This window comes from Oncorhynchus clarkii, unplaced genomic scaffold (assembly GCF_045791955.1).
Source record: "Oncorhynchus clarkii lewisi isolate Uvic-CL-2024 unplaced genomic scaffold, UVic_Ocla_1.0 unplaced_contig_449_pilon_pilon, whole genome shotgun sequence".
In the NCBI taxonomy this organism is placed as follows: domain Eukaryota; kingdom Metazoa; phylum Chordata; class Actinopteri; order Salmoniformes; family Salmonidae; genus Oncorhynchus; species Oncorhynchus clarkii.
In genome coordinates, this window is record NW_027258055.1 from 1 (window position 1) to 72,089 (window position 72,089).

The 72,089-nt window shown below is 40.4% G+C and overlaps 4 protein-coding genes across 4 annotated transcripts; 1 reads left to right on the top strand and 3 right to left on the bottom strand.

The window, feature by feature from the left end:
- The first annotated feature begins 1,981 nt into the window (after positions 1–1,981).
- Positions 1,982–13,903, top strand: LOC139394688 (zinc finger protein 180-like). The gene is made up of 2 exons (XM_071142780.1): positions 1,982–2,520; positions 12,601–13,903. Exons 1-2 carry the CDS (start codon positions 2,151–2,153, stop codon positions 13,455–13,457), a joined length of 1,227 nt encoding a protein of 408 aa, XP_070998881.1. The 5' UTR covers positions 1,982–2,150; the 3' UTR covers positions 13,458–13,903.
- Positions 13,904–20,906: 7,003 nt separating this feature from the next.
- LOC139394689 (zinc finger protein 3-like) lies at positions 20,907–24,175 on the bottom strand. Its single transcript, XM_071142781.1, has 2 exons — positions 23,528–24,175; positions 20,907–21,505 (listed from the first exon to the last, which is right to left on the bottom strand). The coding sequence occupies exons 1-2, from the start codon at positions 23,931–23,933 to the stop codon at positions 20,907–20,909; spliced, it is 1,005 nt and encodes a 334-aa protein (XP_070998882.1). The 5' UTR covers positions 23,934–24,175.
- A 19,517-nt stretch (positions 24,176–43,692) lies between these two features.
- On the bottom strand, positions 43,693–51,419 carry LOC139394682 (zinc finger protein ZFP2-like). Its single transcript, XM_071142773.1, has 2 exons — positions 50,937–51,419; positions 43,693–44,663 (listed from the first exon to the last, which is right to left on the bottom strand). Exons 1-2 carry the CDS (start codon positions 51,319–51,321, stop codon positions 43,693–43,695), a joined length of 1,356 nt encoding a protein of 451 aa, XP_070998874.1. The 5' UTR covers positions 51,322–51,419.
- A 16,786-nt stretch (positions 51,420–68,205) lies between these two features.
- LOC139394683 (zinc finger protein 391-like) lies at positions 68,206–71,981 on the bottom strand. Its single transcript, XM_071142775.1, has 2 exons — positions 71,374–71,981; positions 68,206–68,915 (listed from the first exon to the last, which is right to left on the bottom strand). The coding sequence occupies exons 1-2, from the start codon at positions 71,882–71,884 to the stop codon at positions 68,206–68,208; spliced, it is 1,221 nt and encodes a 406-aa protein (XP_070998876.1). The 5' UTR covers positions 71,885–71,981.
- Between the last annotated feature and the right edge of the window lie 108 nt (positions 71,982–72,089).

Sequence of the window (72,089 nt, forward strand, 5' to 3'; positions counted from 1 at the left end):
TATTTATCACCTCTTCAGCCCAGAGAGAGAGAGTATACCTATTTATCACCTCTTCAACCCAGAGAAAGAGTATACCTATTTATCACCTCTTCAACCCAGAGAGAGAGTATACCTATTTATCACCTCTTCAACCCAGAGAGAGAGAGTATACCTATTTATCACCTCTTCAGCCCAGAGAGAGGGAGTATACCTATTTATCACCTCTTCAACCCAGAGAGAGTATACCTATTTATCACCTCTTCAACCCAGAGAGAGAGAGAGAGAGAGAGAGTATACCTATTTATCACCTCTTATACCTATTTATCACCTCTTCAACCCAGAGAGAGAGAGAGAAAGAGAGAGTATACCTATTTATCACCTCTTCAACCCAGAGAGAGAGAGAGTATACCTATTTATCACCTCTTCAGCCCAGAGAGAGAGAGTATACCTATTTATCACCTCTTCAACCCAGAGAGAGAGAGAGAGTATACCTATTTATCACCTCTTCAACCCAGAGAGTATACCTATTCATCACCTCTTCAGAGAGAGAGTATACCTATTTATCACCTCTTATACCTATTTATCACCTCTTCAACCCAGAGAGAGAGAGTATACCTATTTATCACCTCTTCAACCCAGAGAGAGTATACCTATTTATCACCTCTTCAACCCTATTTATCACCTCTTCAACCCAGAGAGAGTATACCTATGTATCACCTCTTCAACCCAGAGAGAGAGAGTATACCTATTTATCACCTCTTCAACCCAGAGAGAGAGAGAGTATACCTATTTATCACCTCTTCAACCCAGAGAGAGAGAGAGTATACCTATTTATCACCTCTTCAGCCCAGAGAGAGTATACCTATTTATCACCTCTTCTGACTAGAAGGGTTCATGCAGATTTTCGGTAGATAGGTAGTTTGACAGCAGTTTGAGGCTCAAGGGGCTATTGAAATTTGAAAGTTTACAAAATTAATGTAAAATCGCGTGAGATGAGAATTGACCAACTAAAGGGTGTGCAATGTGTAGGCCTATTGAAGGGACATTCTGAACCTTGTTTGAAGTCACTAGGTCACATGACCAATGCAATATTTAATTGTTTTTAAAAAATATACAGTGGGGCAAAAAAGTATTTAGTCAGCCACCAATTGTGCAAGTTCTCCCACTTAAAAAGATGAGAGGCCTGTAATTTTCATAATAGGTACACTTCAACTATGACAGACAAAAGGAGAAAAAAAAATCCAGAAAATCACTGTGTAGGATTATTTAAGTATTTGGAATTCAATATTTGCATTTTTTTATTTTACCTTTATTTAACCAGGGTCAGGAACAAATTCTTATTTTCAATGACGGCCTGGGAACAGTGGGTTAACTGCCTGTTCAGGGGCAGAACGACAGATTTGTACCTTGTCAGCTCGGGGGTTTGAACTCGCAACCTTCCGGTTACTAGTCCAACGCTCTAACCACTAGGCTACCCTGCCGCCCCACAATATTTACAATACACAATACACAATATACCCTTTGTTGGCAATGACAGAGGTCGTTGTTGTATGAAAATAGGGTGCTGTTGTTTTGATAACAACATTGATAAATTGTTGACTTAAAAAAACATTCACCATCTCATGAATCTTACCATCAGTATTTTTCCACCATGTCAGATTGTAAAATGTGCTGATTGTAAAAATAAATAAAAAATGTTAAAAAATGATTTAATTCATGGAACATATTTCTGTCTGAATGGAAATAAAATGTGGAAAGAATGCACCATTATTGGACAGTCATTATATACATCTACATATAGAGGGCTTTGCGTTTGCGCTACAAATCACCTAGCAACCGCACCAGGCGCCATGTTGGATGTTGTTATTCGTCTTTAAGGCGACGCTGCCGAGTGTGACGTCTAATCTAATGGACGGGCCGCTTCTTTATTAACATCGCTTGTTTAGCTATCTCGGTAGCTTGCTAGTCAACATAGCCGAAACATTGGAGCTCTTTAGACGCGTTCAGTGTATATTTTTCTGTGTTTTAAAACATACTTCTTTCGTATAGCTAGTTGCCCCATTTAATTTCATATTTACGTTGTAAATCGGGTAGCTAGCTGGCTGGATAAATTAGATTAGCTCCAGGCTAGTCGTTAATGCTAACCCGCTAGCTAGCTAACATCCCAGACCATGAGTTCACTGAGCTACTCTCCTGTTAAAGAAGAGGAGGTCTGCTGGACGGAGAAAGAGGCTCTGGGGATGAACATTGTCATGAAAGAAGAGGAGGATGTTTCAGTAAAAGGAGAGGAAGAAGCTTTCAGAATGAAAGAGGAGGAAGAGGAGGCGATCAGTGTCACATTGAAAGAAGAGGATGATGTTACAGTGAAAGAAGAGAGAGAACATTTTAGAGTGAAAGATGAAGAGGGGATAGAGACTGTCACAGTGGAAGAAGAGAAAGAACCCTTTGTAGTGGCAGAGGTGGCTATCTTAAGAAAAGAGGAGGAAGACGTTTTGGGAGATGAAGAGGAAGGAGAGAAGACTGAAGATTTGATTAACACCAGTGAGTACCGTCTTAAAAGCAGGGCCGCAAACTGCCCTTATTTAATTAATATATCGTTTTAATATCTGGCTCTGGGCCTCGCCATTGATTCTTGGAGAATACAATTTATAAATGTCCACTGAACTCCGAACCCAAAATATAAGCTTGTTTTTTACTCCTTTGTTTGTGAACAATGTAATTGTAAAATAACACTGTATATCCTCAAAACATGGAGGTAGTTCGATTAGGCTGAACCTGAGACACTGACCACAACCACAAAGATACTGACCACAACTACTGACTACCACAGACCTCACCTACTGACGCCAACTACTGACTACCACAGAACACACCTACTGACTACAGATACTGACCACAACCACAAAGCTACTGACCACCACAAGTACAGCTACATACACCAAACCAATGTTCACATGTTTAGGCTATCCTGACTTCAATCCATTATCGACTAACCTATATAAATGTGCATACATTTACATAAAATAACCCACTACCAGTAAACTATTGAACCGTTCAAGCTAGATACAACAAACCAATTTTCATATGTTCCAGCTGTCCTTTTCATCCACCTACTTTTCCAACTATAACCAGTCACTACCATTACTATAACCAGTCACTACCATTACTATAACCAGTCACTACCACTACTACTGTAGACACTACCACTACTATAACCAGTCACTACCACTACTATAACCAGTCACTACCACTACTACTGTAGACACTACCACTACTATAAACAGTCACTACCACTACTATAACCAGTCACTACCACTACTATAACCAGTCACTACCACTACTATAACCAGTCACTACCACTACTACTGTAGACACTACCACTACTATAACCAGTCACTACCACTACTATAACCAGTCACTACCACTACTATAACCAGTCACTACCACTACTATAACCAGTCACTACCACTACTATAACCAGTCACTACCACTACTATAACCAGTCACTACCACTACTATAACCAGTCACTACCACTACTATAACCAGTCACTACCACTACTACTGTAGACACTACCACTACTATAACCAGTCACTACCACTACTATAACCAGTCACTACCACTACTATAACCAGTCACTACCACTACTATAACCAGTCACTACCACTACTATAACCAGTCACTACCACTACTATAACCAGTCACTACCACTACTATAACCAGTCACTACCACTACTATCATGTATATCGCAGCCATACATACATTAAAACAAGCTAGAAAACAACACATTGTCTTCAGGAAAAAATGTACAGTACTTTTCAGTGATCACTGTTAGTTTATCAGTAGGTCTCCATAGGAACCTATTCTACATGGTTCTTCAACGACCATAAAAAATACTCATCACTATTTCTCTCCCCAAATAACCTAAAGCTTTTCTAATCACTAATCATTATCCTGCCTTCTCAGAGTGATTCAGAGTCCACATTATCCTGCCTTCTCAGAGTGATTCAGAGTCCACATTATCCTGCCTTCTCAGAGTGATTCAGAGTCCACATTATCCTGCCTTTTCAGAGTGATTCAGAAGCCACATTATCCTGCCTTTTCAGAGTGATTCAGAGTCCACATTATCCTGCCTTCTCAGAGTGATTCAGAGTCCACATTATCCTGCCTTCTCAGAGTGATTCAGAGTCCACATTATCCTGCCTTTTCAGAGTGATTCAGAGTCCACATTATCCTGCCTTTTCAGAGTGATTCAGAGTCCACATTATCCTGCCTTTTCAGAGTGATTCAGAGTCCACATTATCCTGCCTTTTCAGAGTGATTCAGAGTCCACATTATCCTGCCTTTTCAGAGTGATTCAGAGTCCACATTATCCTGCCTTCTCAGAGTGATTCAGAGTCCACATTATCCTGCCTTTTCAGAGTGATTCAGAGTCCACATTATCCTGCCTTTTTTTATACCCACCAACATTACATGTAACTCAGGATACCTTTCAAGCTAGAGACACCAAACCATCTTTCACATGTTCAGGCTATTCAACTACAGTGTAACTATATACATTTTCCACTGAGGGATTTTTTTTCTTTTTTTAATAAACACTTTTAAAAGACCTGAAGCAAGTCACACAATTTTTCGTAATGGAAAATGACCATTTAGTTATTATTATAATTAGGAACGCTACTCCTTCACGTTTAAGCTGGAAACGTCATATAAACTTTAAAAACGTGCAGATCGGTCTGGAATAGTGTGGCTGGTTGGCTACACCTCTTTGGTGTCTTTTACTTCTTAAACTATTAAACGTTTTTGTCTTCGTTCACTTTCACGGCACTTCCTCACTATTCTAAAAGGGCCCGTTGTGACGTCATCACTTCCTCACTATTCTAAAAGGGCCCGTTGTGACGTCATCACTTCCTCACTATTCTAAAAGGGCCCGTTGTGACGTCATCACTTCCTCACTATTCCATAAGGGCCCGTTGTGACGTCATCACTTCCTCACTATTCTAAAAGGGCCCGTTGTGACGTCATCACTTCCTCACTATTCCATAAGGGCCCGTTGTGACGTCATCACTTCCTCACTATAAGGGCCCGTTGTGACGTCATCACTTCCTCACTATTCTAAAAGGGCCCGTTGTGACGTCATCACTTCCTCACTATTCTAAAAGGGCCCGTTGTGACGTCATCACTTCCTCACTATTCTAAAAGGGCCCGTTGTGACGTCATCACTTCCTCACTATTCTAAAAGGGCCCGTTGTGACGTCATCACTTCCTCACTATTCTAAAAGGGCCCGTTGTGACGTCATCACTTCCTCACTATTCTAAAAGGGCCCGTTGTGACGTCATCACTTCCTCACTATTCCATAAGGGCCCGTTGTGACGTCATCACTTCCTCACTATTCTAAAAGGGCCCGTTGTGACGTCATCACTTCCTCACTATTCCATAAGGGCCCGTTGTGACGTCATCACTTCCTCACTATTCCATAAGGGCCCGTTGTGACGTCATCACTTCCTCACTATTCTAAAAGGGCCCGTTGTGACGTCATCACTTCCTCACTATTCTAAAAGGGCCCGTTGTGACGTCATCACTTCCTCACTATTCCATAAGGGCCCGTTGTGACGTCATCACTTCCTCACTATTCTAAAAGGGCCCGTTGTGACGTCATCACTTCCTCACTATTCCATAAGGGCCCGTTGTGACGTCATCACTTCCTCACTATTCTAAAAGGGCCCGTTGTGACGTCATCACTTCCTCACTATTCCATAAGGGCCCGTTGTGACGTCATCACTTCCTCACTATTCTAAAAGGGCCCGTTGTGACGTCATCACTTCCTCACTATTCCATAAGGGCCCGTTGTGACGTCATCACTTCCTCACTATTCTAAAAGGGCCCGTTGTGACGTCATCACTTCCTCACTATTCTAAAAGGGCCCGTTGTGACGTCATCACTTCCAACATTGTTGTAAACACAAATCGGCTACTTTGACCACTATGCCAAACAACTTAGACAATAAGTCCTGACTGTCTGGACAGTTTCCTCATAGTCAGTGTTCTACCATCCTCTCTCTGTCTCTGTGTCTGTAGTCTGGACAGTTTCCTCAGTCAGTGTTCTACCATCCTCTCTCTGTCTCTGTGTCTGTAGTCTGGACAGTTTCCTCAGTCAGTGTTCTACCATCCTCTCTCTGTGTCTGTAGTCCTGACAGTTTCCTCATAGTCAGTGTTCTACCATCCTCTCTGTGTCTGTAGTCCTGACTGTCTGGACAGTTTCCTCAGTCAGTGTTCTACCATCCTCTCTCTGTCTCTGTAGTCCTGACTGTCTGGACAGTTTCCTCAGTCAGTGTTCTACCATCCTCTCTCTGTGTCTGTAGTCTGGACAGTTTCCTCAGTCAGTGTTCTACCATCCTCTCTCTGTGTCTGTAGTCTGGACAGTTTCCTCATAGTCTGTGTTCTACCATCCTCTCTCTGTGTCTGTAGTCCTGACTGTCTGGACAGTTTCCTCAGTCAGTGTTCTACCATCCTCTCTCTGTGTCTGTAGTCCTGACTGTCTGGACAGTTTCCTCAGTCAGTGTTCTACCATCCTCTCTCTGTGTCTGTAGTCTGGACAGTTTCCTCAGTCAGTGTTCTACCATCCTCTCTCTGTCTCTGTAGTCCTGACTGTCTGGACAGTTTCCTCAGTCAGTTTTCTACCATCCTCTCTCTGTGTCTGTAGTCCTGACAGTTTCCTCATAGTCTGTGTTCTACCATCCTCTCTCTGTGTCTGTAGTCTGGACAGTTTCCTCAGTCAGTGTTCTACCATCCTCTCTCTGTCTCTGTAGTCCTGACTGTCTGGACAGTTTCCTCAGTCAGTGTTCTACCATCCTCTCTCTGTGTCTGTAGTCCTGATGGTTTCCTCATAGTCAGTGTTCTACCATCCTCTCTCTGTGTCTGTAGTCCTGATGGTTTCCTCATAGTCAGTGTTCTACCATCCTCTCTGTCTCTGTAGTCCTGACGGTTTCCTCATAGTCAGTGTTCTACCATCCTCTCTCTGTCTCTGTAGTCTGGACAGTTTCCTCAGTCAGTGTTCTACCATCCTCTCTCTGTGTCTGTAGTCTGGACAGTTTCCTCATAGTCAGTGTTCTACCATCCTCTCTCTGTGTCTGTAGTCCTGACGGTTTCCTCATAGTCAGTGTTCCACCTCATTGTTGAGGAATGTGTTTGTTCTTAAATTGCTTGTAATATTGTATGTTATGTAAACTGTTTGATCTGCATTTATTGATTTGGTATTTATTATGTGTATTTGTTTTTAGGGCTGATCCCATTTAGTCCCCTGGTCCATTGTTTTAGGGCTGATCCCATTTAGTCCCCTGGTCCATTGTTTTAGGGCTGATCCCATTTAGTCCCCTGGTCCATTGTTTTAGGGCTGATCCCATTTAGTCCCCTGGTCCATTGTTTTAGTGCTGATCCCATTTAGTCCCCTGGTCCATTGTTTTAGGGCTGATCCCATTTAGTCCCCTGGTCCATTGTTTTAGGGCTGATCCCATTTAGTCCCCTGGTCCATTGTTTTAGGGCTGATCCCATTTAGTCCCCTGGTCCATTGTTTTAGGGCTGATCCCATTTAGTCCCCTGGTCCATTGTTTTAGGGCTGATCCCATTTAGTCCCCTGGTCCATTGTTTTAGGGTTGATCCCATTTAGTCCCCTGGTCCATTGTTTTAGGGTTGATCCCATTTAGTCCCCTGGTCCATTGTTTTTAGGGCTCATCCCATTTAGTCACCTGGTCCATTGATTTGGTCGATAGGCTGTTGGTCAACCAATATATTTTTTGTTAGTTGAGCAGTGGCAAATATATGATAACAAATGTGTCACACTAGACACCTGTCTGAGTGGACTAATCCATTTCAGAGGTCGTGGGGGTGGTACACCAGTATCACCTATAAGACATGTACCTATCGATTCCCCAATACATATATCACCTATAGGATATTTACCTATCGATTCCCCTATACATATATCACCTATAGGATATTTACCTATCGATTCCCCAATACATATATCACCTATAGGATATTTACCTATCAATTCCCCAATACATATATCACCTATAAGACATTTACCTATCGATTCCCCAATACATATATCACCTATAAGACATTTACCTATCGATTCCCCAATACATATATCACCTATAGGATATTTACCTATCAATTCCCCAATACATATATCACCTATAGGATATTTACCTATCAATTCCCCAATACATATATCACCTATAGGATATTTACCTATCAATTCCCCAATACATATATCACCTATAGGATATTTACCTATCAATTCCCCAATACATATATCACCTATAGGATATTTACCTATCAATTCCCCAATACATATATCACCTATAGGATGTTTACCTATCAATTCCCCAATACATATATCACCTATAGGATGTTTACCTATCAATTCCCCAATACATATATCACCTATAGGATATTTACCTATCAATTCCCCAATACATATATCACCTATAGGATATTTACCTATCAATTCCCCAATACATATATCACCTATAGGATATTTACCTATCGATTCCCCAATACATATATCACCTATAGGATATTTACCTATCAATTCCCCTATACATATATCACCTATAGGATATTTACCTATCGATTCCCCAATACATATATCACCTATAGGATATTTACCTATCAATTCCCCTATACATATATCACCTATAGGATATTTACCTATCAATTCCCCAATACATATATCACCTATAGGATGTTTACCTATCAATTCCCCAATACATATATCACCTATAGGATATTTACCTATTAATTCCACAATAAATATTTCACCAGTTCTACATTTACCCTTAATTATCATCATTTATTATCTGCAATGTTTGTTTGGTTACAGTCATTTCTGTTAATGCATTCAATATATTATTACCCGTGTCGTTGTCAGAGTGGACACGTTGTTTGCAGAGCTTATAACCTATGCTACACTTGTGAGAAGCAAACGTTGGTGTATTTTCATTCCGTTTATGAGTTTTTGTCAATTTTATTAATTTAGTTTGGCGCTCTCCTGTCAATCTTGAGTAAGGACACTCACCTGATAGAAGCAGGTCTGTAGACTACCTGGCCCTCAAATGTAGGGATATAAATGTGCCCATTTTGGGGATCTGATAGTTTTAACTCACCACCACCACTAATAAACTGTGGAGCTTCAAAAAGTCTTTTTTTTCTTCTCCTCAAACAGGAAGTAAACAAAGTGTGTTTTTACATCCATGGAGAATGACAATAGTTCCTCAATGGAGCAGATTAGAAACATCTTTCCTGCTCTCTCCCTTTAGAGAACCACTCAGGGTGATTTATTTGTTATTTTTCATCCTCTGATTCAATGGAAAAGTCTTTTTTTTTAAAGGCCTACCTGATTACTAATTATCCAACGCATCTTACGGCATCCAATGGAAACGTCAGAAAATAGCCCTACCTGATTACTAATTATCCAACGCATCTTACGGCATCCAATGGAAACGTCAGAAAATAGCCCTACCTGATTACTAATTATCCAACGCATCTTACGGCATCCAATGGAAACGTCGGAAAATAGCCCTACCTGATTACTAATTATCCATCGCATCTTACGGCATCCAATGGAAACGTCAGAAAATAGCCCTACCTGATTACTAATTATCCCTTGGCCTTCAGCTGTGTCTGTCTGTCCAGAGCTCACTGGGGCAGGAAACTCTGAGGGCCCAGAATATTTAATACAATGTTGTGAGTTCACTAGCACCATCTTCTGGGCCAGACCAAGTTAATCCAATGTTTCCAGCTCCTAGCAGACAGGCCATGTGTAGCCAATGTTTCCAGTTCCTAGCAGACAGGCCATGTGTAGCCAATGTTTCCAGCTCCTAGCAGACAGGCCATGTGTAGCCAATGTTTCCAGTTCCTAGCAGACAGGCCATGTGTAGCCAATGTTTCCAGTTCCTAGCAGACAGGCCATGTGTAGCCAATGTTTCCAGTTCCTAGCAGACAGGCCATGTGTAGCCAATGTTTCCAATTCCTAGCAGACAGGCCATGTGTAGCCAATGTTTCCAGCTCCTATCAGACAGGCCATGTGTAGCCAATGTTTCCAGCTCCTAGCAGACAGGCCATGTGTAGGCAATGTTTCCAGTTCCTAGCAGACAGGCCATGTGTAGCCAATGTTTCCAGTTCCTAGCAGACAGGCCATGTGTAGCCAATGTTTCCAGCTCCTAGCAGACAGGCCATGCGTAGCCAATGTTTCCAGCTCCTAGCAGACAGGCCATGTGTAGCCAATGTTTCCAGTTCCTAGCAGACAGGCCATGTGTAGCCAATGTTTCCAGCTCCTAGCAGACAGGCCATGTGTAGCCAATGTTTCCAGCTCCTAGCAGACAGGCCATGTGTAGCCAATGTTTCCAGTTCCTAGCAGACAGGCCATGTGTAGCCAATGTTTCCAGTTCCTAGCAGACAGGCCATGTGTAGCCAATGTGATTTATAGGAGATTTATTTTTATCAGGATATTTTCTAACTGCAGTCTGCAATGTTTTTATTTGTTGTCTTTACGTAGGTATTTTTTTTTTTTTACATATTTGGCAAAATAAGTTACTTTTTAGGTTTGTATCATTTTCATTTAGATACCATCTTGATTAATCACATGACAATGATTTTGAGATTAAATATTTTATTATAAATTAAATGAAACTGTTCCATGAAAAAATGTGCCAATGAAAATCATACTTGTCACGCAGATCAGTAGAGATGGTAGAATAACTTCAAATGAATTTCATTGGTCACATATTTAGCAGGTGTGGAGACATGCTTGTGTTTCCAGCTCCAACAGTGCAGTTGTATCTAACAATTCACAACAATACACACAAATCTATAGTATAATAATGAAGAAATATATCAAATATTAGGTTGAGCAACGTCAGAGTGGCATTGACTTAAATACAGTAGAATAGAATACAGTATATACATATGAGATGAGTAAAGCAAAATGGAACCATTCTGACCAGTGTTCCATTATTAAAGTGACCAGTGTTCCATTATTAAAGTGACCAGTGTTCCATTATTAAAGTGACCAGTGTTCCACTATTAAAGTGACCGGTGTTCCATTATTAAAGTGACCGGTGTTCCATTATTAAAGTGACCGGTGTTCCATTATTAAAGTGACCAGTGTTCCATTATTAAAGTGACCAGTGTTCCATTATTAAAGTGACCAGTGTTCCATTATTAAAGGGACCAGTGTTCCATTATTAAAGTGACCAGTGTTCCATTATTAAAGGGACCAGTGTTCCATTATTAAAGTGACCAGTGTTCCATTATTAAAGTGACCAGTGTTCCATTATTATAGTGACCAGTGTTCCATTATTAAAGTGACCAGTGTTCCATTATTAAAGTGACCAGTGTTCCATTATTAAAGTGACCAGTGTTCCATTATTATAGTGACCAGTGTTCCATTATTAAAGTGACCAGTGTTCCATTATTAAAGTGACCAGTGTTCCATTATTAAAGTGACCAGTGTTCCATTATGTGTGCTGTGCCCTGCGGTTGTGGGCGGTGCAGCTGCCGTACCAGGTGGTGATACAGCTCGTATGCTCTGCGGTTGTGGGCGGAGCCCTGCAGTTGTGGGCGGTGCCATGCGGTTGTGGGCGGTGCAGCTGCGGTTGTGGGCGGTGCCCTGCGGTTGTGGGCGGAGCCCTGCGGTTGTGGGTGGTGCAGCTGCCGTACCAGGTGGTGATACAGCTCGTATGCTCAACACCCATTGAATGTGGCCGCTGTCAGTAAATGTCGGCAAAGAAGCATAATTTAAGTCGTAAAATGTCTAACTAGTTATGTGTTATGCTAATTAGCTAGCAAGAGGTTGCATAGCAACAGCATCAACTTCCGATAGACGGGAAAAGCTCTAGTATGCTCATCTGAAAGAACTAATAGTATATACTTATTTATACATGTATCCTATACTGACTAGTCCATTTATCCATTAGGTCTATTACATGTATCCTATACTGACTAGTCTATTACATGTATCCTATACTGACTAGTCCATTTATCCATTAGGTCTAATACATGTATCCTATACTGACTAGTCTATTACATGTATCCTATACTGACTAGTCTATTACATGTATCCTATACTGACTAGTCTAATACATGTATCCTATACTGACTAGTCTATTACATGTATCCTATACTGACTAGTCTATTACATGTATCCTATACTGACTAGTCTATTACATGTATCCTATACTGACTAGTCTAATACATGTATCCTATACTGACTAGTCTATTACATGTATCCTATACTGACTAGTCTATTTATCCATTAGGTCTAATACATGTATCCTATACTGACTAGTCTATTTATCCATTAGGTCTAATACATGTATCCTATACTGACTAGTCTATTACATGTATCCTATACTGACCAGTCTATTTATCCATTAGGTCTAATACTGCTTCACAATAGTCAAGTTGAAGAGTGTTTTTATTGGCCTACAGACCACTACAGACACTATTCTATTGAGGTGTCTAGTCTGGATTAAACCTCATAGGAAGACAGTTTTATCATTTGGAGATTTCATTCAGGTCTCTGTTTAACTAAAATAATCTGTTTGTCTTTGGCAGGAGAGAGACCAGACTCCCACTCTGACAGCAGGAAGAGTCCTTCAGGGGAACCAGACCCAGAGACGCCCAAACCAGCGAGACGACACCACTGCTCCCACTGTGGAAAGAGTTTTAGTTGGTCAGGGTACCTAAAACAGCACGAGAGAAAACACACAGGAGAAAAGCCTTTCCAATGTTCCCAGTGTGAAAAGAGATTTACCTGGTTAGGGAGCCTAAGGGAGCATAAGAGAATACACTCTGGAGAGAAACCGTTCCACTGTTCCCAGTGTGGATTGACTTTCGCCAGGTTAGGGAGCCTGAAAACCCATGAGAGTTCACACACAGGGGAAAAACCTTTCCAATGTTCCCAGTGTGGAAAGCGTTTTACCCAGTTAGGGAGGCTGAAGGAGCATGAGAAGATACACACAGGTGAAAAGCCATTCCAATGCTCCCTGTGCGGAAAGAGTTTTACCAAGTTAGGGAGGCTGAAGGAGCATGAGAAGATACACACAGGGGGAAAGCCTTTCCAATGCTCCCTTTGTGGAAAGAATTTTACCCGCTTAGGGAACCTAAAAGAGCATGAGACAAAACACACACAAGAAAAGCCCTACCAATGCTCCCTGTGCGGAAAGAGTTTTACCAAGTTAGGGGCCCTGAATAGGCATGACAGGACACACACAGGAGGGGATAAGACATACTACTGCTCCCTGTGTGGAAAGACATTTAACCGATTAAGACATCTGAATAAGCATGAAAGAATACATACACAGGAGGAGAAGACATACCACTGCTCTCATTGTGGAAAGACATTTTCCCAGTCAGAGGACCTGAAATCACATGAGAGAATAGAGAGGCTGTGTTCTGACTTGTGTTTTTGACTGAGAATTTGTGTTTTTGTTCATGCCAAATTAAATCATATTGTTTATATGAAATCATTAAAAATATGCCAACTTTAAAAAAAAAAATGTTTATCTGGAGACCTGATCTAAAATCAGATTAAACACAATTTGTATTTTGTTTTGATTATGAACTTTAATGGATACAACTATAAACCCTCTGTTGTTCATTATAATTTGGGGATATTATTATATAGATTAATAGAGTTTTGGATTTCTTGATTCTAACCTCTTGGATGTGATGGGATCTGGCTTTTCGCTAAATGAATTTGATTGAATACATGATTTAGATATTGCACCATGTACATTATGGAATAGATTAATAGAATGAGCATTTCTTGATTTTGAACTTTGAAACCTCTTGAATTTAGTCGTTTTGTTTCATTGAGTTCATTTGTTTACTAGTCGTCAAGCTAAAGGACGATGAAAATGTGGTGGCGTTTTTATAACAACATTGATAAGTTGTTGACATGAAAAACATGAATGTTCCCACCAATTCCACCATGTAGAAGCAGTATAGAGTTGTTTATTTTGATATTATCTGTTGACTGAATGAATCAGAATTTGCATAGAATACAGATGTGTAGTAGATGTGAAGTTGATATTAAAATTCTCACTCATCAAAAGTTAATTGATGAACCAAAGCTTCTCTTTGTAAGTCTCAATATAATATTAAACTTTTGAAAGAAACTTTGTCTGAAAATCAAATATTTTCCTCGACTGCGTTACCCACTCCAGACAACAGATGGCGATGTTTCTAGCGTGACGTATAACCTAGTGGACGGGACGCTTCTTTGTAATAAAATAATATTTTTTTTAGTCTTAATTTATTTAGTACCAATACTCCCTTTACCCTGTCTAACTAGTACCGATACTCCCTTTACCCTGTCTAACTAGTACCAATACTCCCTTTACCCTGTCTAACTAGTACCAATACTACCTTTACCCTGTCTAACTAGTACCAATACTCCCTTTACCCTGTCTAACTAGTACCAATACTCCCTTTACCCTGTCTAACTAGTACCAATACTCCCTTTACCCTGTCTAACTAGTACCAATACTCCCTTTATCCCTGTCTAACTAGTACCAATACCCCCGTTACCCTGTCTAACTAGTACCAATACCCCCGTTACCCTGTCTAACTAGTACCAATACTCCCTTTACCCTGTCTAACTAGTACCAATGCCCCCTTTACCCTGTCTAACTAGTACCAATACTACCTTTACCCTGTCTAACTAGCACCAATACTCCCTTTACCCTGTCTAACTAGTACCAATACTCCCTTTACCCTGTCTAACTAGTACCAATACTCCCTTTACCCTGTCTAACTAGTACCAATACCCCCGTTACCCTGTCTTAACTAGTACCAATACTCCCTTTACCCTGTCTAACTAGCACCAATACTCCCTTTACCCTGTCTAACTAGTACCAATCCCCGTTACCCTGTCTAACTAGTACCAATACTCCCTTTACCCCCTGCACCAATACTCCCTTTACCCTTTAACTAGTACCAATACTCCCTTTACCCTGTCTAACTAGTACCAATACTCCCTTTACCCTGTCTAACTAGTACCAATACTCCCTTTACCCTGTCTAACTAGTACCAATACTCCCTTTACCCTGTCTAACTAGTACCAATACTCCCTTTACCCTGTCTAACTAGTACCAATACTCCCTTTACCTAACTAGTACCAATACTCCCTTTACCCTGTCTAACTAGTACCAATACTCCCTTTACCCTGTTTAACTAGTACCAATACTACCTTTACCCTGTCTAACTAGTACCAATACTCCCCTAGCTGACAGCTGGAGCAGAACATCCTTTCACCCTGATTCCATTGCTGTTATTTGGAGCATGAGTTTTTAATTTACAATGATAAATAGGCCTATATCAAGATAAGAAGCTAATATGAAGTTAACTAGTTGATGATATTTCACTTAGCTATAGTATGTAAAGTTGACTAGATAGCTAGCTAACAAGCAGCTCATTAGTCTACACACAGTGGCCTGCTGCAGATAGCTAGCTAACAAGCAGCTCATTAGTCTATACACTGTGGCCTGCTGCAGATAGCTAGCTAACAAGCAGCTCATTAGCCTACACACAGTGGCCTGCTGCAGATAGCTAGCTAACAAGCAGCTCATTAGTCTATACACTGTGGCCTGCTGCAGATAGCTAGCTAACAAGCAGCTCATTAGCCTACACACTGTGGCCTGCTGCAGATAGCCAGCTAACAAGCAGCTCATTAGTCTGCTGCAGATAACTAGCTAACAAGCAGCTCATTAGTCTATACACTGTGGCCTGCTGCAGATAGCTAGCTAACAAGCAGCTCATTAGTCTATACACTGTGGCCTGCTGCAGATAGCTAGCTAACAAGCAGCTCATTAGTCTATACACTGTGGCCTGCTGCAGATAGCTAGCTAACAAGCAGCTCATTAGTCTATACACTGTGGCCTGCTGCAGATATCTAGCTAACAAGCAGCTCATTAGTCTATACACTGTGGCCTGCTGCAGATAGCTAGCTAACAAGCAGCTCATTAGCCTATACACTGTGGCCTGCTGCAGATAGCTAGCTAACAAGCAGCTCATTAGTCTACACTGTGGCCTGCTGCAGATAGCTAGCTAACAAGCAGCTCATTAGTCTATACACTGTGGCCTGCTGCAGATAGCTAGCTAACAAGCAGCTCATTAGCCTACACACTGTGGCCTGCTGCAGATAGCTAGCTAACAAGCAGCTCATTAGCCTACACACAGTGGCCTGCTGCAGATAGCTAGCTAACAAGCAGCTCATTAGCCTACACACTGTGGCCTGCTGCAGATAGCTAGCTAACAAGCAGCTCATTAGCCTACACACAGTGGCCTGCTGCAGATAGCTAGCTAACAAGCAGCTCATTAGCCTACACACTGTGGCCTGCTGCAGATAGCTAGCTAACAAGCAGCTCATTAGCCTACACACAGTGGCCTGCTGCAGATAGCTAGCTAACAAGCAGCTCATTAGTCTACACACAGTGGCCTGCTGCAGATAGCTAGCTAGCTCACAATACAGCGTTTAACATTTCCCAAAGGTATTTACTTACTGTATATAGGTTCACGCCTACGCCCACGACATGAACCCCATACTGTATATGACGGCTGGCAGTTTGCACCTGGTATTGTCCTTAAGCTAAGATAAATTAGCATATATACACACACACAGTCAATGTCAAAATTAATTTGATAAAATCCTTCTTATATCAGCATCTTGTATTTATTACGGAACCCTATTAGTTGTTACCAAGGCAACAGCTCCTGGGTTCCAGCAACATAAGACAGTTCCATTTCACAACACCTTACGCAACACATTCAGTGTTGTTCCCTCAGGCCACCACTCCACCGCCACGTCCATGTGTATTTATTAAGGATCCCCATTAGCTCTGCCAAGGTAGAAACGACTCTTATCTTGGGGTCCAGCAAAAATTAAGGCAGTTATACAATTTTTAAAAAACAATACATTCATTACAGATTTCACAACACACTAAGTGTGCGCCCTCTGGCTACTACACTACAACACAAAATCCACGTGTTTGTGTATAAAGTGCGTATGTTATCGTGTATGCATGTGTCTCTTTTCACAGTCCCCACTGTTCCATAAGGTGTATTTTCATCGGTTTAAAAAAAAAAAATATTTTACTGCTTACATGACTTACCTGATGTGAAATATACTGTAGTTCCTTGTAGTCATGGCTCTATGTAGTACTGTGCGCCTCCCATAGTCTGTTCGGGACTTGGGAACTGTGAAGAGACCTCTGGTGGCATGTCTTGTGGGGTATGTATGGGTGTCTGAGCTGTGTGCCAGTAGTTCAAACAGACAACTCGGTGCTTTAAACATGTCAATACCTCTCATAAATACAAGTAATGATGAAGTCGATCTCTCCTCCACTTTGAGCCAGGAGAGATTGACATGCATATTATTAATGTTAGCTCTCCGTGTACATCCAAGGACCAGCCGTTCCGCCCAGTTCTGAGCCAATTGCAATTTTCCTGAGTCCTTTTTTGTGGCACCTGACCACACAACTGAACAGTAGTCCAGGTGCGACAAAACTAGGGCCGGTTGGACCTGCCTTGTTGATAGTTTTGTTAAGAAGGCAAAGCATCACTGTTGTATCAACATGTTTTGACCATGACAGTTTACAATCCAGGGTTACTCCAAGCAGTTTAGTCACCTCAACTTGCTCAATTTCCACATTATTCATTACAAGATTTAGGGAATGATTTGTCACAAATAAGCTTTTATTTGTTGAAATATTTAGGACCAATTTACTTAATCTGAATGTAACTGCAGTTCTTCGTTAAGTTTTGCAGGCCGATTTCAAGTTTTCATAACAATTGGTAATCGACCTTCTTGGAAGCAGATTATGGCCGATTACATTGCACTCCACGAGGAGACTGTGTGGCAGACTGACCACCTGTTACGCGAGTGCAGCATCAAAAGGAACTTGAGGCTGCAAGGAGCCAAGGTAAGTTGCTAGCTAGCATTAAACTTATCTTATAAAAAAAACTAGCAATCTTCATAATCACTAGTTAACTACACATGGTTGATGATATTACTAGGTTAACTAGCTTGTCCTGCATTGCATATAATCAATGCGGTGCCTGTTAATTTATAATCGAATCACAGCCTACTTCAATTTTGCCAAACGGGTGATGATTTAACAAAAGCACATTCGCGAAAAAAGCACAATCGTTGCACAAATGTACCTAACCATAAACATCAATGCCTTTCTTAAAATCAATACACAGAAGTATATATTTTTAAACCTGCATATTTAGTTAAAATAAATTTATGTTAGCAGGCAATATTAACTAGGGAAATTGTTACTTCTCTTGCGTTCAGTGCAAGCAGAGTCAGGGTATATGCAGCAGTTTGGGCCGCCTGGCTCGTTGCGAACTGCGTGAAGACCATTTGTTCCTAACAAAGACCGTAATTAATTTGCCAGAATTTTACGTAATTATGACATAACATTGAAGGTCGAGCAATGTAACAGGAATATTTAGACTTAGGGATGCCACCCGTTCGATAAAATACGGAACGGTTCCGTATTTCACTGAAATAATAAATGTTTTGTTTTCGAAATTATAGTTTCCGGATTTTACCATATTAATGACCAAATGCTCGTATTTCTGTGTGTTATTATAATTAAGTCTATGATTTGATAGAGCAGTCTGACTGAGCAGTGGTAGGTAGCAGTAGGCTCATAAGCATTCATTCAAACAGCACTTAGCACTGTTTATGACTTCAAGCCTATCAATTCCAGAGATTAGGCTGGCAATACTAAAGTGCCTGTAAGAATATCCAATAGTTAAAGGTATATGAAATACAAATTGTATAGAGAGAAATAGTCAACCCGTCATAATTTCTATAACTACAACATAAAACTTCTTACATGGGAATATTGAAGACTCATGTTAAAAGGAACCATCACATGCTCTCATGTTCTGAGCAAGGAACTTAAACGTTAGCTTTCTTACATGGCACATATTGCACTTTTACATTCTTCTCCAACACTGTGTTTTTACATTATTTAAACCAAATTGAACATTTTTCATTATTTATTTGAGACCAAATTGATTTTACGTGTCATTATTACAAATATAATATATATAAAATAAAAGAAATTGACCGATTTAATCGGTATCGGCTTTTTTTGTTCCTCCAATAATCGGTAGCGACATTGAAAAATCATAAATCGGTCAACCTCTATTTTTCAGTCATGTCAAATCTCATGTATCCTATGGAGAGGAGAAGGACAACGGTCATTGTTTCAGTCACTGATACGGTTGTATAGCCGTGGATTAGGGTGAGGAATGTGGGCCGAGGTCAGACGAAGTGAGAAGGAACAGTCACCACTTAAGTTCCTGCCTAGCAACAGAGATGTAATTGGTCTGTCCAGAGGTGAGGAATGTGGGCCGAGGTCAGATGAAATGTGAAGGAACAGTCACCACTTAAGTTCCTGCCTAGCAACAGAGATGTAATTGGCTGTCCAGAGGTGCAAAGAGGCCAAAGGTCCAGCTGGAAGAAGAGTGTAATTCTATGTGCCTCTGTGTAAACAGCTGTTTGACCCAGTGGGTAAATAAACTTGGTTTGAGCTTTTTGACTAGTTCTCCGTTTGTTTGTTTTTCCCTCCGTTTGTCAGAACACTAGAACACTAGTGAACAATACGCCAGCAGCTCATTTGAGTAAGCTATAGGAATTTTGTATGCAGGCTAACATTTTCCATAATATATTTACTTACTTGAATAGGTTCTCCCACTGCCTCCGTTCTCTGGGGTCCTTACAAAAAAAATGAAATAATGGGCAGTCTTCCCGAAGTTTTCCGGCGATAGTCTAAACGCAGCCAGTCGTGATGGGAGGACTTCTAACGGGCTGACTGGTGTTCCAACATGGCGCCTGGTGCGGTTGCTAGGTGATTTGTGACGCAAACGCAAGTCATCTTTATGTAGATGTGTAAAACACCTTGCCGTGTTTGCAAACATCGCCGCATGAGGGCAATGCAATGGGCGTCTACTTTGAAGAATCCAAAATATAACATATTTTGATTTGTTCAGCACGTTTTTGCTTACTACATGATTCCATATGTGTTATTTCATAGTTTTGATGTCTTCACTAATATTCAAGAATGTAGAAAATAGTAAAAATAAAGAAAAACCCTTGAATGAGTAGGTGTTCTAAAACTTTTGCCTGGTAATGTACATCAAGCTGCCTCAAACAACCAGGAGAAAGACTCCTGTTACTATACTGTGGTACTGGATAGACTAGAGTCCTGTTACTGTACTGTGGTACTGTATAGACTAGAGTCCTGTTACTACACTGTGGTACTGTATAGACTAGAGTCCTGTTACTATACTGTGGTACTGTATAGACTAGAGTCCTGTTACTGTACTGTGGTACTGTATAGACTAGAGTCCTGTTACTGTACTGTGGTACTGTATAGACTAGAGTCCTGTTACTGTACTGTGGTACTGTATAGACTAGACTCCTGTTACTATACTGTGGTACTGTATAGACTAGAGTCCTGTTACTATACTGTGGTACTGTATAGACTAGAGTCCTGTCCAGGGGAAGCACTCTACATCAAGCTTCCTCACTACAGAAACAGGAAATAGGCTCCTGCTACTATGAGTCATTTTGGACAAGATATGCCATGTGCAAGGCTATGTACCTACTTATATAATTTACATTTAGCAATATCCAAATAATATAATGAACAACAGAGGGTTTATATTGTATCAAATTAATCAAAGCTCAAAGAAAACAAAATACACATCTACAAATATTTAATCTGATTTTAGACATGATCATGTCTCGAGATGAAAAAACAGGCCTATTTTTTAGAATTATTTAATTTAAACAATATGATTTAATTTGGCATGAACATAAAACACAAATTCTCAGGTCAAAAACATAAGTCAGAACACAGCCTCTCTATTCTCTCATGTGATTTCAGGTCCTCTGCCCGGGAAAATGTCTTTCCACAATTAGAGCAGTGGTATGTCTTCTCCTGTGTATGTATCCTCTGATGTGATTTCAGGCTCGCTAACTGAGTAAAACTCCTTCCACATTGTGAGCATTGGTAGGGATTTTCTCCTGTGTGTATTCTCTCATGCCTTTTCAGGCCTTCTAACCACCTAAAACTATTTTCACAGTGGGAACAGCGGTAGGGCTTTTCTCCTGTGTGTATTCTCTCATGCCTTTTCAGGCCTTGTAACCACCTAAATGTCATTCCACATTGGGAGCAGTGGTAAGGCTTCTCTTCAGAGTGCGTTCTCTTGTGTATTTTCAGGTTCTCTAACTCTTTAAAACTCTTTTCACACTGGGAGCATTGAAAAGCATTTTCTCCTGTGTGTATCCTCTCATGCTCTTTTAGGTTCCGTGAATTAGTAAAACTCTTTCCACAGTGGGAGCAGTGGTGTGGTCTTGCTGGTTTGGACGTCTCTGGCTCTGGTTCCCCTAAAGGACTCTTCTCGCTGTCAGAGTGAGAGTCTGGTCTCTCTCCTGCCAAAGACAGAGCATTTAGTTAAATACTAAACAAAGACCTAAATGAAATCGCCACATCATAAAACTGTCTTCCTATGAGGTTTAATTTAGACTGGGCCCCTCAATAACCTGAGGCCAGAACTGCAACGGTGCTGGGTTTTTCATGCTCAACAGTTTCACCTGTGTATCAAGAATGGTCCACCATCCAAAGGACATCCAGTCAATTTGACATTTACATTTGAGTGATTTAGCAGACACTCTTATCCAGAGCCACTACAGTAGTGAGTCATTTAGCAGACTCTCTGATCCAGAGCCACTACAGTAGTGAGCCATTTAGCAGACTCTCTTATCCAGAGCCACTACAGTAGTGAGTCATTTAGCAGACACTCTTATCCAGAGACACTACAGTAGTGAGCCATTTAGCAGACTCTCTTATCCAGAGCCACTACAGTAGTGAGTCATTTAGCAGACTCTCTTATCCAGAGCCACTACAGTAGTGAGTCATTTAGCAGACACTCTTATCCAGAGACACTACAGTAGTAAGTCATTTAGCAGACTCTCTTATCCAGAGAAACTACAGTAGTGGGTCATTTAGCAGACTCTCTTATCCAGAGAAACTACAGTAGTGGGTCATTTAGCAGACACTCTTATCCAGAGAAACTACAGTAGTGGGTCATTTAGCAGACACTCTTATCCAGAGACACTACAGTAGTGAGTCATTTAGCAGACTCTCTGATCCAGAGCCACTACAGTAGTGAGCCATTTAGCAGACACTCTTATCCAGAGACACTACAGTAGTGAGTCATTTAGCAGACTCTCTTATCCAGAGAAACTACAGTAGTGAGCCATTTAGCAGACACTCTTATCCCGAGACACTACAGTAGTGAGCCATTTAGCAGACTCTCTTATCCAGAGCCACTACAGTAGTGAGTCATTTAGCAGACACTCTTATCCAGAGCCACTACAGTAGTGAGTCATTTAGCAGACTCTCTGATCCAGAGCCACTACATTAGTGAGTCATTTAGCAGACTCTCTTATCCAGAGCCACTTACAGTTAGTGCATTCATAGCTAGGTGGGACTACCACATATCACAAGTATTCGAAGTACACTTTTCCTCGATAAAGTAGCTATCAACAAAGTCAGGGGAGGGGTTGGGGTGTCAAGCGCAATTGTGTTGGTTCAGGATTTATAAAATAATTATAATACATTTGGGGATGAGGAATATTATTATTATTGTTTGTTTGTTGTACTTTTTACACATTTTTCTCCCCAATTTTGTGATATCCAATTGGTAGTTACAGTCTTGTCCCATCGCTGCAACTCCCGTACGGACTCGGGAGAAGCTAAAGTTCGAGAGCCACGCGTCCTCCGAAACACGACCCTGCCAAAGCCGCTTAACCCGGAATGCAGCTGCACCAATGTGTCGGAGGTAAAACACCGTTCAACTGGCGACCAGAGTCAGCATGCAGGCACCCGGGTCCACCACAAGGAGTCGCTAGAGCACCATGGGACAAGAAAATCCTGGCTGGCCAAACTCTCCCCTAACCCGGACGACGCCGGGCCAATTGTGCGTCGTCGTCATGGGTCTCCCGGTGACACAGTCTGGGATCGAACCCGGGGCTCTAGTGATGCCTCAAGCACTGCAATGCCTTAGACCGCTGCTCCACTAAGGGCCTATGCTAAATAATTTACAACCGTTGTCTGCCCAGTTGATAATGACTCGCTGAAACTACATACAATGCCTTCAGAAAGTATTCACATCCCTTGACTTATTACACACAAAAAAATGTGTAGCTACATCTCAGACTGCTATGGAATGTTGAGTGGAAGCTTTCCTTCATGTGGAATGACTAGCTAGTTTAGTCCAGGGCTGGACGGAATGGAAGGTATAAGGTCTGATGTGATTGGGTGCTGCTAAAATTGATTCATAGTTTTGGTTGGTTGGTGCAGCATTGTAATTCTATGGTTGCGCGTCCTTACTAAATATTGACAGGAGCGCTACAACAACAAAAAACACCGCTGTTTAACATGGTACTTACTGTATGTACCGGTGTTCATCAGATCTCCAGCCTGCTCTTCCTCTTCTTCCAATGTGACCGTCATCTCCGTCACGCCAAAACAGTCTTCCTCTTCTTTCACTGCGACAGTCATCTCCGTCACGCCAAAACAGTCTTCCTCTTCTTTCACTGCGACAGTCATCTCCATCACGCCAAAACAGTCTTCCTCTTCTTTCACTGCGACAGGCATCTCCGTCACGCCAAAACAGTCTTCCTCTTCTTTCACTGCGACAGGCATCTCCCCCTCTTCAACCCCCAAAACTCCATCCTCCTCTTCTTTCACAGTAACATCATCCTCTTCTTCTTTCACTCTGTAAGCTTCTTCCTCTTTTTCTTTCACTGGTACAGCCTCCTCTCCCTCCTCTTTTAAGAGAGTTCCTTTCTCCATCCAACAGACCTCCTCTTTAGCAGGGGGGGAGTAGCTTCGTGAACTAATGGTCGGGGATGTTAGCTAGCTAGTTAGCATTAGCGACTAGACTAGTGCTAACTTAAATAGCCAGCTAGCTGAATAACAACGTCAATATGACATTAAATGGGGTAACTGAGTGTGTTCTTTTTAGGCATAGAAGTGTTTTCAAAACATAGCGGCATATAAACAACGAAATTGTCCCAAAGAACTTGAATGTTCCGACGTTGTTGTCCAGCGAGCTACCGAGGTGGCTGCAGTTGTTGAAGAAGCGTTCCGTCCACTAGATTATACGTCACAGTAGCAGCATGGCCTGAAATACACATATCGCCATCTGCTGTCTGGAGTGGATAAAGCAGTTGAGGAATTTTTTTATTTAAATTCTCAACTATTAAATAATATACCGTATCAACAACACAACCAGTCTTATACAATGGATGGGGTGAAAAATGACATCTGAACTGAGCTTTTCGTCTATTCTGTGGCAGTACACTGGAACTGAAGTAGTTAGTCAAAATCAGCGTGGTTTTCAGAGCACAAACAGAAATATAACACAAGGTCAAGTCATTTTATACACATGAATTAGATAGTTACGATTAACTAGTGAAGCCACAATGTACATTCACATAAAACAGTCCAATGTTGCAGTTAGTTAACAAGCTAGCTAGCTAGTTAGCTAATATGAACTATGCACGGCTGTAACACAATCAAAACAAGTCATCAAAAATATAGCACTTGCATACATATCTACAACTAAAGGAACATTACACTTTATACCTAGTCAGATATATTATCTAACTAAGTGTCGTGTCTTTGGCTATGTCGGATTAAGTGATATGACACGCTATTCTATAAAATCCTTTCTCTGTAATTAATATTAGCTGATTGAGCTAATCATGTAAATGTAATTAACTAGAGAGTCGGGCACCACGAAATAATATTTATAGAGCTGTTATCTTCCGAATAAACTCTTAAAGACCTAGTAATATTTTACATCAATAGCAGTCAATATTAATCGTCACCTTAATTCAGTCTCATCTGAAAGTTGTAAATTCTTGGTTATCTTCATGAACCCTGGCTAACAAGTTGAATCAGCAATACAAAATTGGGTTTAATTATTTATTTACTAAATACCTAACTAATCACACAGAATTACATATACACAGAATTAATCATACCTTGATTACAAATTATGTCATAAAGGAAAATGTCCCTAGCGGGCGGAACAGATATGACAGCTGGTTACACAAAGAAAAGGGGGCTGGGTTTGAGTGAAAGAGCGGGAAGACTGAAGAACAAAGGGAGAAGCGATGTCTCTATTGGGCCGTAGGCAGCTACTCTATCGTAAATACAGAATCTTATGCATTCTAAATTACCGCCCATTTGGAAAAGGAAAATGCAATAAATATTTTCTCTGAGCGGCGCTTCGTTAGGTTGGTCGTAGATGCTGTTCGTGTTGGCCAACAGAGATCTTCCTATCCTCGGAAGAATGTCTCTGGTGGTAAATTGGATACGTTGTAGTAACGTCGTTGTGTGGTAGACAGGTTACTCTGTCTGTTCTTTCCTAGCCCACGTTTGCAGCTGCTGTTACTAACTCAACGGCTAGGAGGTATCACTTCTGTAGCGAATAAGAGTTCAAAGTTCATACCATTCGCAACCAAAGCTCACGCTGAGGTTGGCTTCATTCTGTAGTTATTATCTGAACCCTTCTGGACATCGGATCGTCATCGTAATGTACCCGGAACAGGAGGTTATATTGTCGTCAAGGCTTTATATAGGAAGGGTTAGGAGGGCGTGTCTCATAGTTTATAACCAATGTCTCTTCACGTGGGCGGGACACTGAGTCGGGCCTAATTCACTCATGAAAACCCAATTCTCACATTTTAGAAGCTAAAATCACATTTCATCCCCTCACAAATAATTTCATATTCAAACATTTAAATTGCACAACAATTCCATGTGAATCTGATACTATAATGTGTAGACTTTCCACTGTACAAGTTATGTCACCTTATCATTGATGAGAATGTCTCAGATGGCTTAATATTCCTTAAGTACCAACTGATTGTATTACCAAAATATGTTTAATTTCCCCCCACCTTCTGATGTTCCCAGAATCTCTATGTTAACCAAGGGATTTTCAAATGTCACATCAGTTGGGTAGAGAGAGGAAAAAGGGGGGAGAGGTATTTATGACTGTCATAAACCTACCCCCAGGCCAGCATCGTGACAAAGGTTATGTCTTACCGTCTCAGCAGAATAAAGGCTAATTATGGGTCGGTTTTGAATCACTGTTAACTCCCTTAGATTTCCCTACACACAGTAGAGAGAACAGAGGTTCACTCTCTCCTCTTGGCCCGGAGTCTATTACTGCTGCTGGGTCAGGCCGTTTGAATCACTGTTAACTCCCTTAGATTTCCCTACACACAGTAGAGTGAACAGAGGTTCACTCTCTCCTCTTGGCCCGGAGTCTATTACTGCTGCTGGGTCAGGTCGTTTGAATCACTTTAACTCCCTTTGTTCTCTCTACTGTGATGTAGGAAAATCTGAGGTTCTCCTCTTGGCCCGGACTCCATTACTCCATTACTGCTGCTGGGTCGTTTGCCATGTCTTCTGCCATTTCTGTAAACTACCAACGATGATTACTTATGTAACCATGGTTATGTGAGCTATTGGATCACTCCAATATGGTGTCCTTACTCTCGGCAGGATACATTCCAAGTACAGGATGGCAACAACAACTGCCCGAGTTACACCAGGAACGCACCATCCCTCTAACAGTGCTCAGACTGTCCGCAACAGGCTGAGAAAGGCTAGACAGAGGGCCTGCAGGCCTGTTGTAAGGCAGGTCCTCACCAGACATCACCTGCAACTACGTCGCCTATGGGCACAAACCCACCGTCGCTGGACCAGACAGGACTGACAGGATCCTCCTCCCTCATGTGGTACCCTTCCTGCAGGCTCATCCTGACATGACCCTCCAGCATGACAATGCCCCCAGCCATACTGCTCATTCTGTGTGTGATTTCCTGCAAGACAGGAATGTCAGTGTTCTGCCATGGCCAGAGAAGAGCCCGGATCTCAATCCCATTGAGCACGTCTGGGACCTGTTGGAGGGATCGGAGGGTGAGGGCTAGGGCCATTCCCCCCCAGAAATGTCAGGGAACTTGCAGGTGCCTTGGTGGAAGAGTGGGGTAACATCTCACAGCAAGAACTGGCAAATATGGTGCAGTCCATGAAGAGGAGATGCACTGCAGTACTTAATGCAGCTGGTGGCCACACCGGATACTGACTGTGACTTTTGATTTTGACCCCCTTTTTTCAGGGACACATTATTGCATTTTCTGTTAGTCACATTTCTGTGGAACTTGTTCAGTTGTTGAATCTTGTTATGTTCATACAAACATTTACACATGTTAAGTTTGCTGAAAATAAACGCAGTTGACAGTGAGAGGACGTTTCTTTTTTTGCTGAGTTTTGCTGCCGCCCGCACTACCCCGGCACTGAATTGGTTAATATGTTTCAATCAAATCATGTTTTATTTATACAGCACATTTCAGACATGAATGTAATGACTTCACAGGAAAATACTAATAAAAAACACAAACATAATAAAACCTGAAAGACTAATGAGCATTCTAAGAAAATGGCATTGAATAAAATAGTAAGACCAGACAGGACTGACATCCTTTCAGGTTGAAATTAATGAACATTTGAACATCTTTGGCCATGTTCTGTTATAAAAATCCACCCGGCACAGCCAGAAGAGGACTGGCCACCCCTCATAGCCTGGTTCCTCTCTAGGTTTCTTCCTAGGTTCTGGCCTTTCTAGGGAGTTTCTCCTAGCCACCGTGCTTCTACACCTGCATTGCTTGCTGTTTGGGGTTTTAGGCTGGGTTTCTGTACAGCACTTTGAGATATCAGCTGATGTAAGAAGGGCTTTATAAATACATTTGATTTCATTTGAGTAAGAATAGGATACGATAGATATGCCGTCCAAAATATATTGTACCAAGAAATAGTCAGTTGGTTGCATAAATAATTGTGATTACTATGTCACATGTTACATTACATTGACATTATGATCAAAACCAAATGTAAAACCAAATGATCTCCAATATGTATTGGAGAACTTAATGGTGAGGCATGGAATAATAAAACATGTATCTTTTGTCAGGCTGAATGTTTGAAATATGAGGTGATTTGATTCATGCTTCTTCAGTAGTGGGATAAAGACAATTAGCATATTTACAAACAGAAATACAGCTGACAAAGTACAAATCAGTTAACCCACTGTTCCTAGGCCGTCATTGAAAATAAACATTTGTTCTTAAATGACCTGCAAAGTTAAATAAAGGTTGAATAAATTAATAAAAAAATAAAAAACTAAAACACTTGTTTTGACAACTGGCAATAAATCACTGATATCGATTAAGGGGGAAATCAGGTTGTAGGTGCTGTTGAAACTAACAAAAAAAACATGGAAATGGGAGACATATTTTACCTCACAGGTTAGAGGACAACCTGCAGAAGACAGTCAGCTACATTTTGGAGTGACGTGTTGAAATTTCGGGGTCCCCAAAACGAAGAGAAACAGTACACATATTTAGCATCACTCACATCAATATCACGTTGAAATCAATTGCACAAGAGGGGGAGATGAGGTTGCACGACCTGATAAAACTAACAGCTCAAAAAACACACGGAATCTAGGAATAATGTGTACATCACTGTTTAGAGGACAACATGTAGAAGACAGCTCGCTACATTTTGAAGTGTTGCATTTTGATTCAAGTGGGTCGCCAACGAGGTAAGTGTAACGCAACAAGTTCTTGTTAATCATATAAATAGTACTCTTTCATTTCAGAACCTGGATTCCCCTGATGAGGCTAATATCCACATCACACTGAAATCAATAGAACAGGGGCAAAATATTAGGGTTCTACATTGTCACATTATTAATTAAAATACGCCTTCCACAACGTTACAAACATTCTACATTGTGACATTATTTCATTGAAATCATGAAACAACTCCTTCATGTATTTTCTGATGTTTAATCAGAGATCTTTTATCAGAGTATCTCTTCCCACATTGATCACAGCTAAATTATTTTTCTCCTGTGTGTTTTTTCAGATGTACCATCAGGCAGCTTGAGCGAATAAAACTCTTCCCACATTGCTTACAGCTATGAGGCCTCTCTCCAGTGTGTGTTCTCTGGTGTGATAGTAATGTATATAATTTTGAAAATATCTTTCCACATTCAGAGCAGCTATAAGGTTTCTCTCCAGTGTGAATTCTCTGGTGTGATTGTAATGTATATAATTTTGAGAAGGTCTTCCCACACTCAGAGCAGCAGTGAGGTTTCTCTCCAGTGTGTATTCTCAGGTGTCCTATCAGGTTGCTTGATTGAGCAAAACTCTTCCCACATTGATTACAGCTATAAGGTTTCTCTCCTGTGTGTGTTCTCTGGTGTGATTTAAAATTTCCTGAGATAGAAAAACTCTTTCCACAGTCAGAGCAGTGGTAAGCTTTCTCTCCTGTGTGTATTCTCTGGTGTATAGTCAGATGGCTAGATGAAACAAAACTCTTCCCACATTGATCACAGCTATAAGATTTCTCTCCTGTGTGTGTTCTCTGGTGTATTGTCAGACGGCTAGATGAAACAAAACTTTTCCCACATTGATTACAGCAATAAGGTTTCTCTCCTGTGTGTGTTCTCTGGTGTTTAGTCAGAGAGCTCGAAGTAACAAAACTCTTTTTACATTGATCACAGCTATACGGTTTCTCTCCTGTGTGTGTTCTCTGGTGTATAGTCAGACAGCCAGATGTAACAAAACTATTCCCACATTGATCGCAGCTGAAAGGTTTCTCTCCAGTGTGAATTCTCTGGTGTGATTGTAATGTATATAATCTTGAAAAGGTCTTCCCACAGTCAGAGCAGCGTTGAGATTTCTTCTCTGTGGATATCTGCTGGTGTTTTTTGAGGGTTTCTGATGTGGAGAGACTCTTCTTTGCCTCATCAGCTTCATGATGTTGTTGAGGCTCCCCAGAGGATCCACAATAGTCATATCTCTCTCCTGTGTGAACAACAAAGTCAGGCAGATGGTTATAGGCCCACAACAGCAGAAATCAGAAACTGTTTATTTGAGCTAAAAAGGTGATGCCCATGATGTTGTGCAACAATTCACGTCTGTAATGACATTTAAATGCTTTGATAAACTTATTTGACAATTGTCTTAAGACAAATCTGCCCCGATTCAAGCCTTCCAGAAGCACCCCCAGATCATCACCAATCTTCCACAAAATTTCAGTGGGTGCGAGACACTGTGGCTTGTAGGCCTCTCCAGGTCTTGCACCCACTGTGAAATTTGGTGGAGGATCGGTGATGATCTGGGGGTGCTTCAGCAAGGCTGGAATCGGGGCAGATTTGTCTTTTGTGAAGGACGCATGAATCAAGCCACGTACAAGGTCGTCCTGGAAGAAAACTTGCTTCCTTCTGTTCTGACAATGTTCACCAAAACTCTTGAGGATTGTTTTTTTCCAGCAGGACAATTATGCTCCATGTCACACAGCCAGGTCAATCAAGGTGTGGATGGAGGACCACCAGCTCAAGACCCTCTCATGGCCCAATCTCCATACCCTGAACCCTCTAATATCATCCCTCTCACCAACACGTACAGCACCAAAAAAGTACCACTTATCAGTTGATTATGGACTAACAGTCTAACAGTTTGAAGGACACAACTGATGTTATTCTAGTTAAACAGTGAGAGACTAGTTGAGTTTCATACTGGGGCTAAATGGCTAATGTAATGATGCATTAAGCCATGTATATAATAATATATATATAGTACCAGTAAAACGTTTGGACACACTCATTTAAGGGCTTTTTAATTATTTATTTTTTTTTTTACTATTTTCTACATTGTAGAAGACATCAAAACTATGAAATAACACATGTGGAAACATATAGTAAATAAAAGTATTAAATCAAAATAGATTTTATATTTTAGATTATTCAAAGTAGCCACCCTTTGCCTTTCACGACAGCTTTGCACACTCTTGGTATTCTCTCAACCAGCTTCACCTGGAATGCTCTTCCAACGGTCTTGAAAGAGTTCCCACATATGCTGAGCACTTGCAGGCTGCTTTTCCTTCACTCTGCAGTCCAGCTCATCCCAAACCATCTCAATTGGGTTGAGGTCGGGTGATTGTGGAGGCCAGGTCATCTGATGCAGCACTCCATCACTCTCCTTCTTGGTCAAATAGCCCTTACACAGCCAAGAGGTGTGTTGGGTCATTGTTGTGTTGCGCAAACCAGATGGGATGGCATATCCCTTCAGAATGCTGGTAAAGTGTGCCTTGAATTCTAAATAAATCACAGATAGTGTCACCAGCAAAGCACCCCCACACCATCACATCTCCTCCTCCATGCTTCACGGTGGTAACTACACATGAGAAGATCATCCATTCACCTACTCTGTGTCTCACAAAGACACAGCGATTGGAACCAAAAATCGCAAATTTGGACTCATCAGACCAAAACATAGATTTTCACCGGTCTAATGTCCATTGCTCAAGTCTCTTAAACCCAGCAGGTCTCTTCTTATTATTGGTGTCCATTAGAAGTGGTTTCTTTTCATAAATTCATCCATGAAGGCCTGATTCACGTAGTGAAATCAAATGGAATCAAAAATCTCCAATTCGGACCCAAAGGACAGATTTCCACCGGTCTCATGTCCAGTGTTTCTTGGCCCAAGCAAGTCTCTTCTTCTTATTGGTGTCCTTTAGTAGTGGTTTCTTTGCAGCAATTCGACCATGAAGGCCTGATTCACACAGTCTCCTCTGAACAGTTGATGTTGAGATGTGTCTGTTATTTGAACTCTTAAGCATTAATTTGTGCTGCAATTTCTGAGACTGGTAACTCTAATGAACTTATCCTCTGCAGCAGAGGTAACTCTGGGTCTTCCTTTCCTGTGGCGGATCTCGTGAGAGCCAGTTTCATCATAGATCATGATGGAATGTTGTTTCTCTTTGCTTATTTGAGCTGTTCTTGCCATGTTGACTTGGCCTTTCACTAAATGGGGCTATCTTCTGTATACCACCCCTACCTTGTCACAACACAACTGATTGGCTCAAACACATTAAGAAGGAAATCAATTCCACAAATTCGCTTTTAACAAGGCACACCTGTTAATTGACATGCATTCCATTGTGTTACCTCATGAAGCTGGTTGAGAGAATGCCAAGAGTGCGCAAAGCTGTCATCAAGGCAAAGGGTGTCAACTTTGAAGAATCTCAGATATATTTAGATTTGTTTAACACTTTTTTTGGTTACTACATGATTCCATTTGTGTTATTTCATAGTTTTGATGTCTTCACTATTACTCTACATGGAGAAAATAGTAAAAATAAATAATAATAATAAACCCTGCACTGAGTAGGTGTGTCCAACCTTTTGACTGGTAAATGTCGATTGCTCAGAAGCCAGACAAGACTGGTCTGAAGGTAGTTTGGTACCAGTCTAATAAATTAATGGAAGTCTACAGTATTTAGAAGTTGTTTGGTGCCTAAAGGAGGAGGAGTCTCTGGTGACTACAACACTAATATGACCCCTCTGTTGAAAGGAGGAGGAGTCTCTCATCAACACCTACATTGTTTTGCTCTAGGAGGCCCAGAAGCCAGACAAGACTGGTCTGAAGGTAGTTTGGTACCAGTCTAATAAATTAATGGAAGTCTACAGTATTTAGAAGTTGTTTGGTGCCTAAAAAACAGGTTTAATATGTAAAATAAAATAGTTTAGTTTTCAGTTTTTTGGTTATTCATTGTTAAGCCTACAACATGTTTAAACTTTCGGTCTGGTAGACATTAGTCGTATAGTGTATATATATATTCATTTGAAGTCTAAAGTTAACATACACCTTAGCCAAATACATTTAAACTCAGTTTTTCACAATTCCTGACATGTATTTCCCTGTTTTAGGTCAGTTAGGATCACCACTTTATTTTAAGAATGTGAAATGTCAGAATAATAGCAGAGAGAATTATTTATTTCAGGGTTTATTTCTTGCATCACATTCCCAGTGGGCCAGAAGTGTACAGACACTCAATTAGTATTTGGTAGCATTGCCTTTTAATTGTTTCACTTGGGTCAAACATTTCGTGTAGCCTTCCACAATAGGTTGGGTGAATTTTGGCCCATTCCTCCTGACAGAGCTGGTGTAACTGAGTCGGGTTTGTAGGCCTCCTTGCTCGCTCACGCTTTTTGTCAGTTCTGCCCACAAATTTTCTATGGAATTGAGGTCAGGGCTTTGCGATGGCCACTCCAATACCTTGACTTTGTTGTCCTTATACCATTTTGCCACAACTTTGGAAGTATGCTTGGGGTCATTGTCCATTTGGAAGACCCATTTGTGACCAAGCTTTAACTGATGTCTTGAGATGTTGCTTCAATATATCCACATAATTTTCTTTCCTCATGATGCCATCTATTTTGTAAAGTGCACCAGTCCCTCCTGCAGCAAAGCACCCCCACAACATAATGCTGCCACCCCCGTGCTTCACAGGTGGGATGGTGTTCTTCGGCTTGCAAGCCTCCCCCTTTCTCCTCCAAACATAATGCTGCCACCTCCATGTTTCACGGTTGGGATGGTGTTCTTCGGCTTGCAAGCCTCCCCTTTTCTCCTCCAAACATAACGATGGTCCGTTCTATTTGGTTTTCATCAGACCAGAGGACATTTCTCTAAAAAGTACAATCTTTGTCCCCATGTGCAGTTGCAAACCGTAGTCTGTCTTTTTTTATGGCGGTTTTGGAGCAGTGGCTTCTTCCTTGCTGAGTGGCCTTTTAGCTTATATAGGACTCGTTTTACTGTGGATATAGATACTTTTGTACCTGTTTCCTCCAGCATCTTCACAAGGTCCTTAGCTGTTGTTCTGGGATTGATTTGAACTTTTCACACCAAAGTATGTTCATCCCTAGGAGAAAGAACGCTTCTCTTTCCGTAGCAGTATGACGGTTGCGTGGTCCCACTGTGTTTATACTTGCGTACTATTTGTACAGATGAACGTGGTACCTTCAGGCGTTTGGAAATTGCTCCCAAGGATGAACCAGACTTGTGGAGGTCCACAATTTTTTTCTGAGGTCTTAATGATGTCAATTAGCCTATCATAAGCTTCTAAAGCATGACATAATTTTCTGGAATTTTCCAAGCTGTTTAAAGGCACAGTCAACTTAGTGTATGTAAACTTCTGACCCACTGGAATTGTGATACAGTGAATATAAGTGAACTAATCTGTCTGTAAAGAATTGTTGGAAAAATGTAGTGTGTCATGCACAAAGTAGAAGTAGACTTGCCAAAACTATAGTTTGTTAACAAGAAATGTATGGAGTGGTTGAAAAACGAGTTGTAATGATTCCAACCTAAGTGTATGTAAACTTCCGACTTCAACTGTATATATGATACAGCACACTGGCTGGTTCGTGTGTGGGTCTGTGTGTGGATCTGGGAAGAGGGGTGTGTCTGTGGCAATCCACTGATGTTTGGCGTGTAGCACGTTGGCAGTGCTTGCTGGGACTTGTAGTGCAGCGCATCGCGGACTACAAGCTGAAGCTGAACCAAACTGAATTGACAACCCAAATAATTGCGCGGGTTGGATAGAAATGTGTCACGGGTCGGATTGGGCCTGCGGGCCTCGTGTTTGACACGCGCTCTAGATAGTCTGTTTCCCCAGTGATCTGTAATAATAATTCACAGACAGTGATGATGTCATCTCACGGGGACGTGATCTAGATAGTCTGTTACCCCAGTGATCTGTAATAATAATTCACAGACAGTGATGATGTCATCTCATGGGGACGTGCTCTAGATAGTCTGCTTCCCCAGTCATCTGTAATAATAATAATTCACAGACAGTGATGATGTCATCTCACGGGGACGTGATCTAGATAGTCTGCTTCCCCAGTCATCTGTAATAATAATAATTCACAGACAGTGATGATGTCATCTCACAGGGACTTTGTTGCCATCTTGCTGCAAGTCTCTTTCAGGACATCCACCTCTCCCTGGGAGAACTGCAAACTGTTCTTTAGGTCTTAAACCTCTCTGGTCAGATCGGCCAATCTTTTGTTAGTTCAATCCACCAGTATTTGGACAAAGGCTCTTGAAGCTATTTTCCTGTTGCTGTAACAAATGCTTCTAGACATTTTTGTGTTGATGTAAAAGATCATGTACCTGTCATAGTTAAACACCGTCCTCTACATTCCTCCAACCCTTCTTTAACTTTGGGCGGCATGATGGATGCGACGTAGACTAACGCTGGTACACCACACTTTTCCAGCAGGCACAGCTCGTAAAGCCGATGGAAACCGCATCAAACAGAAGAGATTTAAATATCCACAAGCACAGGACTGAGGCTAACCGCATCACGGGATCCAAATTAAACAGGCTAGTAAACAAAAATGTTTTAAAAGGAAAAACTTTTCAAACGACTAACAGACTGTTGACCAATCGGGTTCACCTTGCTGCGTCACGTGGTTGCTAAGCTAATAGTCACGAAATCCCTTCTAAAAACCAGTCAAGAAAAATCAGCCTATTTTCCTCGAAAGTACATAATGTCACGATTGCAAAGCTTTACTATATTACAGAGGAGTTAATTATCACACATCTCTGAAAATATGTTGTGCTTCTTGTTCACGTAGGCTAATTCATGCTAATGTTATTTAGAATGTTATTTAGAGTGTTATTTAGAATTTTATCTAGAATGTTATTATAACGTTATCTATAATGGTATTTAGAATGTTATTTAGAATGTTATCTAGAATGGTGCTACATTGGAAAGCAGACGTTTTAAGGACTCCTGACCAATTGTGGTATTTTGTGTTTTAAAAAATATGTATATTACACTGATCATAACTTTTTTTTGGTACATAATGTTTCCACCATCATTTCCTATGACCAAAGAGAGCTTATAGACATCAGAACAGTTTTCACTAACCTTGATTTGGATAAAGACTTCTACAACAGCCTATCGACCTACCACTCAGGCTCAGCCCTTATAGCCACCCTGAAGAATATAACTTATAAATGCCTCAAATGTTTCAACTCTATTTCCCCATCAGTTATGACATCATGGATGAATTCTAGAATATACTGTATATCCTCGAAATCTGGTTTAAACCATCATTATGACATCATGGATGAATTCTAGAATATACTATATATCCTAGAAACCTGGTTAAACTATCATTATGACATCATGGATGAATTCTAGAATATCCTATATAGCCTAGACACCTGGTTAAACTATCATTATGACCTCATGGATGAATTCTAGAATATACTATATAGCCTCAAAATCTGGTTAAAACTATAATTTTGACCTTATGGATGGCCAGTCCTTGTATTCATAGTGTAGTGAATTCAGGGGGAGGCACTGAGCGAGAATCAAACATGGGTCCAGCGACTGTCAAGCCAACACCTTATACCTGTTATGCCAAGATGTCTGAACTTCTTGACGAGGTTGCTACAATAACTTTCTCTATGAATTTGAGAGTGGTTACATTTCTCCAGCCCCCATCCCTCAGTTGTTTACCAAACCAAGTCTAAGGGCAGCCATTTTGTTGCTATTTAAAACCTAGGTTGTCCTTTAAAAAAAAAATATATAAACCAATCTGCAGTTCAAACAATAACAAATCTGTCATTCCACCACTGTTTTGGTAATTAGATGATGGATGGGGCTGGAGAAATGTAACTACTCTCAAATTCATAGACAGACCTATGGATGCAAGGACTGACCATCCATGATATCAACATTATAGTTTTAACCATGTTGAGGCGATACAGTGTTCATTTACATTGTTTCTAAACATTAGAGGTTCTGATGGGGTACACCAGTTGAACTCAGAGCATGAAGCATGTGTTATATTCTTCAAGAATTAATGGCTAGAAATATATCATTTAAAAGTCCCAATACGGATGTAGCATTGCAGATTGTCCCTTAAACACCAAACACCACATCAGTTCAACAACTGTGCCTCTGTTTTTAAGACAGTACTTACTAGTGTTAATCAGGGAACGGTTTCTCAAAACCATCGTATTGCTAAGTTCATCGTTAGAACCATTGGATGCCTTAAGATGCATTAGGGAAACTGGGCCCAGATATCCCGTTTCCTCCTCCTTTTTCGATGTGACAGTCACCTCCCCCTCCTCCCCTACATCCTGGTCTTTCTCTTCCTCCTCTTCTTTTACTGTATCATCTTCCTCATCTTTCACTCCGAACACATCTTTCACTGAAACGTAGTTCTCTTCTTCTTTCACGGTAACAGCCTCCTCTTCTTCCTCCTCTTTCACGAGAGCTTCTTTCTCCGTCCAGCAGACCTCCTCTTCTTTAGCAAGAGAGTAGCTTAGTGAACTCATGGTTGGGGATGTTAGATAGCTAGGCTAGTGCTAACTTAAGAAGCCAGCTAGCTGACTAATAACAACAACGTAAATATGACATTAAATTGGATAACTAACTAGACAACAGAAGTGGGTTTAAAACACAGTGGCTCTACGGAAGCATCTAAAGCTTTATCGGTTCGTCTATGTTGTCTAGCAAGCTACGGAGGTGTCTGACTAACTGTTGCTACTGTTGAAAGAAGCGTTCCGTCCACTACATTATACGTCACACCAACAGCATCGCCTTAAAGTCTCAGACCGCCATCTGCTGACTGGAGTGGAAACGCAGTCGAGTAAAAATGTATATTTTATCTTCAGATAACAAGTTAAAGTGTAGGAAGCATGAGTTTTTACTCACCAGTGTAACAATACAGTGTGGTTAAATACTTAGTAAGCTAGTTGTCGTCACGATATGGTTACCTATAAGTACAAACAGTTATGTTTTTTTGCGTTATTACATATTTATTAACTTATTTCCGGATATCTTCTAAACTACCCACAATACACTATTTTTCAACGTCATATTGATTTACTCTGTGCTACCGAGGGCGTATGCTGACGCTGGCAATCTGTGATATCCTTTGGATGTATCATTTCAGAATGTCAGTGTACTAGCTAGTACACAGTGCAGGTTTTAATCACGAACAGAGGGATCCATGAACAGAGTAGATTTAAAAACAGCACAATTCTGCGGTTCTGGTGAGAACTGGCAAAATGTTTCACAACCTCATCCATGTTGACGGGAGCGTGTCCTCCTTGACTCAACACGGAGAATTCTGAGCTGACTTAACCTGTCTTCAACCATTGTTGTCCTAAGATGGGTTTTAATCCGTTTTAAAGCTGAGAAGCTTCTCTCGCAGGAAGCACTGCGGACTGGAGTCAAAATGGGAGACCTTTTTAGAAGGTTCTAGAAACACAGCAAAGTCAAGGAGAGGAGACGGTCTGTCCCTTCCACTTTTCTCTCTCCTATCAAGAAGCCGCTTGGTTTTGATGAACCTCGTGTTTTGAGGTCCTCTAAATCTGACTCAAAGGTCTGAGCAAAGGCAAAACAGAGGCTCCTCATTCAAGAATGTTGTCCTCTTTGGGTTGAGAGACTGGACCCCTTTGCATTATCTCACAATTCTTCTATGAAAAACACCTCTGCAGCTCAACGGTGAGACTGTCAAGCACCTGATAAAAGACAGCTCTTTTGGAAGCTCTCACCATCCCTTTGGTCACTATGTTTCTGTCCTACAGTGCTCATCATCAATGAGTTGTGAAATCACAAGCTTGTTTTAGCCTGTCTTTTATACACTGTTTGTACACTTATTTTTGCAGTGCTCTGCAATGTCTTCAACCTTTTTCCCATAGTTCTCCATAGTAACCCTCACTTCTATAGTCCTGTAATGTGTCTGTAAGGGCACCTACTAGATCCACAGCCCTTGCTAGTTCAAGAGAGCTTGATTGGAGCATGTCAGAAAGACATTTGGCGTCACCAAGCACTTTACAAAAAGGTAACCAAAAGGTAACCAAAAGGAAACCAAAAGGAAACCAAAAGGTAACCAAAAGGTAACCAAAAGGTAACCAAAAGGTAACCAAAAGGAAACCAAAAGGAAACCAAAAGGAAACCAAAAGGTAACCAAAAGGTAACCAAAAGGTAACCAAAAGGTAACCAAAAGGAAACCAAAAGGAAACCAAAAGGTAACCAAAAGGTAACCAAAAGGTAACCAAAAGAAAACCAAAAGGAAACCAAAAAGTAACCAAAAGGTAACCAAAAGCCCTATGAAATGTAAATCTGAGAAAGAAGGCTCCTTGCCTCCACTGATCTATCACCACTATTTTCAAGTGTGATATCCTGTATCACTCTAAGAAACTGCTGGAAGCCTGTCCCTCAGATTACGGCATGCCATGTATCTGCATGCACACCTTCCATCCGTAAGTCTCCGTAGTTCCCCAGGCTGCTGTTGTGGATACAACTCTTTCTGAACTGCAAGCCACTTGACACAAAGTTATAAAGCTTCTGCAGGAGAGCAAAAAAAAGTGAACTGCCTCAAGCACTGATTTTACAGCATCGACAAGAACCACGTTCAAACAACGTGCATTACAGTGCACATAAATTGCAAATCTTGCACTGTTTTTAATCCGTGCAGACACACCAGAATGCTTTCCTGCTCACAACGGATGCACCGTCATAGCCTTGCCCCACAATATTATTTCTGTAGTCCAGACCATGTTTTTCAAGGCAATCAATTATAATTTGCGTGAGACCTGCTGCATCTAAGCTTTCAGCTGACTGAAAGTGTAAAAAATATTTTATTTTGTATTTTTTTTAATTTAACCTGGCAAGTCAGTTAAGAACAAATTCTATCAACATACAGCTGGTTATACGCTGTACCGGCAGGATAGAACAGCAGCATCTGGTAAGACTATGCAGCATCTGGTGGGGGACTATGTATTTTTGCTGGTGCACGATATCTAAGGAAGTCTAGAGCTATTTCTCGCCACACTATCTACCTAGAGAGTTTTCATCTGTATTTGTTGTAGCTGTTTACATACCACCACAGTTAGAGGCTGGCACTAAGAGCATTGAATGAGCTGTATTCCGCCATAAGCAGACAAGAAAATGCTCACCCAGAGGTGGCGCTCCTAGTAGCCAAGGACTTTAATGCAGGGAAACTTAAATCAGATGCTAAGCTTCAGGACTTGTCGGATGTGGCAGGGCCTGCAAACCATTACAGACTACAAAGGGAAGCACAGCCGAGAGCTGCCTAGTGACACGAGCCTACCAGACGAGCTAAACTACTTCTATGCTCTCATCGAGGCAAATAACACTGAAACATGCATGAGAGCACCAGCTATTCTGAAAGACTGTGTGATCACGCTATCGGCAGCCGATGTGAGTAAGGCTTTTAAACAAGTCAACATTCACAAGGCCGCAGGGCCAGACGGATCAGCAGGACATGTACTGCGAGCATGCGCTGACCAACTGGCAAGTGTCTTCACTGACATTTTTAACTTCTCCCTGTCCACGTCTGTAATACTAACAAGTTTTAAGCTGACCACCATAATTCCTGTGCCCAAGAACACTAAGGTAACCTGCCTAAATGACTACCGACCCGTAGCACTCACGTCTGTAGCCATAAAGTGCTTTGAAAGGCTGGTCATGGCTCACATCAACACCATTATCCCAGAAACCCTAGACCCACTCCAATTTGCATACCACCCCAACAGATCCACAGATGTTGCAATCTCTATTGCACTCCACACTGCCTTTTCCCACCTGGACAAAAGGAACACCTATGTGAGAATGCTATTCATTGACTACAGCTCAGCGTTCAACACCATAGTGCCCGAGACAGCCTATAGGGAGGAGGTCAGAGACCTGGCCGTGTGGTGCCTGGACAACAACCTCTCCCTCAAGGTGATAAGACAAAATAGATGATTGTGGACTACAGGACCGAACACGCCCCCATTCTCATCGACGGGGATTTAGTGGAGCAGGTTGAGAGCTTCAAGTTCCTTATTGTTCACATCACCAACAAACTAACATGGTCCAAGCACAAAGACACTAAGACAGTCGTGGAGAGGGCACAACAAAACCTATTCCCCCTCAGGAGACTGAAAACAATTGTCATGGGTCCTCAGATCCTCAAAAGGTTCTACAGCTGCACCATCGAGAGCATCCTGGTTGCATCACTGCCTGGTATGGTAACTGCTCGGCCTCTGACCGCAATACACTACAGAGGGTAGTGCGAACGGCCCAGTACATCACTGGGGCCTAGCTTCCTGCCATCCAGGACCTCTATACCAGGCGGTGTCAGAGGAAGGCCCGAAAAATTGTCAAAAACTCCAGCCACCCCAGTCATAGACAGTTCTATTTTACTGCTGCTCTTTAATTACATGTTACTTTTATTTCTTATTCTTATCTGTATTTTTTTAAACTGCATTGTTGGTTTGGGGCTCGTAAGTAAGCAAGTAAAAATGTGATTTGATAGCTTTCAGACATACAGTACCAGTCAAAAGTTTGGACACACCTACTCATTTAAGGGTTTTTCTTAATTTTTACTGTTTTCTACATTGTAGAATAATAATGAAGGCATCAAAACTATGAAATAACACATATGGAATCATGTAGTAACCAAAAAAGTGTTAAACAAATCAAAATATATATATTTTATATTTGAGACTTTTCATTTTCCCTTGATGACAGCTCTGCACACTCTTGCATTCAATTCACGAAAACACAACAATGTAAGGTTAGGTTTAGGCATTAGGGTTAGCAGTATGGTTAAGGTTAGGTTTAGGCATTAAGGTTAGCAGTATGGTTAAGGTTAGGTTTAGGCATTAGGGTTAGCAGTATGGTTAAGGTTAGGTTTAGGCATTAGGGTTAGCAGTATGGTTAAGGTTAGGTTTAGGCATTAGGGTTAGCAGTATGGTTAAGGTTAGGTTTAGGCATTAGGGTTAGCAGTATGGTTAAGGTTAGGGTTAGGCATTAGGGTTAGCAGTATGGTTAAGGTTAGGTTTAGGCATTAGGGTTAGCAGTGTTGTTAAAGTTAGGGTTATTTAAGGTAAGGTTTAGGCATTATGGTTAAGGTTAGGGTTAGGCATTAGGGTTAGCAAATCAGATTTGTTGGAGGTACAAACCTGTGCCTCTTAAGGAGAAAGTAATTCAAAGTAATCTGATTACATTAGTGAGTTTGGGGAACCCAACAGTTATGTTACTGATGACTCTTTTAGACAGGTAACTAGTAACTAACAGATTACTGATGACACTTTTAGACATGTAACTAGTAACTAACGGATTACATTTAGAAAGTAACCTACCCAACCCTGGATACAGTATAAAGGTCTCTCCATGGGTGGGAGATGGACATTTAAGATGATCAACACTCTCTTTATATTACTGACTTGTTGACTGATTGATCCATTCATCCTTCCATCCCTCCTCAGCCTTCCTCTCCTCTGAAGACCCAGTGAGGTTGGAGCTCAGTCAGAGAGCTGTTGAGGGACTGGTTAGGAAGAACACTTCTACAGCCAGAGAGGTGAGAGGTCACAGATGGTAAATATTTATGTCCCCTTAGCGGTTCATCACGTCAGCAAAAGGCAATATGTTCCATCATCCATGTTTATTTACATTAGTACAAATTGTCCACTGATATTGGTGTAAAACATACTTTTCCGCCACTCATTCACCCCATCTCTTTACATTGGTTATGCTGACATGGTGGCCTGACTGCGTCCAGACTGTCATATTCAGTGGCCAGACTCAAATTCCGAACACAACGCCTGACTGCATCCAGACTATGTCAAAGGCCCATCCTAGTAGATCTGAACCTAATGCAGCTTGGAGTGATCGGATGACAGAAGTCACATTTAGGTGCCAGGTGTAACTGAGGCCATAGATGCTCCATATCCATTACTTTGAGAGTTTTATATAATATTACTAAATGTATTTCTTTCTGTGTGTCAGGGGCAGTCAAGAAATGGAACGGCAAGGACACAGATCATGACATAAGCAGAGCTGTGGGAGACCACCTCAAGCCCCTGGTAGAGCTGGGGGTGGTGTTTACCACTCCACCACGCCTTCAGCAGGCTGGAAAAGTGGGATTGATCTGTTTGATTCAGTTTTTCAGGAGTTGAATCCTTTGACATGTGGTTGATTTCAACATTTTTCCTTTTCAACAAAAAATCCACTGGATTCGTTGAAGTCGGTCATTGGGTTAATTTGTTTTGCAATTTGAAAATATATATCAAGATTTATTTATACAGCACATTTCAGACATGTACGAATAAAAACAATGGAAATAAAAACTGAAATATTTACTACACAACAAACATAAGATGATTTAAAAAACTAAAATAGTGTGATGCCAATGTGGTAACAACTCCTTTTTTTGTTAATCAAATAAATAATACTCTTTCAATTCAGAACCTGGATTTTTCCCCCGATGAGTCTAATATCCATATCATGCTGAAATCAATAGAACAGGGGACAAACGTTTAGGGTTCTACATTGTGACATCATTAAGATACTCCTACTACAATGTTAAAACATTCTACATTGTGACATCATTAAGATACTCCTACTACAATGTTAAAACATTCTACATTGTGACATCATTAGAACACTCCTACTACAATGTTAAAACATTCTACATTGTGACATCATTAAAATACTTCTACTACAATGTTAAAACATTGTACATTGTGACATCATTAGAACACTCCTACTACAATGTTAAAACATTGTACATTGTGACATCATTAGAACACTCCTACTACAATGTTAAAACATTCTACATTGTGACATTATTTCATTGATATCATGAAACAACTCCTTCATGTATTTTCTGATGTTTAATAAGAGATCGATTATCAGAGTATCTCTTGTCACATTGATCACAACTATGTGACTTCTCTCCTGTGTGTCTTCTCTGGTGCTTAGTCAAGTTACCAGACTCAGTAAAACTCTTCCCACATTGATCACAGCTATATGGTTTCTCTCCTGTGTGTGTTCTCTGATGCTTAGTCAAGTTACCAGGCTCAGTAAAAGTCTTCCCACATTGATCACAGCTAAAATATTTCTCTCCTGTGTGTGTTCTCTGGTGCCTAGTCAGCTGACTAGACTGAGTAAAACTCTTCCCACATTGATCACAGCTATAAGGCTTCTCTCCTGTGTGTGTTCTCTGGTGAACTATCAGGCTGCTTAAGTGACTAAAACTCTTCCCACATTGATCACAGCTATAAGGCTTCTCTCCTGTGTGTATTCTCTGGTGTGATTTTAAATGTCCTGATATCAGAAAACACTTCCCACAGTCTGCGCAGTGGAAAGATTTCTCTCCTGTGTGTGTTCTCTGGTGTATAGTCAGCTTGCTAGATGTAGTAAAACCATTCCCACATTGATAACAGCTATAAGGTTTCTCTCCAGTGTGAATTCTCTGGTGTGTGTTTAGTGACTCTGATCTTGAGTAACTCTTCCCACAGTCAGAGCAGTGGAAAGATTTATCTCCTGTGTGTGTTCTCTGGTGTATAGTCAGACGGCTAGATGTAGTAAAACTCTTCCCACATTGAGAACAGCTATAAGGTTTCTCTCCAGTGTGAATTCTCTGGTGTGCTTTTAGTGAATCTGATCTTGAGTAACTCTTCCCACAGACAGAGCAGTGGTGAGGTTTCATTCCTGTGGGTCTCTGCTGGAATTTGAGATGTTCTGAAGTGGAGAGACTCTTCTCTGCCTCGTCAGCTTCACGATGTAGTTGGGGCTCCCCAGAGGATCCACGGTAGTTCTGTCTCTCTCCTGTGTGAACAACAAAATCAGACAGATGGTTAAAGGCCCACAACAGCAGAAATCCATTGTTTATTTGAGCTAAGGTAATGTTAAGGTATATAATATATATATATAATATATATATATATATATATAATAATAATGTTTGTGTCATTGTTGCAAATCAACTGCTTTATACTTTTAAAAAAACACTTCAACTTCATCCAGTAAAATTCTCATTGGCTAGCTTTGCTACCAGCCTGTCAATGAGCGTTTATACATAACATTAACGTTTAGCATTCAAGCTAACAGCTTTGCTACCAGCCTGTCAATGAGCGTTTAGCATTCAAGCTAACAGCTTTGCTACCAGCCTTTGTCAATGAGCGTTAGCATTCAAGCTAACAACTTCAGCATCCAAAATAGGTATTTTACAACTTTCACAACCAAATATGTGACCCGCCGTCTCTATTCAGTCTTATGTAGCAACCTTTTCAATGGTGTTTATTTTATACATTGGATAAAAGTACAGACTGAGCTTCTACATGGTATCAAACACTGTGATTGGAGGAAAACATGAGGAAGTAATGACTCAGAGCTTCTACATGGTATCAAACACTGTGATTGGAGGAAAACATGAGGAAGTAATGACTCAGAGCTTCTACATGGTTATCATACACTGTGATTGGAGGAAAACATGAGGAAGTAATGACTCAGAGCTTCTACATGGTATCAAACACTGTGATTGGAGGAAAACATGAGGAAGTAATGACTCAGAGCTTCTACATGGTATCAAACACTGTGATTGGAGGAAAACATGAGGAAGTAATGACTCAGAGCTTCTACATGGTATCAAACACTGTGATTGGAGGAAACATGAGGAAGTAATGACTCAGAGCTTCTACATGGTATCAAACACTGTGATTGGAGGAAAACATGAGGAAGTAATGACTCAGAGCTTCTACATGGTATCAAACACTGTGATTGGAGGAAAACATGAGGAAGTAATGACTCAGAGCTTCTACATGGTATCAAACACTGTGATTGGAGGAAAACATGAGGAAGTAATGACTCAGAGCTTCTACATGGTATCAAACACTGTGATTGGAGGAAAACATGAGGAAGTAATGACTCAGAGCTTCTACATGGTATCAAACACTGTGATTGGAGGAAAACATGAGGAAGTAATGACTCAGAGCTTCTACATGGTATCAAACACTGTGATTGGAGGAAAACATGAGGAAGTAATGACTCAGAGCTTCTACATGGTATCAAACACTGTGATTGGAGGAAAACATGAGGAAGTAATGACTCAGAGCTTCTACATGGTATCAAACACTGTGATTGGAGGAAACATGAGGAAGTAATGACTCAGAGCTTCTACATGGTATCATACACTGTGATTGGAGGAAAACATGAGGAAGTAATGACTCAGAGCTTCTAAATAGCGTATCAAACACTGTGATTGGAGGAAAACATGAGGAAGTAATGACTCAGAGCTTCTACATGGTATCAAACACTGTGATTGGAGGAAAACATGAGGAAGTAATGACTCAGAGCTTCTACATGGTATCATACACTGTGATTGGAGGAAAACATGAGGAAGTAATGACTCAGAGCTTCTACATGGTATCAAACACTGTGATTGGAGGAAACATGAGGAAGTAATGACTCAGAGCTTCTACATGGTATCAAACACTGTGATTGGAGGAAAACATGAGGAAGTAATGACTCAGAGCTTCTACATGGTATCAAACACTGTGATTGGAGGAAAACATGAGGAAGTAATGACTCAGAGCTTCTACATGGTATCAAACACTGTGATTGGAGGAAAACATGAGGAAGTAATGACTCAGAGCTTCTACATGGTATCAAACACTGTGATTGGAGGAAAACATGAGGAAGTAATGACTCAGAGCTTCTACATGGTATCAAACACTGTGATTGGAGGAAAACATGAGGAAGTAATGACTCAGAGCTTCTACATGGTATCAAACACTGTGATTGGAGGAAAACATGAGGAAGTAATGACTCAGAGCTTCTACATGGTATCAAACACTGTGATTGGAGGAAAACATGAGGAAGTAATGACTCAGAGCTTCTACATGGTATCAAACACTGTGATTGGAGGAAAACATGAGGAAGTAATGACTCAGAGCTTCTACATGGTATCAAACACTGTGATTGGAGGAAAACATGAGGAAGTAATGACTCAGAGCTTCTACATGGTATCAAACACTGTGATTGGAGGAAAACATGAGGAAGTAATGACTCAGAGCTTCTACATGGTATCAAACACTGTGATTGGAGGAAAACATGAGGAAGTAATGACTCAGAGCTTCTACATGGTATCAAACACTGTGATTGGAGGAAAACATGAGGAAGTAATGACTCAGAGCTTCTACATGGTATCAAACACTGTGATTGGAGGAAAACATGAGGAAGTAATGACTCAGAGCTTCTACATGGTATCAAACACTGTGATTGGAGGAAAACATGAGGAAGTAATGACTCAGAGCTTCTACATGGTATCAAACACTGTGATTGGAGGAAAACATGAGGAAGTAATGACTCAGAGCTTCTACATGGTATCATACACTGTGATTGGAGGAAACATGAGGAAGTAATGACTCAGAGCTTCTACATGGTATCATACACTGTGATTGGAGGAAAACATGAGGAAGTAATGACTCAGAGCTTCTACATGGTATCATACACTGTGATTGGAGGAAAACATGAGGAAGTAATGACTCAGAGCTTCTAAATGGTATCATACACTGTGATTGGAGGAAACATGAGGAAGTAATGACTCAGAGCTTCTACATGGTATCAAACACTGTGATTGGAGGAAAACATGAGGAAGTAATGACTCAGAGCTTCTACATGGTATCAAACACTGTGATTGGAGGAAAACATGAGGAAGTAATGACTCAGAGCTTCTACATGGTATCATACACTGTGATTGGAGGAAAACATGAGGAAGTAATGACTCAGAGCTTCTAAATAGCGTATCAAACACTGTGATTGGAGGAAACATGAGGAAGTAATGACTCAGAGCTTCTACATGGTATCATACACTGTGATTGGAGGAAAACATGAGGAAGTAATGACTCAGAGCTTCTACATGGTATCATACACTGTGATTGGAGGAAAACATGAGGAAGTAATGACTCAGAGCTTCTAAATAGCGTATCAAACACTGTGATTGGAGGAAACATGAGGAAGTAATGACTCAGAGCTTCTACATGGTATCATACACTGTGATTGGAGGAAAACATGAGGAAGTAATGACTCAGAGCTTCTAAATGGTATCATACACTGTGATTGGAGGAAACATGAGGAAGTAATGACTCAGAGCTTCTAAATAGCGTATCATGCACTGTGATTGGAGGAAACATGAGGAAGTAATGTAGATTTTTTTTTTTAAATTACACTTAGAATCCCATTCAGGACAAAAGGGCATTCCAAATGTTTCTGTGGTTTTCACACTTGCTCTACATTAATCATTGAGAAACATATATTTAGAAAAGGAATACTTTCACCAAATTGCCTAAATGGATTCTCTGAACATTATATCACCAGGTTCCCCCATTAGGCAAACCATTAACAGTATTTATCTCAGCAGGTTCCCCCATTAGGCAAACCATTAACAGTATTTATCTCACCAGGTTCCCCCATTAGGCAAACCATTAACAGTATTTATCTCACCAGGTTCCCCCATTAGGCAAACCATTAACAGTATTTATCTCACCAGGTTTCCCCATTAGGCAAACCATTAACAGTATTTATCTCACCAGGTTTCCCCATTAGGCAAACCATGAACAGTATTTATCTCACCAGGTTCCCCCATTAGGCAAACCATTAACAGTATTTATCTCACCAGGTTCCCCCATTAGGCAAACCATTAACAGTATTTATCTCACCAGGTTCCCCCATTAGGCAAACCATTATCATTACTACATTGTCTATTGTTGTATATCTTCAGTGCTGCTCTTTGTTCACGCCCATTTATCATCCTTCACACCCTCTAGAGCCTTAGACCCGCCCATCTCTCAAAGAGTTCACATTGGAACATGAGAATGTGGCCATGTGATAAAGCAGTGAGGCCTAAAAAAACAAAGATGTCAACAATAAAATACTTTATTAACTTCAAGTAGATTACAATTAGGAAAAACCTAGAACACAAGAAGGTCAAAACAATATCTAGACCTAGGCTTATATATTCTTTATTTTACCTTCATTTAACTTGGCAAGTCAGTTACAGATTCTTATTGTCAATGACGGCCTAGGAACAGTGGGTTAACTGCCTGTTCAGGGGCAGAACGACAGATTTGAACCTTGTCAGGATGGGGGATTTGAATTTGCAACCTTCCGGTTACTAGTCCAACGCTCTAACCACTAGGCTACCCTGCCGCCCCAGTTTTTAAGATCAGGACTTTTGCAATGAAGAGACCACAGACATTAAATGAAGAGACCATGGACATTACATGAAGAGACCATGGACATTACATGAAGAGACCACGGACATTAAATGAAGAGACCACGGACATTAAATGAAGAGACCACGGACATTAAATGAAGAGACCATGGACATTAAATGAAGAGACCACGGACATTAAATGAAGAGACCACGGACATTACATGAAGAGACCATGGACATTAAATGAAGAGACCACGGACATTAAATGAAGAGACCACGGACATTAAATGTCCTGGTCCAAAGGGCAGAAAAAATATGCTTTCGGGTTAGATGAATTTGTTCATATCATAACCAAAGTTACTCAAAGGATCTGATGGGGCGGCAGGTAGCCTAGTGGTTAGAGCGTTGGGCCAGTAACCGAAAGGTTGCTAGATCGAATCACCGAGCTGACAAGGTAAACATCTTGCCTAGTTAAATAAAGTTTTTTTTTTAAAGTGTTGTGTATTTATTATTCTGAGTTGTATGTGTATGGTGTACCATCTCCACTATTATTATAACCTCTTGAGGTTCTGCTCACCTGAATTTAATTTGTATGGTGGACCATCTCTACTATTATTATAACCTCTTGAGGTTCTGCTCACCTGAATTTAATTTGTATGGTGGACCATCTCTACTATTATTATAACCTCTTGAGGTTCTGCTCACCTGAGTTGAATACCTCATTGTATGTGTAGACCAGACTATAAACCAAGAGAGTTTACATCTGTATTTTTCTTAGCTGTCTATTTACCGCCACAAACTAATGCTGGCACTAACACCACACTCAACGCGTTGTATAGGGCCATAAGCAAACAAGAAAACAGTCATCCAGAGGCCACTCAGGTGATTTCATGTTATTTCTGCCTGTGCAACTAGAGGAGGGCAAAAACCTCTAGATCGACCTTTACTCCACACACAGAGACACATACAAAGCCCCTCCCTCAGCCTCCATCTGGTAAATAGCAACATAACTGTATCCTCCTGATTATAAGTCAAAACGGAAACAGGAAGTACAGGTTCAATAAGGAAGCGATCCGATGAAGCGGTTGCTAAGCGACATGACTGGTTCACTAGCACAGAATGCAATATGTTCAGGGATTCATCCGGTGGCCTTTAGGAGTTTACCACATCAGTCAACGGCTTCATTAATAAGTGCATCGACGGCGTCGTAACAGTGACCGTACGTACATACTGGACATATTTGATGCTGTTGGGACAAAAACAATCTTGGTCAACCAACAGCCTGTCGACCAAACAATCGACCAGTCGCCTAAATGGGGTCAGACATTATATCATTATGACATCATAATAGCCATTGACTACTGAAGAATAGAACTTAGAAATGCCTCAAAATGTTTCAACTGTATTGCCCCCATCAGAAACCAAAACATAAGCTTGTATAACTCCATTGTTTGTAAACTAACACTGTATAGCCTCATTATGACATCATGGATGAATTCTAGGGTTATACTATATATCCTAGAAACCTGGTTAAACTATCATTATGACATCATAGATGAATTCTAGAATATACTATATAGCCTAGAAACCTGGTTAAAATATCATTATGACATCATGGATGGCCAGTCCTTGTATTCATAGTGTAGTGAATTCAGGGTGAGGCCCTGAGCTGAACACAAACCTGGGCCCAGCGACTGTCAAGCCAACGCCTTATAACTGTTATGCCAAGATGTTTGAACCTATGGATGCAAGGACTGACCACTGGCTATACATCAATAATTTAAAAGTGAAAATATGGATGTAGCAATTGCATATTTCCCCTTTAACACCACTCATCAGTTCAACAACTGCAAAGTTTGTGCCTCTGTTTTTAAGACAGTACTTACTAGTGTAAATCGAGGAACGGTTTCTCAAAACCATTTTACGGCTAACTTCATCATTAGAACCATCGGACACCTTAAGATGCGTTTGGGAAACCGGGCCCAGATATCCAGTTTCCTCCTCTTCTTCCTCCTTTTTCAGTGTGACAGTCATCTCTCCTTCCTTCACTCCAAAAACAGCATCCTCCTCTTTCTCTTCTTTTACTGTAACATTATCCTCCTCTTTCAGCCAGAACGAGTCTTCCTCTTCGTTAACGGTAACAACCTCACCCTCTACTTGTTTTTGTATTGTAACAGCCTCCTCTTCCCCCTCCTCTTTCACCGGACCCTCTTTCTCCGTCCAGCAGACATCCTCTTCTTTATCAGGAGGAGAGTAGCTTAGTGAACACATGGTCGGAGATGTTAGCTAGCTAGGCTAATGCTAACTTAACCAGCCCGCTAGCTGACTGATAACAACACCGCAAATATGACATTAAATCGGATAACTAACTAGACGACAGAAGTGGGTTTAAAACACAGTGGCTAATATACACTAAAGCGTCTAAAGAGCTTTATTGGTTCGTCTATTTTGTCTAACAAGCTACGGAGGTGTCTGACCAACTGTTGCTGCTTTTGAAAGAAGCGTTCCGTCCACTACATTATACGTCACACCAACAGCATAACCTTAAAGTCTCAGACCGCCATCTGCTGACTGGAGTGGGTAACGCAGTGGAGTAAAATGTATCTATTTGATTTCAGACAAGTTGAAGGGTAGGAAGCAAATGAAACAACACAGTGTGGTTAAAGAGTTAGTAACTTAGTTGTTGCCACGATCTGGTTACCTATTAAGTACAAAGTTATGTTTTTGAGTTATTACATATTTATTCATTTATTTCCGGATATCTTCTAAACTACCCACAATGCACAATTTTGCAATGTCAAATTGATATACTCTGTGCTACCGAGTTCATATGGCCAGAATCCATCTCATAACTTCTCCCACTGCGTGAAGTGTGGTCGTGCAACAACTCAATTCGCCCTTGCCCTCCTTTTAACGCCATTTTAACGCAAAACGTAGGACACTCCGTTTGTTGCAGATTCAAGTTATGGAAACAGAAAACTGTATTGAGATCAAACGTTTCATCGATGAGAAAATGTGCAGAATGTTGGACAAAATGCATTTCACTTTATCATCTCCCACTCACCTTTCACTGGGCTTCCTCTCATTGCCATATTTGGTAGTGAGTAAAAAGTACATCCTGCTCCTCTCCGCTCTACCTAACGTCCCCTCACAGTCCCTTCAATTTCCCCTAACGTCCCCTCACAGTCCCGTTAGATTGGCTGCTCAGCCTACCTAATCCTTCACCCATCATAGCCCTGCAATTCCCAACCAATCAGAGCGCTTCGAAATGCGCATCTGGACACTACACCCGCCCACTCAGGTCAGTGTTGCCGTTGTCCGAAGGGAGAAGATGCCTGTTTGTGAGGACTTTTTATTGACGACAGTAACACAAATGTCTGAATGTTTTGAGTGCATCGAAATATAAGCATTTCACTGTTGTATTCGGCGCATGTGACAAATAAACATAATACCATTTGATTTGATAGTTCAGACATACAGTACCAGTCAAACGTTGGACACACTCACTACTCATTCAAGGGTTTTTCTTAATTTTAACTATTTTCTACATTGTAGAATAATAATTAAGACATCACAACTATGAAATAACGCATATGGAATGTAGTAACCAACAAAGTGTGAAACAAATCTTCTTTTTTTTTAAACGAGCTCCTTATAAGCACCAAAAACGCTGTTTTGACAACTGGCAATAAATATATTGGGGGGAAATAAGGTTGAAACTGCTGTTGAAACTAACAACTAAAATACCACATGGAAATGGGAGATATCTTTTGGAATTTTAAAATCTTTTATCTCACTGGTTAGATAATCTGCAGAAGACAGTCAGCTACATTTCGGAGTGATGCATTTAAATGTAGCGGTCCCCAGAACGAAGAGAAATGCAACACTTATTTGTCATCACTCATATCGAAATCACGTTGAAATCAATTGCGCGAGAGGGATGAGATGAGGTTGCACATCCTGATTAAACGAACAGCTCTAAAACCACATGGAATCTGGGTTTAATGTGTACATCACTGGTTAGAGGACAACTTGTGGTAAACAGCTAGCTACATTTTGAAGAGTTGCATTTTGATTCAAGTGGATCACCTACGAGATAAGTGTAACGCAACACTTTTTGTTAATCACATAAATAGTACTCTTTCATTTCAGAACCTGGACTTTTCACCTGATGAGGCTAATATCCACATCATGATGAAATCAATAGATCAGGGGGCAAACGTTTAGGGTTCTACATTGTGACATTTTATTGATATCATGGAACAACTCCTTCATGTATTTTCTGATGTCTAATCAGAGATCTTTTACCAGAGTATCTCTTCCCACATTGATCACAGCTATACGATTTCTCTCCTGTGTGTGTTCTCTGGTGTGCAGTCAGCTGGCTAGAAGAAACAAAACTCTTCCCACATTGATCACAGCTATAACATTTCTCTCCTGTGTGTGTTCTCTGGTGTACAGTCAGCTGGCTAGATGAAACAAAGCTCTTCCCACATTGATCACAGCTATAAGGTTTCTCTCCCGTGTGAATTCTTTGGTGCGTTTTCAGGCTGCTTGGAACATTAAAACTCTTCCCACAGTCAGTGCAGCTATAAGGTTTCTCTCCAGTGTGAATTCTCTGGTGTCTTTTCAGGCTGCTTAGATCAGTAAATCTCTTCCCACATTGATCACAGCTATATGGTTTCTCTCCTGTATGGATTCTCTGATGTCTTTTGAGGTCTGCTGAAGATGTGAATCTCTTCCCACAGTCAGAGCAGCGGTGAGGTTTCTTCCCTGTGCGTTTCCGCTTCTGTTTCTTGAGATGTTCTGATGCGGAAAAACTCTCCTCTGCCTCTTCAGCTTCATGATGTTGTTGAGGCTCCCCAGAGGATCCACGATCGTCATGTCTCTCTCCTGTGTGAACAACAAAAACAAAGTCAGACAGAAGGTTAAAAGGCCCACAACAGAAATTCACCGTTTGTTTTAGCTGAAAGGACAGGCCTCATGCCCATGATGTTTGACAATTGTCTTAAAAAGACCAGTCAAGCAACAATAGCCATATTTAGTCTTATTTTTTTCACCTTAGTAGTAAAGTGGATGATTTTAGGCTAGAAATACGTTTTTAAAGTTGCTGAAATCCTAAGCAGTGTGCCAGACGACTTTTGATCACCAATATAGGCCCCATTCTGTGTTTGTAAAATTGCACACACAATTTGGTTGCAGAAACTCCTCCCTGCTAATGAGGAAACCGCTAGTTATGGATGTAGTATATCTGCTAATGAGGAAACCGCTAGTTATGGATGTAGTATATCTGGTAATGAGGAAACCACTAGTTATGGATGTAGTATATCTGGTAATGAGGAAACCACTAGTTATGGATGTAGTATATCTGGTAATGAGGAAACCACTAGTTATGGATGTAGTATATCTGGTAATGAGGAAACCACTAGTTATGGATGTAGTATATCTGCTAATGAGGAAACCACTAGTTATGGATGTAGTATATCTGGTAATGAGGAAACCACTAGTTATGGATGTAGTATATCTGGTAATGAGGAAACCACTAGTTATGGATGTAGTATATCTGGTAATGAGGAAACCGCTAGTTATGGATGTAGTATATCTGGTAATGAGGAAACCACTAGTTATGGATGTAGTATATCTGGTAATGAGGAAACCACTAGTTATGGATGTGGTATATCTGGTAATGAGGAAACCACTAGTTATGGATGTAGTATATCTGGTAATGAGGAAACCACTAGTTATGGATGTAGTACATCTGGTAATGAGGAAACCACTAGTTATGGATGTAGTATATCTGGTAATGAGGAAACCACTAGTTATGGATGTGGTATATCTGGTAATGAGGAAACCACTAGTTATGGATGTAGTATATCTGGTAATGAGGAAACCGCTAGTTATGGATGTAGTGTATCTGGTAATGAGGAAACCACTAGTTATGGATGTAGTATATCTGGTAATGAGGAAACCACTAGTTATGGATGTAGTATATCTGGTAATGAGGAAACCACTAGTTATGGATGTAGTATATCTGGTAATGAGGAAACCGCTAGTTATGGATGTAGTATATCTGGTAATGAGGAAACCGCTAGTTATGGATGTAGTATATCTGGTAATGAGGAAACCACTAGTTATGGATGTAGTATATCTGCTAATGAGGAAACCACTAGTTATGGATGTAGTATATCTGGTAATGAGGAAACCACTAGTTATGGATGTAGTATATCTGGTAATGACGAAACCACTAGTTATGTATAATGTGAATATTACCACACATTATCAGATCAAGATCAGGATGCTACTGAAGGAAACTCACATTAAGCTCTGTGTCTATTCACTAATTCACCACCGTGGGGGAAAACTCAGGGGAGTTCTCATAGGCTGACAGCAAAAATAGCCTCCATTTACAGGTTGAATATGAGTGCATTTTGGATTTTGGATTATAATTGTACGGTTAGTTTGATATGATATGATGGTTAATATAAATGTTTGTGTCATCATCGCAATTCCACTGCTATATACTTAAAAACACCAGTAAAATTCTCTGTGGCTAGCTTTCCTTCCAAAAATAGATATTTTGCAACTATCATAACCAAATATTATTTTAGCGAATAATAAAAACAAAAATGGTAAAGCCTATGAGAACCCCAAAAGTGTTTTTATTTAGAAGTAATAACCTGGTAAATCTAGACTGTTGAATGGTCCCAGATGGTGAGCAGTTTATTTAGTAATATCCTGATAAATCTAGACTGTTGAATGGTCCCAGATGGTGAACAGTTTATTTAGTAATATCCTGATAAATCTAGACTGTTGAATGGTCCCAGATGGTGAGCAGTTTATTTAGTAATAACCTGGTAAATCTAGACTGTTGAATGGTCCCAGATGGTGAACAGTTTATTTAGTAATAGCCTGGTAAATCTAGACTGTTGAATGGTCCCAGATGGTGAACAGTTTATTTAGTAATAACCTGGTAAATCTAGACTGTTGAATGGTCCCAGATGGTGAACAGTTTATTTAGAAGTAATAACCTGGTAAATCTAGACTGTTGAACGGTCCCAGATGGTCAACAGTTTATTTAGAAGTAACCTGGTAAATCTAGACTGTTGAATGGTCCCAGATGGTGAACAGTTTATTTAGTAATAACCTGGTAAATCTAGACTGTTGAATGGTCTCAGATGGTGAACAGTTTATTTAGTAATAACCTGGTAAATCTAGACTGTTGAATGGTCCCAGATGGTGAACAGTTCATTTAGTAATAACCTGGTAAATCTAGACTGTTGAATGGTCCCAGATGGTGAACAGTTTATTTAGTAATAACCTGGTAAATCTAGACTGTTGAATGGTCCCAGATGGTGAACAGTTTATTTAAAAGTAATAACCTGGTAAATCTAGACTGTTGAATGGTCCCAGATGGTGAACAGTTTATTTAGTAATAACCTGGTAAATCTAGGCTGTTGAATGGTCCCAGATGGTGAACAGTTTATTTAGTAATAACCTGGTAAATCTAGACTGTTGAATGGTCCCAGATGGTGAACAGTTCATTTAGTAATAACCTGGTAAATCTAGACTGTTGAATGGTCCCAGATGGTGAACAGTTTATTTAGTAATAACCTGGTAAATCTAGACTGTTGAATGGTCCCAGATGGTGAACAGTTTATTTAGTAACAACCTGGTAAATCTAGACTGTTGAATGGTCCCAGATGGTTAACAGTTTATTTAGAAGTAATAACCTGGTAAATCTAGACTGTTGAATGGTCCCAGATGGTGAACAGTTTATTTAGTAATAACCTGGTAAATCAATGGTCCCAGATGGTGAACAGTTTATTTAGAAGTAATAACCTGGTAAATCTAGACTGTTGAATGGTCCCAGATGGTGAACAGTTTATTTAGTAATAACCTGGTAAATCTAGACTGTTGAATGGTCCCAGATGGTGAACAGTTTATTTAGAAGTAATAACCTGGTAAATCTAGACTGTTGAATGGTCCCAGATGCTGAACAGTTTATTTAGTAATAACCTGGTAAATCAATGGTCCCAGATGGTGAACAGTTTATTTAGAAGTAATAACCTGGTAAATCTAGACTGTTGAATGGTCCCAGATGGTGAACAGTTTATTTAGTAATAACCTGGTAAATCTAGACTGTTGAATGGTCCCAGATGGTGAACAGTTTATTTAGTAATAACCTGGTAAATCTAGACTGTTGAATGGTCCCAGATGGTGAACAGTTTATTTAGAAGTAATAACCTGGTAAATCTAGACTGGTGAATGGTCCCAGATGGTGAACAGTTTATTTAGTAATAACCTGGTAAATCTAGACTGTTGAATGGTCCCAGATGGTAAACAGTTTATTTAGTAATAACCTGGTAAATCTAGACTGTTGAATGGTCCCAGATGGTGAACAGTTCATTTAGTAATAACCTGGTAAATCTAGACTGTTGAATGGTCCCAGATGGTGAACAGTTTATTTAGTAATAACCTGGTAAATCTAGACTGTTGAATGGTCCCAGATGGTGAACAGTTTATTTAGAAGTAATAACCTGGTAAATCTAGACTGTTGAATGGTCCCAGATGGTGAACAGTTTATTTAGTAATAACCTGGTAAATCTAGACTGTTGAATGGTCCCAGATGGTGAACAGTTTATTTAGTAATAACCTGGTAAATCTAGACTGTTGAATGGTCCCAGATGGTGAACAGTTTATTTAGAAGTAATAACCTGGTAAATCTAGACTGTTGAATGGTCCCAGATGGTGAACAGTTTATTTAGTAATAACCTGGTAAATCTAGACTGTTGAATGGTCCCAGATGGTGAACAGTTTATTTAGTAACAACCTGGTAAATCTAGACTGTTGAATGGTCCCAGATGGTTAACAGTTTATTTAGAAGTAATAACCTGGTAAATCTAGACTGTTGAATGGTCCCAGATGGTGAACAGTTTATTTAGTAATAACCTGGTAAATCAATGGTCCCAGATGGTGAACAGTTTATTTAGAAGTAATAACCTGGTAAATCTAGACTGTTGAATGGTCCCAGATGGTGAACAGTTTATTTAGTAATAACCTGGTAAATCTAGACTGTTGAATGGTCCCAGATGGTGAACAGTTTATTTAGAAGTAATAACCTGGTAAATCTAGACTGTTGAATGGTCCCAGATGCTGAACAGTTTATTTAGTAATAACCTGGTAAATCAATGGTCCCAGATGGTGAACAGTTTATTTAGAAGTAATAACCTGGTAAATCTAGACTGTTGAATGGTCCCAGATGGTGAACAGTTTATTTAGTAATAACCTGGTAAATCTAGACTGTTGAATGGTCCCAGATGGTGAACAGTTTATTTAGTAATAACCTGGTAAATCTAGACTGTTGAATGGTCCCAGATGGTGAACAGTTTATTTAGAAGTAATAACCTGGTAAATCTAGACTGGTGAATGGTCCCAGATGGTGAACAGTTTATTTAGTAATAACCTGGTAAATCTAGACTGTTGAATGGTCCCAGATGGTGAACAGTTTATTTAGTAATAACCTGGTAAATCTAGACTGTTGAATGGTCCCAGATGGTGAACAGTTTATTTAGAAGTAATAACCTGGTAAATCTAGACTGTTGAATGGTCCCAGATGGTGAACAGTTTATTTAGTAATAACCTGGTAAATCTAGACTGTTGAATGGTCCCAGATGGTGAACAGTTTATTTAGTAATAACCTGGTAAATCTAGACTGTTGAATGGTCCCAGATGGTGAACAGTTTATTTAGAAGTAATAACCTGGTAAATCTAGACTGTTGAATGGTCCCAGATGGTGAACAGTTTATTTAGTAATAACCTGGTAAATCTAGACTGTTGAATGGTCCCAGATGGTGAACAGTTTATTTAGAAGTAATAACCTGGTACATCTAGACTGTTGAATGGTCCCAGATGGTGAACAGTTTATTTAGTAATAACCTGGTAAATCTAGACTGTTGAATGGTCCCAGATGGTGAACAGTTTATTTAGTAATAACCTGGTAAATCTAGACTGTTGAATGGTCCCAGATGGTGAACAGTTTATTTAGTAATAACCTGGTAAATCTAGACTATTGAATGGTCCCAGATGGTGAACAGTTTATTTAGTAATAACCTGGTAAATCTAGACTGTTGAATGGTCCCAGATGGTTAATATCAGTTGTTTTCCCCCACGGTGGTCATTCTACTTGTTTATGACGTGACTCTGAGTCATCAGGTTGCCATGGGTTACATGGGGTGTTTTGGTTTCACTCTGGGTTGAGCAGACAAACAGAGGGGACAAAGACTTTCCTATTTGATAATACTGACGATGGGTGACTTCCTGTCGTCTTTGTGCAACCAGAAATCACATCTGGCATTAAGGTTTCAAAGCTGACGTTTGGCAACTCAAACATTCAGCTCCCTCCACAGATTTTCTATGGGATTAAGGTCTGGAGACTGGCTAGGCCACTCCAGGACCTTAATGTGCTTCTTCTTGAGCCACTCCTTTGTTGCCTTGGCCGTGTGTTTTGGGTCATTGTCATGCTGGAATATCCATCTAAGATCCATTTTCAATGCCCTGGCTGAGGGAAGGAGGTTGTCACCCAAGATTTGACGGTACATGGCCCCGTCCATCGTCCCTTTGATGCGGTGAAGATGTCCTGCCCCCTTAGCAGAAAACACCCACAAAGCATAATGTTTCCACCTCCATGTTTGACGGTGGGGATGGTGTTCTTGGGGTCATAGGCAGCATTCCTCCTCCTCCAAACACGGCAAGTTGTACTTTCACCCAGTTGTCCTCTGAATCATTCAGATGTTCATTGGCAAACTTCAGACGGGCATGTATATGTGCTTTCTTGAGCAGGGGGACCTTTGCGTGCGCTGCAGGATTTCAGTGTGTTACCAATTGTTTTCTTGGTGACTATGGTCCCAGCTGCCTTGAGACCATTGACAAGATCCTCCCGTGTAGTTCTGGGCTGATTCCTCACCTTTCTCATGATCATTGCAACTCCACGAGGTGAGATCTTGCATGGAGCCCCAGGCCGAGGGAGCTTGACAGTTCTTTTGTGTTTCTTCCATTTGCGAATAATCGCACCAACTGTTGTCACCTTCTCACCAAGCTGCTTAGCGATGGTCTTGTAGCCCATTCCAGCCTTGTGTAGGTCCACAATCTTGTCCCTGACATCCTTGGAGAGCTCTTTGGTCTTGGCCATGGTGGAGAGTTTGGAATCTGATTGATTGCTTCTGTGGACAGGTGTCTTTTATACAGGTAACAAACTGAGATTAGGAGCACTCCCTTTAAGAGTGTGCTCCTAATCTCAGCTCGTTACCTGTATAAAAGACACCTGGGAGCCAGAAATCTTTCTGATTGTGAGGGAGTCAAATACTTATTTCCCTCATTAAAATCAATTTATAACATTTTTGACATGCGTTTTCTGGATTTTTTTGTTGTTATTCTGTCTCTCACTGTTCAAATAAACCTACCATTAAAATTATAGTCTGATCATTTCTTTGTCAGTGGGCAAATGTACTAAATCAGCAGGGGATCAAATGCATTTTTCCCTCACTGTACATTTCTCCAGCCCCCATCCCTCAGCTGTTTACCAAACCATGTCTCATGGCTGACATTTTGTTGCTGTTTAAATCCAAGGTTTTCCCTTTAAAAAAAGCCACAATCAACCAATCTGCAGTTGTAACAATAACAAATCTGTAATTCCACCACTGTTTTGGTAATAAGATGATGGATGGGGCTGGAGAAATGTAACTACTCTCAAATTCATAGACAGACCTATGGATGCAAGGACTGACCATCCATGATATCAACATTATAGTTGTAACCATGTTGAGGCGATACAGTGTTTATTTACATTGTTTCTAAACATTGGAGTAAAAAAAGCTTATTTGGGTTCTGATGGGGTACAACAGTTGAACTAAGCTCATGAGGCATGTGTTATATTCTTGGCTATACATAAATAATTTACAAATACAGTGTTGGTTCACATTGTTTCTATAAATATATACAGTGCATTTGGAAAGTATTCAGACCCACTTTTTCCACATTTTGCTACGTTACATCCTTATTCTAAAATTGATTAAATGAAATGTTTTCCTCATTAATCTACACACAATACACTCTAATGATAACATGAAAAACTTTTTTTTTGCACATTTATTAAAATAAAAAACATGAATACCTTATTTACATAAGTATTTAGACCCTAAATTGAGATCAGGTGCATCCTGTTTCCTGACTCTCAGACCATGAGAAACAAGATTCTCTGGTCTGTTGAAACCTAGATTAAACTCTTTGGCCTGAATGACAAGCATCACGTCTGGCACCAACCTGGCACCATCCCTATGGCGGCAGGAACTGGAGGACTAGTCAGGCTTGAGGGAACTAGTCAGCATTGAGGGTAAGATGAACAGAGCAAGTACAGAGTACAGAGAGATCCTTGATGAAAATCTTCTCCAGAGCGCTCAGAACCTCAGACTGGGGTGAAGGTTCACCTTCCAACAGGACAAAGACTCTAAGCACACAGCCAAGACAACGCAGGAGTGGCTCTGGGACAAGACTGAATACTTTTTTCTATGCAGAGAACAATGGGAGACAGTCCCCAAAGTGTGCCAAGCTTGTAGTGTCATACCCAAGAAGCCTCAAGGCTGTAATTGCTGCCATAAAAGTACTGAGGAAAGGGTCTGAATACTTATTAAATCTGATTTTAGTTGTTGTTTTTTGCAAAACTGTCTAAAAATCTGTTGTGTGTAGATTGATGTTTGAAAATATATATATATTTAAACCGTTTTAAAAAAGGCATAACATAATGAGGTAAAAGCCAATGGGTCTGAATCATTTAAACGTCCACATATGGATGAGGCAGTTGTAGATTTACTCATTTATAGCCACACATCAGTTCAACAACTGCAGAGTTTGTGCCTCTGTATTTAAGACAGTACTTACTAGTGTTAATTAGGGCCCGGTTTCCCAAAACCATTTTATGACTAAGTTCATCGTTACCATCGGACGCCTTAAGATGCGTTTGGGAAACTGGGCCCAGATATCCCGTTTCCTCCTCTTCTTCCTCCGCCTTTTTGGATGTGACAGTCATCTCCCCCTCCTCCTCTTTCACTCCAAAAACTGCATCCTCCTCTTTCTCTTCCTCCTCTTCTTTCACTCTGAACGTGTCTTCCTCTTCTTTAACTGAAACGTATTTCTCTTCTTCTTTCACGGTAACAGCCTCACCCTCTACTTCTTCCTCCTCCTCTTTCACGAGACCCTCTTTCTCCGTCCAGCAGACCTCCTCTCCTTTTGCAGGAGGAGAGTAGCTTAGTGAACTCATGGTCGTGGATGTTAGCTAGCTAGGCTAATGAATGAGCAGCAATCTAAATTGCCATGAGCAGACCAATAACATCGTAAATATGAAATTAAATCGGATAACTAACTACACGACAGAAGTGGGTTTAAAACACAGTGGCTAATATACACTAAAGCGTCTAAAGAGCTTTATTGGTTCGTCTATTTTGTCTATCAAGCTACCGAGGTGGCTGACGAGCTGTTGCTGCTGTTGAAAGAAGCGTTCCGTCCACTAGATTATACGTCACACCAACAGCATCGCCTTAAAGTCTCAGACCGCCATCTGCTGACTGGAGTGGGTAACGCAGATGAGTAAAATGTCGAGTTTATATTCAGACAAAAAGTTAATCGGTAGGAAGCATGAGTTTTTACCCACCAATGTAACAACACAGTGTGGTTAAAGACTTAGTAACGTAGAAGCAGTCACAATCTAGTTGCCTATATGTGTAAACTGTTATGTTTTCTCGTTATTACTGTAACGACCCTGGATTTATAAGCGTGGATATCGACTCTGCCGCTTGAGCATGCGTTTGCGGCACAGTCGATAGCGCGCCCGGGCTAGAAGGTCGAGGGTTCGAGACCTGCGTCCTGTTATTTCATTACACTACATATTTATTAACTTCCGATATCTTCTAAACTACCTACAAGGCACTATTTCTCAACGTCATATTGATATACTATATATAAACAGTAACATTGATTTACTCTGTGCTACCGAGTTTGTATGCTAACTTTTTACATGCTGACAAACCTGACGCGTTTGTCACGAGCATGTTCATTTTGTCCAACCAGACTAGATCAGCAGTTTGAAATATCAAAAATGAACCAACTATATTAATTGTGGGACTGTTCGAAAAACAAACATTCGTTGCAATTTAGACAGCTTGCTGTTGCTAGCTCAATTGTCCTGGGATATAAACATGGAGTTGTGAATTTCAGGTAAAATAACAATGTCCTCTACTCTGACACTTAATCCACAGATATAACGGTAAACCGAGTTTGTTTCTAGTTATCCTACTTCAGGCTTCTTCTTGTGAGTCAAATACTAAATGTTCAGTGATTGTTAGGTGGTTTACATAATTAACTTTCCTTACTAACCTTCTAAAAGTTGACGCGCCAAAATCTTACCAAACCATTCATTATTCTACTAACTATGCTCACCAATGTAGCTGACCGATGTAGAGAGACAAGTGCAGAATGTTTTTTTGTGATGTTGGTAATACAGTTGAAACATTTATACGTAATTGGTGCCTGGTCACATGTCAACCTCTTTACTGTGTTGCCACCATGCTCGATACCAGTGTAACAGTATAACTTTAGACCGTCCCCTCGCCCATACCCGGGCGCCGAACCAGGGAACCTCTGCACACATCAACAACAGTCTCCCACGAAGCATTGTTACGTCAGCGATCGAAACGCTATTTAGCGCGCACCACCGCTAACAAGCTAGCCGTTTCACGTCTGTTACACTTAGGAGTCATTAAGACAAGTGCCTTAGCAGAATGTTTTTTGTGATGGGGTAATGCAGTTTAAACATTTGAGGCATTTATAAGTAAATAATACAAAATAATTTGCAGTTGAAGTCAGAAGTTTACATGCACTTAGGTTGGAGTCATTAAAACTAATTTTTCAACCACTCCACAAATTTCTTGCTAACAAACTATAGTTTTTGTCAAATCAGTTAGGACATCTACTTTGTGCATGACACGTAATTTTTCCAACAATTCTTTACAGACAGTTCATTTCACTTGTAATTCCCTGTATCACAATTACAGTGGGTCAGAAGTTTACATACACTATGTTGACTGTGCATTTAAACAGCTTGGAAAATTCCAGAAAATTATGTCATATTTTAGAAGCATCTGATAGGCTAATTGACATAATTTGAGTCAATTGGAGGTGTACCTGTGGATGTATTTCGAGGCCTACCTTCAAATTCAGTGCTTCTTTGCTTGACATCATGGGAAAATCAAAAGAAATCAGCCAAGACCTCAGAAAAAAGATTGTAGACCTTCACAAGTCTGGTTCATCCTTGGGAACAATTTCCAAACGCCTGAAGGTACCACGTTCATCTGTACAAACAATAGTCCGCAAGTATAAACACCATGGGATCATGCAGCTGTCATACCGCTCAGGAAGGAGACGCGTTCTGTCTCCCAGAGATGAACGTACTTTGGTGCGAAAAGTGCAAATCATTCCCAGAACAACATCAAAAGACCTAGTGAAGATGCTGGAGGAAACAGGTATAACAGAATCTATATCCACAGTAAAACAAGTCCTATATCAACATAACCTGAAAGGCCGCTCGACAAGGAAGAAGCCACGGCTCCAAAACCACCATAAAAAAAGCCAGACTATGGTTTGCAACTGCACATGGGGACACAGATTGTACTTTTTGGAGAAATGTCCCCTGGTCTGATGAAACAAAAATAGAACTGTTTGGCCATAATGACCATCGTTATGTTTGGAGGAAAAAGGGTGAGGCTTGCAAGCCGAAGAACACCATCCCAACCGTGAAGCACGGGGGTGGCAGCATCATGTTGTGGGGGTGCTTTGCTGCAGGAGGACTGGTGCACTTCACAAAATAGATGGCATCGCGAGGAAGGAAAATTATGTGGATATATTGAAGCAACATCTCAAGACATCAGTCAGGAAGTTAAAGCTTGATCGCAAAAGGGTCTTCCAAATGGACAGTGACCCCAAGCATACTTCCAAAGTTGTGGTAAAATGGCTTAAGGACAACAAAGTCAAGGTGTTGGAGTGGCCATCACAAAGCCCTTACCTCAATCCTATAGAAATGTTGTCGGCAGAACCGAAAAAGCATGTGCGAGCATGGAGGCCTACAAACCTGACTCAGTTACACCAGCTCTGTCAGGAGGAATAGGCCAAAATTCACCCAACTTATTGTGGGAAGCTTGTGAAGGCTACCCAAAACATTTGACCCAAGTTAAACAATTTAAAGGCAATGCTACCAAATACTAATTGAGTGTATGTAAACTTCTGATCCACTGGGAGTATGTTGGTACCCTCTTCAGATCTGTGCCTCGACACAATCCTGTCTCAGAGCTCTACGGACGATTCCTCCTACCATGGCTTGGTTTTTTGCTCTGACATGCACTCTCAACTGTGGCACAGGTGTGTGCCTTTCTAAATAATTTCCAATCAATTGACTTTACCTCAGGTGGACTCCAATTAAGTTGTAGAAACATCTCAAGGATGATCAATAGAAACAAGATGCACCTGAGCTCAATTTCAGGTCTCTTAGAAAAGGGTCTGAATACTTAAGTAAATAAGTTTTTTCTGTTTTTTATTTTTAATACATTTGCAAACATTTCTAGAACATGTTTTCACTTTGTCACGATGGGGTATTGTGTGTAGATTGATGAGGAAAATGTTTTATTAAATCAAATTTAGAATAAGGCTGTAATGTAACAAAATATGGAAAAAGTCAAGGGGTCTGAATACTTTCCGAATGCACTGCAGGTCTTCTCCATTAATGGGAGATGGACATTTAAACTGATCAACTGACTTGTTGACTGATCCTGAAAGGAATTTTATAATATCTGTACATTATAGCAACACCTGTAATTACAAAAGCACAATGATGAATATAAGGTAAGGTCTGGGACAAGGTAGGCATTAAGGTTAGCAGTTAGCCATTAGGGTTAGCAGTTAGCCATTAAGGTTAGCAGTGTGGTTATGGTTAAGGTTATTTAAGGTAAGGGTTAGTTAGCCATTAGGGTTAGCAGTGTGGTAAAGGTTAGGGTTATTTAAGGTAAAGTCCGGGACAAGGTAGGCATTAGGGTTAGCAGTTAGCCATTAGGGTTAGCAGTTAGCCATTAGGGTTAGCAGTTAGCCATTAGGGTTAGCAGTGTGGTTAAGGTTATAGATTTTATGACTGTGGTACTAAGTTGAACCTCTTGAGGAGAAAGTAATCTAAAAGTAATCCGATTACATTAGTGAGTTTGGGGAATCCAACAGTTATGTTACTGATGACACTTTTAGACAGGTAACTAGTAACTAACAGATTACTGATGAGACTTTTAGACAGGTAACTAGTAACTAACAGATTACATTTAGAAAGTAACCTATCCAACCCTGGATACAGTATAAAGGTCTCTCCATGGGTGGGAGATGGACATTTCCGATGATCAACACCCTCTTTATATTACTGACTTGTTGACTGATTGATCCATTCATCCTTCCATCCTCAGCCTTCCTCTTCTCTGAAGACCCAGTGAGGGTGGAGCTCAGTCTGAGAGCTTTTGAGGGACTGGTTAGGAAGGACACTTCTACAGCCAGAGGTGTGAGAGGTCACACATGGTTTAGATGGTAAATATGTATGTCCCCTTGGGAATACAGATCTGTTGGTCACAGATACTCTGGCAATTCCGAACACAATGCCCATCCTGGCAGATCTAAACCTAATGCAGCACATCGTGATTTTTGTGCATCCAGAGCTAATGCAGCTTGGAATGATCAGATGACAGAAGTCACATTTAGGTGCCAGGCGTAACTGAGGCCATAGATGCTCCATATGTGTTTCTTTCTGTGTTGCAGGGGCAGTCAAGAAATGGAATGGCAAGGCCACAGAACATGACATAAGCAGAGCTGTGGGAGACCACCTCAAGCCCCTGGTAGAGCCGGGGGTGGTGTTTACCACTCCACCACGCCTTCAGCAGGCTGGAAAAGTGGGATTGATCTGTTTGATCCAGTAGTTGAATCCTTTGACGTATTGTTGATTTCAACATTTTTCATATTCAACAAAAAATGCACTGGATTGGTTAAAGTTGGAAATTGGGTTAATTTGTTTGGTAATATATTCAAATCAAATCAAGCTTTATTTATACAGCACATTTCAGACATGGAATACAACACAATGGGCTTCAGAGGGAAAAACGATGACAATAAAAATATAAATATTTCCAACACAACAAATAGGAAAAAGAATAACAATAAAAACTGAAAAGACTAATGATCATTCTAAGGAAAAGACATTGATTAAAATAGTAGGAATAGGATGTAACATCCAACCAGAAATATAAGCTAGTTTTACTACAATGTTAGTAAACAATATAATTGTACCAATAAAAACTCAGTTATTAATCATAATTATTTACGCGACTAAGTGTTACAAATATTACGAAATATCAAAACCGAATGTACACCCCTTTGTTAATATGTAGTGGCAATACTTCACTTAATGGTGAGGCAAGGAATAATAAAACATGTATATTTTGTCAGGCTGAATGTTTGAAATATGAGGTGATTTGAGTCATGCTTCTTCAGTAGTGGAATAAAGACAATTAGCGCTTGAATGTTGTCAAGAAATACTGGAGTGATGTCAGATTGTTAATAAAATTGATTATAAACTAATTTATTATACTTCGTCCATGTGTATAGGCTGCAAGTACGTTGAAATTACGATGTTTTCGAGTCATTGAAAAAAAACGAAATATTTTCAACTACAACGTAGTTTTCTTTTCATAACGCAACACTTTTTGGTAAACTCTTTCATTTCAATCCATAGCTGAAATCAATAGAACAGGACAAACATTTAGGGGGTTCTTCACTATGACATCATTATCTTACTCCTATTGCATTGTGACATTTTTTTTCCATTGATATAACGTATCTCTTGTCACATTGAGCACAGCTATGGTGTTTCTCTCCTGTGTGTGTTCTCTGGTGTAGTTTTAAAAAGTCCTGATTAAACAAAACTCTTCCCACAGTCAGAGCTAGTGTTAAAGTGTATTTCCCGTGTGTTTTCTCTGGTGCAAAGTCAGCTCTCTAGATTCAGTAAAACTCTTCTCACATTGAACAACTCCTTCATGTATGCATTGTCTGATGTTTAATCAGTGATCTTTTATCAGAGTATCTCTTGTCACATTGATCACAGCTATGAGGTTTCTCTCCTGTGTGTGTTCTCTGGTGTGATTTTAAAAGTCCTGAGGAAACAAAACTCTTCCCACAGTCAGAGCATTGGTAAGGTTTCTCTCCTGTGTGTATTCTCTGGTGTACTATCAGGCTGCTTAAGTGCCTAAAACTCCTCCCACATAGATGACAGCTATAAGGTTTCTGTCCTGTGTGTGTTCTCTGGTGTGATTTTAAATGTCCTGACAAAACAAAACACTTCCCACAATCAGAGCAACTATAAGCTTTTTCTCTTCTATGGATTCTCTGGTGTATTTTTAGGGTTGCTAAAGAGGTGCAACTCTTCCCACAATTAGAGCAGCAGTGAGGTTTCTCTCCAATGTGTTTTTTCTGGTGTACTTTTAGTGAATCTGATCTTGAGTAACTCTTCCCACAGTCAGAGCAGTGGTGAGACTTCTTCCCTGTGTGAATTCTCTGGTGTGCCTTCAGTGAATCTGATCTTGAGTAACTCTTCCCACAGACAGAGCAGCGGTGAGATTTCTTCCCTGTGGGTCTCTGCTGGGGTTTCTTGAGGTGTTCTGATGTGGAGAGACTCTTCTCTGCCTCGTCAGCTTCATGATGTTGTTGAGGCTCCCCAGAGGATCCACGATTGTCATGTCTCTCTCCTGTGTGAACAACAAAATCAGACAGATGGTTTAAAGGCCCACAACAGCAGAAATCCACTGTTTATTTGAGCTAAAAGGTGCTCCCCATGATGTTGTACAACAATTTACATCCTTAATGAATGTTTAAATGCTTTTACAAACTTATTTGGCCATTATCTTAAAAAGACAGTCAAGTGAGCAACAATAGACTTATTTTGTATTATTGTTTCCACAGTAGTATAGTGGATGATTCTAGGCTATAAATACATTATTACAGTTGCTTAAAACCGAAGCGTGTCAGATTACATTTAGTATTTTATTATTTAGAAAGGGAATACTTTCACCAAATTGTCTAAATGGATTCTCTGAACATTATATCACCAGGTTCCCCCAATAGGCAAACTATTAACAGTATTTATATCACCAGGTTCCCCCATTAGGCAAACCATGAACAGTATTTATCTCACCAGGTTCCCCCATTAAGCAAACCATGAACAGTATTTATATCACCAGGTTCCCCCAAACCATTAACAGTATTTATCTCACCAGGTTCCCCCATTAGGCAAACCATTAACAGTATTTATCTCACCAGGTTCCCCCATTAGGCAAACCATTAACAGTATTTATATCACCAAGATCCCCCAAACCATTAACAGTATTTTTGATACCAGTACTGTACTCAGGACAACACTGGTATTGAAAGATGTAACAACACTTTGCATGTAGTTCATGATGACAATATTAGTATATCGAAGTATAGTATATGGAACTTTGACATCTCCACGGTAACAGAGAGCAGGATGTGCCATTTGACAGAGAAGCCTTGAGTCACAGAATGGACTCTCTTTCTTGTGAATGTCCCAGCCTCCACATCATCTCCACCAATCACAGAATGGACTCTCTTTCTCGTGTATGTCCCAGCCCCCTCATCATCTCCACCCATCATGGCTATGCTACATTCTGTATTTTCTCCATGTCTAAACAGCTTTGTGAAATCACATTTTATTTATATTTCCAGATCACATAAGAGTTTGTTATTAAAGCACATGAAACTTCACATGTTCAAGGAGGAATTTCTGCCAAAAAAATAGACATTTTGAAAGAAATATATAGTTTTTTTTATGTTCAAATGCCTCTCCTGTGAAGTAGTGGCTTGCGACAAACACCCAGCTTTCTGTAACGGATCACACACCTGACCGACCGGCTCGATCCTGTCTTATGTAGAGACATTAGGAATGGTGTTTTTAACATTGGATAAAAGTAGAGACTCGGCGCTAGAAAACGCAAGGCTGTAATCGCTGCCAAATGTGCTTCAAAACAAAGTATTGAGTAAAGGGTCTGAATACTGTTAATGTGATGTATCAGATATTGTTTAGGGTATTTTATGGAGATTGATACGGGGGAAAAATAGATTTAATCCATTTTAGAATACGGCTGTAACGTAAGAAAATGTGTATAGTCGACTGAATGGGGTCAGTTATAGAAAGACCCATTTACTATATAACCGTTGATTCTTGAAGAGAATAGAACTTAGAAATGCCTCAAATGTTTCAACTGTATTACCCCCATCAGAAACCAAAACATAAGCTCGTATAACTCCACTGTTTGTAAACTAACACTGTATAGCCTCATTATGACATCATGTATGAATTCTAGAATATACTATATAGCCTAGAAACCTGGTTAAACTATCATTAGGACATCATGGATGAATTCTAGAATATACTATACAGCCTAGAAACCTGGTTAAACTATCATTATGACATCATGGATAGCCAGTCCTTGTATTCATTGTGTAGTGAATTCAGGGTGAGGCCCTGAGCTGAACTCAAACCTGGGTCCAGCGACTGTCAAGTCAACACCTTTTAACTGTTAAGCCAAGATGTCTGAACTTCTTGACGAGGTCGCTAGGTGTTGGGTTATGGTTTCTACAATATCGTTCTCTATGAATGTGAGAGTGGTTACACTTCTCCAGCCCCCCATCCCTCAGCTGTTTACCAAACCAAGTCTCTGGGCTGACATTTTTTTCTATTTAAAACCTGTCCCTCTAAAAAAGCCACATCCATCAATCTGCAGTTGAAACAATAACAAAGTTGTCATTCCGCCATTGTTTAGGTAATAAGATGATGGATGGGACTGGAGAAATGTAACTACTCTCAAATTCATAGACAGACCTATGGATGCAAGGACTGACCATCCATGATATCAACATTATAGTTTTAACCATGTTGAGGTTATACAGTGTTGGTTTACATTGTTTCTAAACATTGGAGAAAAAAAAGCTTATTTGGGGATCTGATGGTGTACAACAGTTGAACTAAGCTCATGAGGCATGTGTTATATTCTTCATGAATCAATGGCTATAAATAAATAATTTAAAAGTCCAAATATGGATGTAGAAACTACAGATTTCCCGTTTAACACCACACATCATTTCAACAACTGCAGTTTGTGCCTCTGTATTTAAGACAATACTTACTAGTGTTAATCACGGCCCGGTTTCTCAAAACCATTTCACGGCTAACTTCATTGTTAGAACCACTGGATAAATTAAGATGGCTTTGGGAAACCGGGCCCAGATATCCAGTTTCCTCCTCTTCTTCCTCCTCCTTTTTCGATGTAACAGTCATCTCCTCCTCCTCCTCTTTCACTCCATAAACTGCATCCTCTTTCTCTTCCTCCTCCTCTTCTTTTACTGTAACATCCTCCTCCTCTTTCACTCTGAACGCGTCTTCCTCTTCTTTCACTGAAACGTCTTTCTCTTCTTCTTTCACTGTAACAGCCTCATCCTCTACTTGTTTTTCTATTGTAACATCCCCCTCTTCATCCTCCTTTTTCACTCTGAACGAGTCTTCCTCTTCTTTCACTGAAACAGCCTCACCATCTACTTGTTTTTCTAGTGTAACAGCCTCCTCTTTCACCAGAGCTTCTTTCTCCGTCCAGGAGACCTCCTCTTCTTTAACGGGAGGAGAGTAGCTCAGTGAACTCATGGTCGGAGATGTTAGCTAGCTAGGCTAATGCTAACTTAACTTAATAAAACTTAACTAGATGACCAATAACAACACCGTAAATATGAAATTAAATCGGATAACTTAGTAGACGACAGAAGTGGGTTTAAAACACAGTGGCTAACATACACTAAAGCGTCTAAAGATCTTTATTGGTTCGTCTATTTTGTCTAGCAAGCTACGGAGG

What these genes read in the sequence shown, in the direction of transcription:
- LOC139394683 (XM_071142775.1), bottom strand. Translation starts at nt 71,884, where the DNA reads ATGAGTTCACTGAGCTACTCTCCTCCCGTTAAAGAAGAGGAGGTCTCC. An exon ending in CCGGGCCGTGATTAACACTA is followed by an intron (nt 68,916 to 71,373) that starts GTAAGTATTGTC and finishes TTGTTCACACAG; the next exon opens with GAGAGAGACATGACAATCGT.
- LOC139394688 (XM_071142780.1), top strand. Translation starts at nt 2,151, where the DNA reads ATGAGTTCACTGAGCTACTCTCCTGTTAAAGAAGAGGAGGTCTGCTGG. An exon ending in TGAAGATTTGATTAACACCA is followed by an intron (nt 2,521 to 12,600) that starts GTGAGTACCGTC and finishes TGTCTTTGGCAG; the next exon opens with GAGAGAGACCAGACTCCCAC.
- LOC139394682 (XM_071142773.1), bottom strand. Translation starts at nt 51,321, where the DNA reads ATGTGTTCACTAAGCTACTCTCCTCCTGATAAAGAAGAGGATGTCTGC. An exon ending in CCGTTCCTCGATTTACACTA is followed by an intron (nt 44,664 to 50,936) that starts GTAAGTACTGTC and finishes TTGTTCACACAG; the next exon opens with GAGAGAGACAGAACTACCGT.
- LOC139394689 (XM_071142781.1), bottom strand. Translation starts at nt 23,933, where the DNA reads ATGGAGAAAGGAACTCTCTTAAAAGAGGAGGGAGAGGAGGCTGTACCA. An exon ending in GATGAACACCGGTACATACA is followed by an intron (nt 21,506 to 23,527) that starts GTAAGTACCATG and finishes TGTCTTTGGCAG; the next exon opens with GAGAGAGACCAGACTCTCAC.